The following is a 72,089-nucleotide window of genomic DNA, read 5'->3' as shown; positions in this document are numbered from 1 at the left end:
ATGTGGATATAATTCATGATGGACTGTTTATTATTTTAATTATAAAAGTTTAAAACAATTTTGTTGACATAATTCCAATCAAGGAAATATTGGGATGATGGAAAAACCAGGTATTTATATTTTAGCAAACATCAACTGCTTATTTTGGAAAAGAATATTGGATATCTTAATCATTTAATTGAAGGGTTCTATAAACCAGACCTGCTCAAAGGTGGTATCCTCCATTACTGCCAGGAACTTAAAATTCTCACTAATAATACCAAACTGGTAAGAGATGACTTCCACAGTGCACTTTCAGAAGCTAAAGGAAATTGATTAGTCGTCAGACACCTAAACAAGCAGACCTTTCCCATTTGGAGGATGAAGTATTAACCTTATGCACTCCAACTTCATTAAAGACCTCTTTGTATTTCAGAAAGCCACACCCAAAAGTAAGGCAGATATGTATATTTTTCCATCTTGCAAACAACAGACAACCTGTAACCTTGAAATATATGTTATGTTTTCCACCTTTCCGACATCCCCCAAATAACAGCTGGGCCTTGTGTGCACAACAACGTATCAGCTATATGACTATGGCACATAACAGCATAAAGGGGGCTTGGAGTCTCAATTTTTGTTCTGCCTGTTCATTCAGTCTGTTGGTCTTTCTCTCTGTGCTTGCCTGACTGTTGTAACTGTCCCCTCTTTTAGCGTTAAAGGCATGTCAGACACTTCTAAGGCTCCAAGATTATTCTTCCATTTGCCTGAATCAACAATGAACCTGACCTGCCTGGGATGGTTGCACAACACCCTCCATAATGTCTCAGAAGATATGTTCTAAATATATGGTTTGTCCCAAATATAACCCAGATAAAACGCTCCATAGCTCCCAAAAAGCTTTTTCACTGCCCGTGGTAACATACCAATACTGGTAAATGGATTTTGTTTACATACCACCATCTCAAATTTGCCTGTATATCTATGAGTCATGAATTTGTGTCTTGTCATTGGACAGAAACATTTCCTTGTGGGAAACTACTGTACACTAGAAGAAAAATTTTATTGGACCACATGATCCCAGTCTGGAGTGTTCCCATTGAATTATACCATGACCAATGAACACATTTAACTGGACAAGTAGTTACGGAAGTTTTTAAATGTGGCCTATTTTACAATGTTTTCATTTGTACATAATTGTTGAAACCCAAGTGGCAAGATTAACAGATACCTATACAATACCTAGGCTAAAAGCCCTCCCCTTGGTATTGGGGAAACATCAATTATTACCTCCATAGGAAATAGTCACTGGAAAGACCTGTGTGCCTTGGTAAAGGATTATATGAACTGGCTTTGTTCAAAGGTGACTCATATTTCTCATTATTAAAAAAATTTAATGTAAATCTTAAAGGATCATAGCCAATTAATGACTAAAGCCTGTAATTCTAATATGCCCCAGAAGGGGAAAGAGGTATTTGTAGAATTTGTACATATGTTTATGTACAACCCAAGTGGAAGGAACCCAAGTGGAAGGAACTTTTCAACCCAAGTGGAAGGAACCTTATTTAATACTACCCATGAACTCTTTTGTAACTAACTACAAAAAGTTGACTCGGATTCATATTTCTCATCATAAAGAAATCTCCCCTGGGAAACTGGGAAAGCATTCCCACCTCTGAAAATTAAACTTTTGTATATCCCCATCCATTGGGATGATAAGCAGGTGGCCGCAGACCAGTACAGAAAATAGATGACTCTGGCAAGTGAACACAATTTTCTAATTTTTTTAAAAAGATTTATTTATTTATACAAGCACTGGGTACAGTCAGAAGCGCGGGAGGGTGAGAGAATTCACCAGAGCCAGAGCGGAGAGCAGAACAGGCAGATGGACGAGATACACTGATGAGGGGAGCAGCGGGCGGCAGGAGAGGTCTGTGTGCCATGTGGGACCCTCCTCTGGTGGCCAGGCAGCTTCACAACCCAGCGCTCAACCACTGTGCCACCAGGGGAGGCCCTCTAATTGGGTTTTTACATGACTGTGATCACAAAGCTCTCTGGGCTTTGTTTACACAAACCCCATATACTTTTAACCTAAAATTATGTTTCTTGAAACCAAACCAAGCAGTTATCATGGTGAAATAATCCCTTTGTTTCACAAAAGGTAGCCACTGAAATTATTTTATATAATGAAGATGACAGTACTCTGAATTCCATGTTGTGGCCAGAACCTACCCTCAATCTGGTTTTTTAGCATTCTTTATCCAGGATCTTCTATTACAAAAGAACTCCAAATATCACAGGGAGGAAAATAATTAATTTTAATTTTAATGAATTTTGTGTACCTATATGTGTGTATGAGTCATTATTATGTGTGTATGAGTCATTATTATGACTCAACAATACCTTTCATTTGACAGATGTCTTTGTACCCTGCCATGCAATAGTGTGCCTTTCCGACTTTAAACCTTGCTTCTGGAGGTAAAAAGTCTCAGATAACTCCAACAGAATAGATATTACTTGTTGACCTGAGATGCCTGTTACAGCCTTGAATATAATTCTGGTGGTTTATGGGAGGCTTTATAATATACACAAACTATTGCATATTTGGGGTCTCATCCACATACCAAATATGATATGGAGTATCTGACATTTTGTGGTAATACCTTATACCCTAACTGTCCTAAAGCAATTAGCACACTGTGACAACAGAATGACTGGTGGATAAGACTGCACTGGCTGTCACTCAGAGCAATGAGATTTATGTAAGAATGAGGCAGAGCTTGGACAATGTGAATTTCTTGCAAACGAAGAAAGACATAACCATGAAGAGGGATTTTTATTGCAAACAGAAAATCTAAGAGGAATGTTATTTCAAGAAGAGAGTAAAGTTTGGGAGGAAGCTTGAAAAAAAAAGTTTATTCAAAAAGCTGGCATTTGTTGCAATACTGGAACTACTGGAACTTCAAAAATCCATGGCTTTATCAAAATTTATGAAAATACAGTTAGAAATGATTATGTATGCTGGAGCATAGTTCTCAATACCCCCATCTAAACAGACTCTGTGGAAACAGAAAAGTTTACTGGCCAAAAGAAAATGTTACTGTTGGAGATAATGAGTTAATTCAAGTCTTAACAAGGTCTAATCAGGTTTATCATAAGGTGCAAATAACTAGATCAAGGTAGAATATGTATTAAATTAGTCAAACAATATTATAAAACATGTACTGGATTTTTTAGATGGTTAGGATGTCTTTTTTGAGTCATTCACATTCTCACATAACTTTAGAAAAATAATTGCAATGATAATAGTTGTAATCCTACTTAATTTTTTCCTTCATTACTGTGTAAACGTTATCAATTATGTCATATTTCATCACATTACAATCAAAACTGTGCTAAGCTAATTAATTACACTGAATTCTTCTGCACAATGAATTTAAAATGTGGTCTGGCATTGAGGTTAAAAACAGGGAATAAGAAATTAGTGGGGTTACAGAACAGGTAAATAGAAACTGGTTAATTGGCAGTCAGGTCAATGGAGAATGAAGACTTCCAGAAGGATCAGTAAAACATCATCCAAATGGTCATCAATGTGAGAATGATTGTGACCAAAATGGAGAAAAATCATTAATCAAAGCTGACAATTAAGTGGGTATCCCTCTCCCTGGTCCCAACTAACACATGCAAATCAAGAATCAATATATAGATGTTAATTTGTTAATTTGTTAATTTTGGGGCAGTATTTGATTTCTCTCCTCCGGTGTAGTCCCTATAGTTCCCCCACCACCATGGCACCCATGATCCATCTCCACTGTCCCTTGTGCTCTTCCCTCTTCCCCCTGTTTTGATCCCTCTCTCTTCCTCTCCCCTGCTGTGTGCCTCAGATCTGTGCCTCAGATCTGAAGGAACTTATGCATAGGGAAAATGCTGTGTTTGTGAAAAAGAAACTTTTCAGAAACTGCTGCCTCCAGACAACTTAGTAGTTTCAAAGAACATCAGCTCTGAAGTATGCGACGTTGCTAAAATCTCTAGTCCCAGAAGGTAGGACTCTAAATAGATCAGCAAATTGTAAGAGCCCTCTTTGCTTTCCTCAATGCATAGACAACATTCTTGCCTGGATTTTCTTTGTAAAAATCCTTGAAATGTTTTCCTTGTAAACTATGTAAAATCATTGAGAAGCTCAGAGTTTGAGCAGCTTTCCGAGAACTATTGGGAGGCTTGAGTCTTTTGAACCTTTAATAAACACACTTTTTCTTGGCTGAATCTATGTAAACCAAAGGTGATCAACTCCCACCTTCTTACAAAAACAAGCCAATGATTTGTTTTCAGTGATTTTTGTTTTCCCATTCTCAAATTTTATGTAAATAGAATTTTAGTGTTCCTCTTTTCTTTCATGCAGCAGGTTTTGGGGCACATCTATGTTGTTGTATATATTATTTCATACCCTTTTATTACTGAGCAATATATATATTGAGGCACAGGAAAATTTTTCTCTATCCCATCTGGGTTCTTTAAAGGTTGGACGGACCAACAAATTAACATCAGACACATTACTAGTAGGTGATGCAAACTTTAATAATTTATTTATAAAGAATTTACACAATTGTAAATTCTTTTTTTTTTAATTGGAGTAACATTGGGTTTACAGCATTGTTTATGTAAAAAATAATGGAGTAGGTGTTTATTCTGTGTTTAGGGACCAGAGCCAATCAAGGATAGATAAGGGTTCCCATATCAGGCAAGGAAAAGATTGCTTCATCCTTCCTCTGAGTGTAAGGTAGAGAAAGGTTCTCAGATAAAGAAGACATGTTCACTAATAAACTTACATCTGGATGAAAGACTCCAGCCTGTATTCTTCTTGGTCATAAATTGCTGGTTGACAGTAACTGCTTCTCGAGTTAAGAAAAGTGTAGCAGCTCAGGCAGTCAGGAGCTCTTTGATTTGGGAAGACCGGAAGACTTGGGCAAGAGCAGGAGTTTCCTCTAGTCTTCAGGGCCCTCGCTGCTCTCTACCCAAAATAATCTACACTCTTGCTGACCACAGATCTGAGGCACACAGCAGGGGAGAGGAAGAGAGAGGGATCAAAACAGGGGGAAGAGGGAAGAGCACAAGGGACAGTGGAGATGGATCATGGGTGCCATGGTGGTGGGGGAACTATAGGGACTACACCGGAGGAGAGAAATCAAATACTGTCCCAAAATTAACAAAGATGTAAGAAAATAAACTATAATTTGTATTCTTAAGTAATGGTAATAGTCTTCCTGAGACTCACAGTTCCTCTACTGACCTCTAGTTTCTGTGCCAAGGTGACAGAAGACCTACTCTGGGCACATTGAGGAAAACCGACCTGACCCTTTTGGGGAGACTGACCCCACACTAAATATGTGCGTATTTTCATTTTTCCTTTTTAGGTTTAAATTTTTGCATGTCAAAAGGATTAAAGTTTATGTAGGGGGGAGAAAAGAATAAGGACTATATCTGAGGAAAACTTAAATGTCTCAAAATAATTCAAGTGCTATATTTAATGTTTTCTTTCTATTCTTTTTGTATCTTTATAATATACCAGCATTACTATATTACTCAAAAGATACTAAATAAAAACATATTCTTTGCAGTGCCAAGACATTAAATTATAAGGAACAGAAGCTGTGTTTTCATAGTTCTGTTTCTCAAGCATGCAGTCCAAAGGCAATGTGGTGGTAAGGTTACAATGACCTTGAAGACAGGTCACTGCTGACATAGGGACTTGTCATTTCTGCCAAGTGATTTAATAGGACATTACCAGAAAATTTACTTGCTTCTGAAAAACCCTCACAATTGTTAGCTTGTGAAAAAAAATAAAAGTTACAAACTGATGCAAACTGTTATGTGCAAAATAATGTGCTAGTTATACAGCCTCCTGGGAGGTGTCAGTCCAAATGCCTTTTCCTGATTTGTTTCATTCCTAGAGTACATTTGTTGCAGGTCTTTATTATGTTGCCAAAGTACATGTCAGCCATTTCAAGTTCAAGTCTTGTTCCCAGTGAAATAAAAAAATATGATATTGATATCACTTATCTTGATAATAAACTAAAACTAGACAAATAAAGTATTTTTTTCCACTGACAGTATTTTAGTTGTCTTTAAAATTTGTGATTCTCAAGGTAATAAAAACCTGGCAATGAATTAATATTGCAAATCTGCAAGTCTGTGAACAGATTGTTTTGTTCAATGTCAATGGCATTAGAAATGAACACAAATTCCTGTGTATCTTAAGATTGTCAAGGGTGCACAACTGATGTGATCTTCTTGCTGCACGTGGACCAAGTAGATCTATCAAGGGGTGGCTCCTTAGGATCCTAAAGCATGAATGTGAGCTCTCTGTAGAGAATCTGTGTCAGGTTCCAGTGTGTGACTTGTGCAGTGTCACCAGATGAAGTCTTTGAAGTTTTTGTGAGAGGTCTCTGAGAGGCCACGTGAAGTCTGTCTTGACGTCTCTGGGTAAGACATCTGTGTGATGGTATAGGGAGGGTATCTTTGGGATAGGTGGGATAGGCTCTGGATACAGTGAGATTTACTGTATGACCGCAAGCCTGTCCCTTGGACTTTTTATACACTCCCCCCCAACCTCTCCCTTGGGCCTTTCCCATGGGCCTCTCCTTTGGGCAATATGTTTGTCAAGGTCACCAGACTGAGAGTTAAGTCCTGAGTTCACTAGTTCATTTACACTTGCTGTTAAATCAACCTTTCTAGAATTCAAGAGGCAAATAATATTCAAGCTTATTAAATACACGGTTAAGAGATTAACCTTCCCAGATTTGCTTTACTACAACCCAGTTTGACCCAAAAAGTAGCTCCTATAAATCTGTGGTCTGGGAGCTGGGGCAGAGAGAAGACCCAAGTCACAGTGAGCAATTGGGTGTCTATCTTCTCTCCTCTCAGCCTGTAGATGGCAGTGGAACATCAGGGGGCTCCTTGTTTTGCTGCACTATTCATGGCTACTCTTATGCCACTTTGCCTCTTTCTTTGGATCCAACTGTTTCAGTTCATCTCCATCCCATCCTCAGTTCACAACTTCCAACCATCAGATAATTTCTAAATTCAGTCACATTTCTGTTCTATTCACCAGAGCTCCTTCTCTGGGTTTAACATAGAGGGGAAGGATGGTCACCCATGAATAGGAGCATTCATTTCTTTGGGGTAGGGGTAAACAGCTTCCCTAAATCTCCTCCACCTGTGGACACAAAGAGTGGGACATGCCATCCTCACGGCTGCTCTAGAGCACTTGAAAGCTAGAAGTAAGGACACTACATGCCATTAGGATAAGCTGAGAGGAGTCTATGGGGCTTTAAAAAAAATCCTGTATGAGGGACAAAAGGGGCACCTAAAGGCAGGTGTCATCTATCTCCCACCTACAGATCTAGAGGTTAAGATTTCACTCCTGAACTGAAAGCCCTTCATCACCCACCTCCACACTTTGCTCCATTTTGTGACATTGGAAATCACTAGGCTCTGATACTTCCTGGAGCCTGAGTGGGAATATCCAATTCTCTTATGTCTCTGTGAACCTATCCTATACCGTGGGGCAAAGTTTAAGGAGTAGTGAAGACAGGGCAAAGATGGATTGAAATAGATTCTAGGGTGAGATCTTCATAGGTTTTCTCATGTTTTATAGTAATTTTTGTTGTTTATATAATGACAAACGTAATTTCAATGAAAGGATTTGGAATAAGGAGCTAGCCCTCAACTCCATGTCAATCATCCTCTGTGGTCCATCCTTTCAAGAAGTCAAAGTACACCCCAAAAGTAACACAGGCAGAAGCTACTACATTATGCTTTTATGAGAAAAAAAACATATGTAGGGGAACATTAAACATCTTGGATGTGCTAACAAGAAGGTTTTCTCTACGTGGACTGACTTTTTCCTTGGAGACATGTTTTCCTGTTAGGAAGGGCTAGAGGAGCATTTTATGGCTGACCAGGAAAGACACCCCCCTGGAAAGGACAGTGTCTTGGGCAGTGGTGATAGCATCCTGGAGCAAATGGAATCCTTGGCCCATGCTGGCAGGCACTGATGGGAGACACAGTCTTCTTGGGGGGTGTTGATGGGATATTCCTCAGGTCACCATCATCATTGAATCTTACACTTTTCAAGGACTGTCGGGGTTTGACGTGCTTTTCCCTGGTAGAACAATTCTGGTTTGGGAGAATGACTTGGTGACTGCAGGTTGTATAACTCCTTTTCCTTTTCTCTGAGTGGAAGGAAGACCTGTAAGAGCAGTAAGCCCCACATGCTGAGTGTTGGAGTTCCTGTTTGTGTTCATTTAACTTTATGGCTTGAAGCTCCTGGTGAAGTGCCATTTTCTCCTCTAAAATCTGTCCAACAGCTGTCATGATTGCCCGAGCCTCAGCAGTCTCACCGTCCATAATAGATTTGCTTTTGCCTGACACTTTTCTCTGGACAGTAGATAACGTAGGTTCACATCTTTGTAGACGACCCTGACCTTTGCCTTTCTTATTGGAGAAAATCCGCTGAACAAAGAGCCTTATCCCCTTTCTGAAGAAGCTTTCTGAAGTAACTTTTTTCTGGAGGCATTTGCTCCCAAGAGAGTTTACTATTCTTCTGAACTGGGTAGGGAGACTCCAACTTCCAACCGGAGAGGTCTGGAATTCTTCATACCCTTCACATGCTCCATAGTCAGGCCTGTGACAGTCCTCTCTCCCATAAGTAGGGTCAGCTGCCGTGCTCTCACCATTCCATGAGTCCTGAAGTCTCAAGATCCTGAACTCCTGATGCTGTGAGCTGCTCCTTTGGTCTGCTATGAAACCATGTATTATAGGGGAAGCTATTATGTCTCCACAAGGCATTCTCTGGAGATGGCAATGAGGCACCCAAGGAACCAAAGTGTCTTCAGTAGGGAACACATGTGTAGGACAATCTATATATTGTTCCTCTGATTTTGTCTTTGCTCTGAGCATAAGCGCACGTGGAACTTCTATGTTAAGGCATGACTCTCCTGAATCTTGGGAAACATACATTCTAGGAAGTAGATGGTTTGCAGTGGTCATAGGGGACACTAAATTACTCTTATGCACATTTCTGGTTGGGAATTTTGTCAGCACTCCGGATCCTAAGATGTCACTAGACTGTTGTTGTAGAACAGGAGGCTCCTCAACTTCTAACTCCCCCCTGGTTTCTTGGGCCCTTAAAGATTGGAGTCCTGAGTTCATCTCTGCCATTTTTACCCTATTGCAGGGGCTTTGTGAATCCCAGTCCCAAATCTCCTCTCTTGAGTTGGGCCATTTCATAGCCCCACTCTGACAACTTCCAACCTTGTGGTCAGATGTGAAGGAATGGGAAGACAGATTGCCCTCCTGTCCATTCAGAAGTGGTTCTGAGGGCTCATGATTGCCCCCAGATGAGATCGCTCCCAAGACACACACAGGTGAGGGAGCAAGGAGAGGCCTCTCCAGAGTGAGACCTGATTCTTTTGTTACCTTTTCTCCCAAATGGGCCTGCCGAAATTCTTCCTGGGACATGGCAAACTTGACTCTTGTGTGGGCCCCAGGTACACAGGTGGCTGAGGGGGGAGAGTCAAATTGCAGAGGGGGCAAGGATTGAGCTTTTTTTTTCAATTTAAAGCAATTTATGGGCTTAAGGACCTTGAGGGGTAAGCCCCACCTGTGTTTGACCCAAAACCTTATGATATGTGATTCTAGTACCTCTCGAGTGCAGGGATGGAGGAAGGGAATCCTACGGGAGGTGTTCACACAGGGTTCCCAACCCTTTAATACTTTTAGATTTCTTTTTTCCTTGTATTTTTTAAACCTGGGGAAAACATGAGTGACAGCAACCCAGGATTGCTGTATAAAATCCTCTCTGATCCTCCCCGACTTACTGCCCAAATATCTTTTTAGGACATATTCATCACTTCCTGACTCACTACTTGAGGGTCTCAAGTCATGGTCTGACTCTTCAAAGTTCACCCCCAAGTCCTTTACAAAGGAAATTTCTGAGCCTGTGGAGCTATCTTGAGAGACCTTTCCCAGAACATGTCCCAGACCCTGTCCCATGCTTAGCTGGAACCCCACCTTCTGTGTGCCCTTGCTGCTTTCACCTGTAAATAGAGAGGTCTGTGACCTTACATGCTTTCCTTTTGTATTTGGTAATTTACACTGATTTATATTTGGTAATTCAGACTGAAGCTGTTTTAGTTCCAGATACTCTTGGATTCTTTGGGGCAACTCCCAACGGTGTTGGATAAGCCATTTTTGGAGGTGTTGCTCTAGTTGCTTCCGGAGTTCAGGACTGATTGGGAAATTCTCAGGAAGAATGGAGACTACCCAGTTGTCCTCAGGAAGGTTGGAACTAAAAACACTAAAGATTTCCAGAGAACTTTGGACTACAGAAGATAAAGTCCACCCACATTCTAGTTGCTTCTGCAATAAGGACCATTTCAGATGTTGAATCTCAGTTGGGATGGGAGATTGTGGCTCATTTTGGGATGCAGGGCAAGACATTTCGCAATCCTTGATCTGGGGTGAAGGTGTTAGGGTTGGGAAAGAAGATTGAAGAGGGACCTTGATCTGCACCTGAGACTGAGATAGAGGCTGGAATGGTGGTATGGTTGGCATTAAGTGTTGAGATTGGCACTCCAGATGAGACAAGGGCTGGGATTGGGAAAGCAGTGGAGATATTTTAGCCTGAATTTGAACTGGACAGGCATTTGTAATTCCATTGAATAAGAAAGAGGGAGACTGAAGGGCTGAAGAACTCTCAGAGAACCAGGCAGTAGCCACCAGGGATTCACTGTGCAGAGAGGGGAGACCCCAAAAAAGTTGGTTGTATTTCTGCTGTAGATGGTCTCCTAAGACTTTGGTATATGAGAGTTTCTGAGCGCCAGGCAGCTGTTCTGGTTTGCCTTCTGTACTCCAGATGGGCTGGTGAGTTCTGGTGTTTTGGTTAGCACCCAGTGATTTAAATATGTTACCCAAAGAATTCAGGTGATATTCTGGATTCATTTGTTTTGAATATGATCCATCTTCTTTTTCTTTCCAAACCTTGATCTCTACTCTCTTTGTGGCTTGTATTTCCAGCTCCTGGTCATTGGAACTGACCAAAGAGAGGCTGCCAGTCTCTGTCTGTCTGTTTGTAGAGTCTCCACAGAACAAGGCCCCTGGTGGGTGGCAAGAAAGGTGCTCTTCCTGGGACTCACCGTGTGATGATGTTGAGATGCATAAGGCTTGGGTGGCTTTCTGCCACCAGGTCAGGGCTGATACAGGACAACTTGAGTGGCCAATACCTGAAATGACTGGGGTGGAAGAAACTGGCCAAGGGATGTGTGGAGATGAGCTCTGTGGGAAGGTGTGCAGTTTGACTGCCAATGAGTCACACTGCGGAAGAGTCAGAGTGAAGTCTAGTGGTGGTGAAGCAGAGGAAACTGGGGGAGATGAAGGACTGGCCCCTGACTCCAGGGGGTCTGGCAGGTGAGGGGAAAGGCATTCCAGGGGAAAGAAAGGCTCTAGTGGCTCAGAGACATTCATGGATGGCTGTGAACTAATAGAGTGTAAAGAGGTCATTGGGCCCTGTGGGGAGGTGGAGGCCAGAGGTAGAGGGTGCTCATTTGGAAGAGCTGGGGAAGTTGACAGGGACATTGAAGGGACAACATTATCCGCACATTCCATGCATGGCCAGCAGGATCCAGCAGGTGCTGCTTTGCACATCTCATCTGGTTGGTCTTGACATAAAAGCTGATGAAAGCCTCCCTTGTCGTGGCACTTCCCCAGTTGGCTGCAGAAGATAAGAGGCACACCTGCAACCAGGGGCAGAAGGTGCCAGGAGGGCTGGGCAGATCAGGCAGGAATAGGAACCGGCAATGGTCTAGGGTCCCTTTACTGGCTCCATGCTTTCTTCTCAATATTTCTGCTATTCATCACCCCAGGGCTCTAGCCAGACCCTGACCCCATGGCTCACCCTCCCAGGTCAGCCCCTGCCAGCATCCTTGGGCTCACACCATGGGCTCTGACAGGAAGGAAGACACAAGACAGAAAAGGGGAAACTTTTTTTACCTTTGCAGAAGTGAAATCAGGTAGCGAGCCACTTCCAGTTCTTTCAGGCACTCTCTACAAGCTGGAAATCAGTAGCTTGTGTCATCAGTAGCTTGTGTTGAAGGTAGGGGTTTAGGGGCCTGGCAGGAGTCTGAATGCAATATTCCCCCCTTTGGGGGATTCAAATCTGGAGCCCAAGCATCAGGGTCCAAGACCACATGATCCCTGACAAGTCATAACCAGGCTTATGGTGGGGGCACTTTGTCATGGACAAAGTCATTTCCACCCTGAGGCCTCATGAGTGCCCTGTGGGGGAGAAAGGCAAGGATCACCCACTAGAGGAATTTGAGTGAGGTTAAACAACTCATTCCTGGTTGGCCCCAAATTTAGGTCCCATCTCCCAGTCCAGACTATGGGTCTACACCAGCCTACAAACCCTGGCTGGCAACAAGCCATTTACAGGCCTCTTGTGACTTCCTTTCAAGAATGGAAACTGGGAGCTATCCAGGTTCTGTCTCCTTCCTGGGAGTCTTCCAAAAGCTGTTTCCTGAGGAATGGGCTGTGCCACTGACACTCTCAGAGACCATGGAACTGCAGCTTCAGGGACAGGAGAGATGGATATTAACACCTGGGGAGTGCAGGGCACTATGACCGCTCACCTTCCACAGTTTGACTTTTCTTCCTACTCCTGTTTCTCCCCCTTTGATGCTGAGAAAGTAGAAGAAATGAAGGTCAGTGACCTAATTCTTACTCTCCTCCAGACAAATTGTAAGCTTTCAGTGTTCACGAATATATGACTTCCTATATTTATCTGATGCAGCTCTGTGTTTTTCCTTCTCTTACCATTTTTATTAAAATTTGTGTTATTTTTGAAGTAATGTTGCACCAGAACATTATGTAAGTTTTGGGGCCTCCCTCGTTGCGCAAGGGGTTAAGACACAGCATTATGAAACTCTCCGCAGCCACTGTAGCACGAGTTCGATCCCCACATGGTGCAGCAGTCCTCTCCTGACTCACCCGCTGCTCCCCTCAGCAGTGCATTTCAGTCAGTCTGCCTGTTCTGTTCCCTACTCTGTCTCTGGTGAATCCTCGCATCCCTCACACCTCTGGCCTGTACCCCAGTTCTTGTATGCATAAATAAATAAATCTTTTTTTAAAAAAAGAACATTATGTAAGTTTAAAAAGGATTTTTATATGAGATCCACTGAGTTTATTCCCTCACTCTTCTTTTACTCAATAAATATCCTGAGACTTATAGACTTTTCTGAGCTATGTCAGCACCCTCCTTCCTGAGAGCTGAATTCTACTCTAGTCCCTGCTCTGAGACCCTCAGGGGCTCAGCACTGTCCTTAGATAGGTGCCAACACAGAGGAAAGACTGGTCATGGAAAGGGGAAGGCAACTGGTAAGCCAATGCTCAAGAACCTCCCTCCTGCAGAGATGCCAACTCCATCACCTGGCACTACAATACTAATCACTGAGTTTGGTACTTTACCCTGGAGCCCCCTGCTATACCTGGATACCCATTCTGAGATCTTCAGATAGAAATATTAGTGCCCACTCTAAACCATGCCTGACCTAACTTGTTTCATCTAAAGAGTCGCTCTAGGTGATTTGGAAAACTGGAACTAAGAAAAAAAGACATAATCTCTAATGGGCTGAGCAAAAGATTCCTTACCTCCCTGATGTTTCTATGTTTCCTAGATGGTGGTAAGGATGGAGACCCCTGGAGGCAGGGGAGTAACAGGAGAAAAAGCCCCAGTCCACACAGGAAGGCAAAGATGGTATCAATCACCCAAGAAGTAAGGCTGGAACTCAGCCAGGTAGCACTACTACTTTTCAGAGGAAAGAGATAATTCTCCATCTTTGGAATCACGCTGCTTCCCTCAGGCAACTGAGCCCTGGGAGTTCTCTTGGGGAAAGAATCCCAGGCTGCATCACAGAGCTGTGGCTTTGTCACAAAAGGTTCCTAAGGATGGGGGAGGGGGAGCTAGGAGCAGGTAGAAACCATAGCTCTTCCCCCACCATCCAATCCAGGTGATCTTGAGATCTTCTCTTGAGATTCTAAATCCCTTGAGTATCTAAATCCCCATTCTTGAGAATCTAAATCCTTTTCAACTGTACTTTCATCTGGCCAGAGAGACCTTAGTCAATGTTTTATTCATTTCACCAGGAACCCAGCTGCCTTTGTTCCTTAGAGGTCATGATTTGAGGTCCACCAATTTCAAAACCCTTGAAAATCTGAAGTTGACCTTGGAATTTGGGCTATTTCCAAGGAATTTTTACTCCTCTGTCCTCAGCTCCAAATTCCCCACAAAATGTTTTTGTCTCCTATTAACCCGGGTGCAGTACTTCAATTTCTTTCACACTTACTTAGCTTTATGACCTTGTAATAGTTTATTTTTTCCCATTTTTAATCAGAGGTACTTTCATGCAAAACAAATAATTTATTATTCAAAAATAATAAATCTAAATGAAAGTTTTATAAGTAATCTTCAAATGGTATTTTTCTGAGAGTGTGGCATTTATAATTTCTGGAGTTAGTAGAGCTTTAAACTCTACAAAGACTTTTGGGACATACTGTACATACACAAACAAAGTCATCCACTATTTTCAAATCCCAAAACCCACCATTTTCCTTCATATGCTGCCTTGACCCAATTGCTCTAACAAAATTCTTATATTAGCAAGATAAAAACAGAATTTTTCTTTCTTCTTTTTCATGGTTCTGGACATTGGAAAGTCCAAGATCAATGCACCAGCACGGTTGCCTTCTAGGGAGACCCCTCTTCTTGCTTCATACCTGGCTCCTTCTAACTCTGTCCTCACATCATAGAAAGGGGCTAGGGATCTATCTGAAATCTCTCTATAGTCTCACTTATGAGGGTTCTGTCTTCAAGACCTAAGCACCTCCCAATGGCCCTACTACCTATCATCTCTAGGGCTTAGGATTTCAACATAGGGATTTGGGGGTGACACAAATATTTAGACATGTACACATGTGCTACATCCAGAATCCAGGAATGAGTTAAGGTGAATTAAGGTACCAACACCTAAGTTTTTATGGTGGAGGGTGAGACTGAAATGGTGCAAGGCAGGGAGGCAAAGTTTTCACAGTTGGTGATGCACTTACAACTGCAATTGCAAGACACTATTCAGACTCAGGGTTCAACAACAGGGTTTATTTATAAACGGGAAGAGAGGAAAGAGAGGCAGAGCCACAGGCAGTGAAATAGGGTGTGGTTTGAAGCAGAGATCATACGTGAAGATTTTGAAGGTTAAAGTTATCAAAGGTCAAAGGTCACTAAGGTCTCTGTGACGATCTCTCCAAGGGTGGCACCACACATTTTTTTCTTTTTCCTTTTTTTTTAAGATTTATTTATTTATTTATACAAGCACTGGGTACAGTCAGAAGTGCAGGAGGGTGAGAGAATTCACCAGAGCCAGAGCAGGGAACATAACAGACAGACTGACGAAATACACTGCTGAGGGGAGCAGTGGGCACGACAGGAGAGGTCTGTCTCACCATGTGGGGCCCTTGCCTGCGGCCCAGGATCTAACTGGCGCTGCAGAGGCTGCGGGCAGCTTCGCAGTCCAGCGCTCAACCGCTGCGCCACCAGGGGAGGCCCACCACACATTTTTTTAATTAAAAAGGTATTTATTTATTTGTAAATATTTTACATCATTGTTCATTTTTTGTACAAAGTTGCTTTCTCCTCTCAGATGTAGTACCTGTAAAATTCCCACCACCAATCACCCATGAACCATCACCACAGTCCCTTATGCTCTTCCCTCTACTGTTTTGACCCTTCCTACTTTCCCTCCCCTGCAGAATGTCTCTGATTTATAGATGACTGTTAATTTTGGGTTTTTTATTTATTATTATTTTTTTCCTGATCCCTTATTTGGCTCCCCTATATTCTTCCTGTAAGTGAAACCATCTGTTATTTTTCTTTTTTCCTTTTGACTTGTTTCACTGAGCACAACCCCTCCAGTTTCATCCAAGTTACTGCAAATGTTATGCATTTATCTGTTTTGATTGCTCAATAGTGTTCCACTGTGTATATATGCCACATCTTCTCCATCCAGTCATCTATTTTTGGTCATTTGGGTTGTTTTCATATCTTACTTATTGTAAATAGTTCTGCAATAAACACAGTTTCCTTGTGAATTAATGTTTTTTTGTGTACTTTGGGTAGATTCCTAAGAGTGGATTTGCTGGATCATATGGAAGCTCCATTTTCAGTAGTTTGAGGAACCTCCACACGGCTCCATAGTGGTTGGACCATTTTGCATTCCTACCAGCAGAGTAAGAGAGCTTTTTTTTCCTCCACACCCTCGCCAATATTTGCTGTTGCTAGTTTTTTTAATAGTACCATTCTCTCTGGTGTAAGGTGGTATCTCATTGTGCTTTTGATTTGCATTTCCCCAATTGTAAGGGATGTTGAACATTTTTTCATATGTCTGTTGGCCATTTGCCTTTCCTCTTTGGAGAAAGGTCTTTTTAGCTCTTCTGCCCATTTTTTGACTGGATTGTTTACCTTGTTTATGTTGAGTCATATGAATTCTTTGTAGATCTTTGTGATCCGTCCCTATATCAGTTGTATGGAGTGCAACATTTTCTCCCAAACAGTAGAGTATCTCTTTGTTTTGGTTAATGTCTCTTTTGCTGAACAGAAGCTTTTTAATTTGATGTAATCCCAGCTGTTTATCTTTTCCTTCACTTTCTTTGCTTTGGGGCATGAGTCTTTAAAGATGTTACTGAGATGTATGTCATATAGTATTTTGCTTATATTTTCTTCAATATATTTTATGGTTTCAGGTCTTATGTTCAATTCTTCTATCCATTTTGAGTTGGTTTTTGTGCATAGTATGAGGTAGTAGTCTAGTTTCATTCTTTTGCATGTGGTGGTCCAGTTTTCCCAGCACCATTTATTGAACAACCTGTCCTTGTTCCATTGCATATTCATTGCTCATTTGTCAAAGATTTGTTGTCCATATATGTGTTACTTTATTTCTGGCAACACAACACTTAGCAACAATGGTTCAGCAGGCTGGGCAACACTGGACATTAGGCTGGTTAGCACCAAAGGTAATACCACCAGCAGTGGGTGCCAGAGAGGTCAAAGGCAAGGACCAGTGTTATAGCTGTGAGAGCTGCTGGGCATCATGCCAACAGCAAACAGTTCTTTTAGTGATACCTAGCACAGGGCTGATGGTATCATTCATCAGGTAATACTGAAGGCAGAGTCAGAAGTCAGGTCTGGCAAGAAGCAGTGCTGGAGGACAGGGACCAGTGTTTTACAGCTCCATGAAGGTCTTCCCAGGAGAGAATATGGATGAATCTTAGTGGCTCTCTCAAAGCTGACTGGAGCCTGCTTCAGCTCCATATATATGCTTCAGTTTGTCTGCTTTTCAAAACCAATTGGTCCTTTTTAGTTGATTGATACCCATGGAAGCTCCAATCAGATTGGTTCATTTATATTCCTAACTATTTGATTGGTGCCAGTCAAACTGCACCTATGTGTCCAACCTGACCTATGATATGGTTGGGTTTCAAAACTAATCATTAGTATCAGTGAAGGGGTAGGGTTATCCAACTCCAGCTGCTCAATCTCTCTGCTTGTTTCAAAACTGAAACTACACCAGTGTGTCCAGCCTGACCTACACTGAGGTTGGGCTTCAACACCTAACACTGTTTGGAACTGATGCAAGCTCAAATCTGATCAGTGCACATCAGAGCTCCAAAAAGATTGGTATACTTTCAATCCCATGCTGGTTTCATTGACTCCTCTGACAAGAGTAAGGGTCAAAATGTTGGGAGTAAATCAGGTGTTGAGCAACCTCTTCGAATATCCCTAATGTGTTCTATATATAATCTCCTTTTTCTGAGGGTTCCTTCCCTCCCCGTTTCGTCTTCACCATATCTGTAGAGCCTCTAGTCATCCTGGATCATAAAGAAGGAAAGTTTGAGTCCTATATGAAATTCCCTATGACACCATTCTATAGTCTCTTAGCATAAGGAATGCATGGATTCACATGGCAAATTTGTCTTAATGTTGCAGGTGAGCTGAAAAACAATGTGTATCCCCTACTTGTTGGTGAGGTTCTTATAGTGCTTTAGTGGCAAAAAGGTAATTGTTTTTATTTGACAATGTTGTCATAAATGTACATATCTTTTGCTTCTACTGTTGTTTCTATTGCCTGGAGTTGTTTTGCTTATGTGATATTCTAACTTTGAATTCAATCTTTTATCAAAATTTTAACTTTAGGTCTTCTTTGTGTTAGTATTGCCCTCAATATTTTTCATTACTTTATTTTCTATATGTATTGTTTGATGGTTATTTTTTGACATTTAAAAATTTTATCTGACAATCTTTACCTTGATTTATTATTATTCTGATATGATTCATTTTAGCGATCTTATTTTGTATTTTATTAACATACTTTACTGTTCCTTCCTCCCTTTTTTGTCTCACACTTTATAAATCAAACATTCTTATGCTTGAAATTTAGACATTTTTAATATTGTAATGATTATATTGTTAATCATATTAACTTATTACTTGATTTCTAATATGTGTCAATATTAACATAATCTCAGAAAATCAAGGAAGTATTCTCTCCACCTGCTGCCTCCTGTTTTTGCTTTCCCCATCATGACAACCTTTATCAAAGAGAATATTTTCTGAATCTTTACTTCTGGCTTAATGATGCTACATTTTTGTGTTTTTTTTTAGGATATAAAAAAAAAATCATCAGTCCTTGTTTCCACAAACACAATAACATGCTCCTAGGTTCATTTTTCTTCTTATAGGAGTATTTTCTCTAGTAATATAATCAGAAGTATGAAATAGAACATTTGATGCCTTCTTTTCAGATAATATCTGCTGCCTTTCATAGTTAAGACTTTGGCTGCATATAATTCAAGACTTAAAATTTACTTTTTTTCTCAATTCTTTAAACATGTTGTTCCTTTGTATTCTTGACTCCAACAATGTTGTTGGAAAAATCTGATGTCAATCAAAATCAATTTCTTTTTCTTTAGAGGATGATCTGACTTTTCATCTTTTTGAGAGAATGTTATAAAATAAGAGTATAAATCACTTTACAGTTATAAACTTAACTAAAATATTAATGTAATAGAAAATAAGGAATCAATCAAAAACTCTTTAGAGATTCAAGTATACAGGAAAATTAGCTATCTTATGTTCAGTAAAAAGTAAAAAATGAACTTAATGGTGAAGAGTCATTACAACTTAGTGCAATTGGATGTACTTGGAATGAACATATAAGGAAGGTATGCCAATAACTGGCAGCAGGCCAAGTGAAGAAGTATTTGTTCAAAGTCAGTCATTTACTAAAAGGAATAATAAGAAATAGTTATCATGATGATGTGTTGAAAAAGTGTTATATTTCTTTGTAATCATTTGAAATAAAAAGTAAAATTTCTGAGACATAGGAAATAATGTACCATAAATGTACAAAATTTGAGAGAAACTACCATTACTTTATTAAATAAAAATTATATATTTCATTTTCCAGAAATTTTACAGAGGGCATGTGATTTTATCTTTTTGTATTATTTTATTGAGGGAACAATGATTTACAAAATTGTATAGAATTTTGGGTATAGATTCATACCTCTTCATATGTCAGTTACAACACTACACCCACCACCAAAACATCCACATTCAAGTGAAATCATCTGGTATTTGTCTTTCATTTTCTGGCTTATTTCACTTAGTATAACTTTTTTTTTAATTGAATTTTATCAAACTTTTATTTTTTTAAATATTTTATTTATATAATTCTTACATCATTTGTCATCTTTGCACAATGCATGCATTTTCATTATGATTATATTCCCCATACAATTGCACCCCTCCTTATTTTGACTCTAGTCCTACCTCTCCCCACCTCTCCCCCCCACCCCATAGTGTGTCTCTGGTTTATAGTTGCTTGTTGATTTTGATTTTTACTTTGTATTGATAGTCTTTTTCCTGGTCCCTTATTTAGGTTTTCTAAATTCCTGCTATGAGTGAGACCATCTGGTATTTTTCTTTTTCTTTCTGACTTATTTTGCTGACCATGGTCCCTTCTAGCTCCATCCATGTTGCTGCAAACTACATGTGTTTATCTTTTTCGATTGCTGAGTAATATTCCATGGTGTATATGTACCACATCTTCTTGATCCAGTCATCTATTTTGGGCATTTGGGTTGTTTCCATAGCTTAGCTATTGTAAATAGTGCTGCTATAAACATAGGGGTGCAGGTGCCCTTTGGAATTAATGTTTCTGTGTCATTTGGGTAAATACATAGGAGTGGAATTGCTGCATCATATGGAAGCTCATCTTTAGCAGGTTGAGGAATCTCCACACAGCTCTCCATAGTGGTTAGACCAGTTTGCACTCCCACGAGCAGTGCAGGAGAGTTCCTTTTCCTCCACTACCTCACCAACATTTGTTGTTGCTATATTTTTTTTTTTAATATGTGCCATTCTCACTGGTGTAAGATGGTATCTCATTGTAGTTTTGATTAGCATTTCCCTGATAATATCACTCAGTATAACTCTTTAGCTCTTTCTAGGTTGTCACAAATGCCAAAATTTCATCTTTTTAAGATTTGATAGCATATGATTTTAAAATGACATGATTCCAAGCAGCAGAGAGACAGGGTTACTTATCTTCTTGATTCTTACAACTTGAATTCCTTTTGGAGGATTAGATGTATTCACTCATACGATTCATTCATATGATTTCATTAACTTCATAGAAATTAAATCATAATACCAACACCTTAAAAGAACCATAATCATTATGCTATCATATTTATATAAGATTCATTGATCAAAATCAATTTTTGAACAATATTTGGAAAACTTTAAAACCAATCCTTGAAAGCTGACTGTACTTATGGGGCCTCTGTGGTGGCGCAAGGGGTTAAAGCACTGCACTGTGAAGAAATCCGCAACCTCTGCAGTATGAGTTTGATCTCTGTCCTGCCAGGAAGCAACCCACATGGCGAGGCAGACCTCTTCTGTCTCACCGCTGCTCCCCTCAGCAGTTTATTTCAGCCAGTCTGCCTGTTCTCTTCCCACTCTGTCTCTTGTGAATCCTCTCACCGCCCACATCTCTGGCCTGCACCCCAGCTCTTGTATGCCTAAATAAATAAACCTTTAAAAAAAAAATCTGACCATACCTCTGAGGCATCCAGAAGGGAAAGGGGAGGGAAAGAGGGAGAAATAAGAATGCAGGGGGAGAACAATGAACTGTGGGGGAGGACTATGTGTGCTTTTGGTGATGGGAGGGTTCTGGTGATCACACCTGAGGGGAGAAATCCTATTCTTAAAAAATTATCGAAGATATAAAACAATGGTACTTCATTAAAAAAAAAAATAAACAGCAAACAACAACAAAAACCAAAAAGCATTGTTAAATAACTCTGTTCTTCAAATTTCTTATTTTCATTACTCAGTAAAGAAGGTGTTCTCTTTTCCATTTTTTCCAGGTAAGGCCCAATTTCCTCTACTTGGTGTATGATTCAGTTCTTTTTGTAAACTTTCATCTCTACTCAGCTAGGTGCTAAGCTACAGTGAATAGAACCTCTACCTTAGAAAGAAGCTTACCAACTACTTATTACTACTTGAACATGGACTTTAATGTCACACTGTCCTACTTGCATCTCATTCCCTCCTGTAGTTGATCAAAGTGTATATAGCAATCTCTCTTAGAAGAATTTCAATAATTTCCTCTGATTAGGTAATGTGACTGCTTGTCAGGGCCATTAGGTATTAGCAATATCTAGGATCATCAGTGTATTGGAGAGCACAAGTCAAGTGTGTCAGAAAAGATTCTCTTTTCTTGAAAGTGACCAGAACCTTCTTAGCTTCTAAGCAGTATGAATAGTTAGAAGTAAAGATAAATCTGAAATCATTTTGTTCTGGCTATTTTTGTTATCTAACAAATTATCCTCAAACTTAGTGGCTTAAAACAGCCATTTTATTTCACTCATTGTTTTTGAGGGTCACCTCCATGAACTGGAAAAATTAGAATAGTCAAAATGTCCATCTTATCCAAAGCAATTTACAGATTTAATATAAACTCTATAAAAAATTCCAACAGTTTTTCAAAGAAACAGAAGAAACATTATTGAAATTTATATGGAACAACAAAGACCCTATATAGATAAAACAATTTTGTCAAAAAGATAGGGAATGGAGCTATTACATTCTCAGTCTTCAAATTACATATAAGACCACAATAATCAAACCAGTATGATACTGCAATAAAAACAGACACAGGGGCCAGTGGAATAAAACAGAAAGTTCTGTTTTATTAACAATCTCACATTTATATGGATAGCTAATTTATGACAAAGGAGTCAAGAATATACAATGGAGAAACAAAGTCTTTTCAACAGATGGTGTGGGGAAACTGGTCAGCCATATGCAGAAAAATGAAACTAGAACACACACACTAACACACCAAAACAAAAATCAAGTCAATGGATTTAAGATTTGGATATATGACCAGAAACTCTAAAATACATGGAGGAAAACATAGGCAAAACATTCCACAATATTGGCTTGAGTGATGTCTTTGGGGATGCCAACAGGAAGAAAAAAGAAAAGTACAAATAAATATTACTACATCAAATAGAAAGCTACTACACAGTGAAAGAAACTATCATTAAAATGAATTTCTCCCACAGAATGGGAGAAATTGCATATCATAATCTGACCAGGAGCTAATATATAAGATCTACAAAGAAATCATGCACTATAATAAAAATAAAAGAAGCCAGTAAAAAAAATGGCAGAGAGCTAAATAAACATTTCTCCAAGAAGACATCCAAATGACCATCAGGCACATGAAAAAATGTTCAATATCCCTTATTATTAGGAAGATGCAAAACAAAACCACAATGAGATACCAGCTCACACCTATGAGAATGGACCATATCAAGAAGAAAAGCAAAACAAGAAAAAACAAATTGTGGGGAGGTTTTAGAGAAAAAGAAATCCTTGCACTCTGTTGTTGGGAATGTCTACTTTCCAACCCTAGGGAAATTGGTTATGGAGATTGCTCAAATGTTAAAAAACAGATCTACCATATGATTCAGCAATTCCTTTCCAGGCATTTAACTGAAGAATGCAAAAACACAATGAAAACACATGCATTCCTGTTTTCATTGTGGGGATATTTACAATAGCCAAGATATAGAAACTACCTAAGAGTTCAATGACAGTTGTTTGGATTAAGAAGATATTGCAAGAAAATAAATGGAATTGAAAGGTATTATGCTAAGTGAAATAAGTCAGAGGAAGAAAGACAAATAGTAGTTGACTTCACTCACATGTAGAATATAGAGAAACAAAACAAAGAAACTGAGAAAATTAACCAAAAGAAAGCCTAGAAATATTACTACAGATATGAAGCTAATTGAGGGGGAAAGTAGAGGTGGAAAAAAAGTGGGGAGGCAGCCCAATGGTGACGGGATATGGGTGCCTGTGGGTGCAACATGGTGATGTACATCTGAGGAGATGTGAATCTATTCACCTGAATCACATACAGTGCTACAAACCAATATTATCTAAATAATAAAATAATAGTGAAATAAATAAATAAAGTGATAACCCACTGGACCTCAATAATAAAATAAATGTTAAATAAGTAAATAAATAAATTGAGAGCCCTGTGGACCAAATAATGTACATGCAATTAGTAGTATAGTAGAAGTATTTAATGAAAACCATAGCTATTTTTATTATCAGATGAGTGAGTGTTCTAAATGTTTTTCCTAAGGACAAAATGTGCTCCTCCAAAATGGGATGAGAGCCACTCTAAAATGGGAAGTCTATCTCATTTGGCTGTGTTTTATTGGAAAACACTTACAAGGGGTCAATTCTTGCTCCAACTGGGAGAGAACTCAGCAGACCATGAATGTCATCACCAGATTTGATTTAAGGATTAATGGCTCCAAGAACAAGATGCCTCGCTAAGTCTTCCTGTAATGTTACACCCAAGATCCACTCATTGTCCCACCATTCCAGACCTTTTTGCACACTGAGGAGCATAGGGTGGCTTTTCACAAGTCTCAGAGGAGCAGGGCACATGGGTAATTCAGTACAAGTTCAAAACCATCTCTCTTGGTTCAGGCCAAGTCAAAGCCTCAGGGGACCTGCCAAAACAGAAGCTTGGTGCCCTGGGGCAGGTGGAGCCTAGAGAGATGGGATTTGTTTAGAACCATCTCTCACCAGGAGGGAAGGCTACAATGTCCCTGGAAAGATATTGTCTGATTCTGCTACTAATTTGGCACAAATGACCTTGAAAGGCTGAGGGATATCTGTAACTCCTCCACTTGGTATATAGAGGATACAGCAATGAGATTTCAGAACTGCGCCTGTGGTCTTCACAAGTCAGAGCTGAGGAGTCAGCAGTGGATGCTGTGAGACTTACCTCCTTTGCATCCCAGCAAGATACCAATCCTGAAAATTCATCTTTAAGGTACAGTGTGTTGAGCTTGTATAGTCAGGAGTGGGGACAACTCACATCTGGGACTGGGAATTGAGACACGCAACTTAATATACAGGTGTCCCTTGTTAGCCACTTGAAAAGGCCAATAGATTTTTTTCCATCTCTGATTTCTACATGTCAGTGGCACATGATTTTCAGGTTAAAGAGTGTGAAAAGACCAGAAACCAGTGTTGATCTCACTGAGGAAACTTTAAGATTAAATCAAATACAAATCATATTTCATATTGACTGATAATTTATCCCAAGGATACATTCATTATATGTCACAGAACCATGGAGCCTTCTCAGAAAGCTGATGATCAGGATGAACTGTTAATTTTGGATTTTACTTCACAGAGTAACCTGGGACTGGGGAATAAACTATAGAATTTTCTTTTGTTTTAGTTTATACAAATGCCATTATCTAGATCCTCATTAGATAGAGGTTAAGTGCATGAACCTCACACAAAGTCAAGGTATAATAAACATTATTTGATTAAGTTATATTTATTTGAGCAGTAGCTCTAGTACTCTTTAAGTGTAAGCTAATTAGTGAAGTAAATTTAAGAATACCATTAGATGTATGATTGGTTCAAAACTGGCAATGATTTTTTGTAAATAGAATTTACTGCAAATGGATAAAAAGTCTAATTAAAAAATGTTTTTGCTACATGGGTGCAGGGTGATAAAACTGCTCATTTATCATTTGTTTAAAGAACAATCACATTTTGCTGTATATATGGAAATGAGGAAGCTGAGATACAAAACTCCCGTAACATATAAGATAAAATCTATTTATTCCCTTGAAGCTGATGCTGACAGGTTTCCCTGACTCTTGGAGTCAGAGGGCACCTCTAGAAAACCAAATTTCTTCTCACTGCAGGATATTTACATATACCCTACACTTTCCCTTCCAAGAAAAGATTTTTCCACCTCTCTGATACAGGTGCCAGAGTCTATTATTAACATAATAGATCTAAAATATAAAACATTGTATATTATAAATCATTCTATATTATACATCTATATTCTGTTATCCTATATAATAAAATATTGTAATTGTACAGCATAGAATAGTTTTCCTATAAGATAAATATGTAGATAATGTAATTTATTACTTTAATCCTTTTCTAAACTCCTGTTCTATCCCCTTGCCCTCAGGCTCTCCCCTGGAAACCCAGCCTGCACAGAATCACTGAGATTTTGTGGCCAGGGAGTGAAGGTCTAAGTTTTATTCCAATCACCAGATAGGGGCAAAGCTCTTCTCTAAGCAGGCACTCAGCAGAAGTCATAAAGAGACCTATTTCACAGTCCTTTGCACTTATATGCCTACCACAGCCACTAAGATCTGGACGGTGGGTGATGTTCAAGTGAAAAGTAAATGTTTTTTAATATTAAATGTGTACTTTCATGGGACACAGACATACAGCCAGAACTTGCTCTGGACATAACCATTTACAAATATAATTAAGTTATTGTGTGATGAGTTTCTGTAGAAAAGAGACCATCCACTTGGAAGATGCACTGACCAAGGTAAAGTTTCCATTCTTCCATATTTGTTATGAGATGATAGACAATTCCTATCTCTGTTTGCTCATTTGAATAATGAGTGCATGGCCACCTATTTCATGGGGTTGTAATGAAGATCAAATGTCACTGTATATAAAATGATAAAATGCGTATGTGTTCAATTAATGGTTGCTGTTATTCTATGAGGAAAGAGGCAAGAATATATTTGTTGAGCATCTATCTGTCACCCATTGTGTTTAGAGATTTTGCATATATCATCACATTTTATGCACACACACCCCACTGTGATCTAAATTAAAGTATAATTTTTTATAAGTTAGGAAAGTTAAAACTATGACTTTCATACAAATACAAAAGGGATCAATGTGAGATATATTATTTAACTTATAACTGAGAAAACTAGTATTACAGTTTTTTCTAAGGAGAATTCAAAACACACACATAAAGAGGCAAACAAAAATACTGACATGAAATTATAAGTAGATGAAAAATTGTTTGATATTCACAGAGATTACAATTGCATTCCACTGTACAAAGTTTATTTGAATGTCTAGCTTCAAGAGTCATTTGCATTGCCAGCATTCTTCTATAATTTACAGAGTTGAAAAACTGCTCAAAGACAATGAAAGAAGTAGACTTTGATCATCTGATACCCTTTTTATATTTGCTCATTTCAAAATTTTTCACTATTTGCTGACATAATCATTTTTATCTGCATTTACAGTTGGGGAAAAAGACTTATGGTAACTGGTTTGTCTCCAGTCACAAGAAGTATAAATGGCCCATGTCTGGATTCACACTCATCCGTTATCACTCCGATCTTAGAGTGGTTTTATTTGAGGTTCTAGGATTTGTTTTTTCTTTTAATTTGCAGGGGATGAATAATCAATATATTCGCCGGGAAGTCTTCTGCTGTGAAACTTGTCATGAGCTCAAAAGCTTCTGGGAAAAAGAAATTAGCAAGCAGACTTGCTACCGGGAACTAGAGGAAGATCGTCAGGGAAGGAGTGCCTTGAGGAAGTATGTAGATTGTTTCTCTACTAATATTTTTTAAGTGGTTTTCCCCCAAAATATGCCAAATGTAAAGATGGAGGGATTGAATTATTTTCAAGAATGCTTAAGAGTGGATATGATATGTTAAAACCATTGCAGCCCCAAGAAGAAGCAAGAGGTTGAAAGAAGTTTATTACATTCCTTGGTCTGGGGGTGGGTAGGGGTGGCACTAGGATTTCATAAGGTGGCAGTAGATAGAGGGGAAGTCCAAGCCAGAACCTTTATTGTGGTTTCCAAGGGAAAAGCAAGGCAGGAGACAGCTCAGATTTGTCCAGTTTGAATCAATTGCAGGGGGCATTGGCTATATATTTGATCTCTAGTTGTTTGGTACTTGACCCTGGGATGATATAGGGCAGGCAAATATGGATTCATGTGTGAGAGTTAGATAAAGATGTTGCTGGAGCCACAGACTCAGTATTAGCTGAAATGCTCCTCAGCATCTCTAGGAAAAAAATAGCTCTAAGAAGGATAGTCTTTCCCAGGCCAGCAAGGTTTGTAAGATGGCAAATCATAAATTGCAGAAAATAAAAAACATGATAATACTTCTAGTCAGTCAGTCTTGCCCCCATCAGGGTTTTTTCAACTTCAACATTGTTGACATTTATGACATTATTATCAGCTGTGGGGATTGTTCTGTTCTTTGCAAAATGCTTAACAGCATCTCTCTAAACATTAAGGGAGACCAGGAGCACTACCCTCCCACAATGTGATAACCAAAAATATCTCTTGACATTGCCAAATACCTCCTGGAGGGCAGAGTTGGCTCTGATTGAGAATCAATGACTTATAGATATAAGTAAATATATATACACACAAACACACACACACACACACACACACACATAAATAAAAAAGGACATTTATATCTTGATGAACTGAAAAAAGTCTCTTCCCCATCCCAGTTGTTAAGTCCCCAGCACATGAAGTTATACTAAATGTAAGGGTTCAATCCACAGATACGTGTAAGTGTGAAAGATCCCATCTAAGATGAAACATTAAGATTCTGGAGGCAAGAATAATGTGATCTCCCCCACTCTGGCAAGTGTTAATCCAGCTGGAGGAATCTACTGGGAAAGAAACATTTACTTATGTGAAAAGACATGTGCCACTTGTGTCAGCTTTGCTTTCAAATAAAGAGCCAGCAACTGCCTTCACATGTGCTCTGCCTTTGGAGCAGATGGGCCAGCTCAAACCTCCAGGGCTGTCTGGGTTCTATGGTCCTAAAAAGAGACCCACCCAGCCAGGCTAGCTGTTAATATTTTTTGCTAAAAAAAAAAAAAAAAAAAATCCATATATATCCTAGATGTACCAGGCTCCTCGAAAGAATATAGATTTTTTCAAACCAAAACCAGAATATCAGAGTGTTTGTTTAAATCCTACTGATCTGACCAGGTTGAAATGCTGTCCTAACAGAATAATGGTCCTCCAATATACGCTTGCTGAGCAGTACAGACTTACATGGACTTTTACCGTTCCATGGACTCTGCCTCCTCAAACTACACTATACACAAGTGCATACCCCCAACAAACATAAACACACACAATACCCACACCCTTTTTTTGCTTACCCTTTGTTAAAAAAAGGCAAATGCAAGCTGCTGTGCAATGAAGAAATGTTGTAAAAGACAAGCTCTAAAACTTTCCACTAATGCCTTTGCTGATAGGAAAACAAAGCCAATAATGCTGTGCGGTTAAGCAGAAAGCACTCTTGCCAAAGCTGGGCTGAGGGAAAACAGGTGTTTGCCAAGGGCGTGTTTGTTAACACAGGCCTGAAGTTACTGAATGACCAGAATGTGGCAGAGCTGCAAAGAATCCATTTACCCTGGTAACTGAAGTCTCTGGTAGAGACCTTGGAGGTGAGATCACAAGGCAAAGTGGGTGGCCTCCAAACTGAAAAACCCCTTACTCCGGCTGAGTCTGACCAGGAAGAAGCAACACAACGGAGATGGGATTAACTGAAAAAATTAAAAACTGCAAATAACTAATTAAGGCAATTTGAGAAAAGTTAGGGACAGGGCAAGTACAGTAGTAAAACTCTCTGATTTGCAAATAAGTCTGTTTTGCCTTTAAAAAAGTTAAAGTGCAGAGAGTACAATTGGAGTACTGAGATCTGAAAGGTGGAGGTGAATTCAGTAAACGATAAATTCCGTAATGTCAGGGATTATTATTTTACTATCCGTCTCTGCATGTGGTAGCCACTAAAGTGCTTTACTCAGCTCCTTCATGATTCCAGGCAGTGAGGATGAGCACAGCTGCCCCAACCTTTTTGAATCAGCCACTGCCTTTGAGCTGCCACCACATTTATCATTGAACTGACTGCTCCAATCAATGACCGAGAGTGGCAGGGGTAACCATTCTGGGAAAGTCTTCCTCCTCCCTGCCCCTAAGAGGGCTCCCCTGGTTGGTGACCTTTCCTCAGGGACTCCACAGCAGTACAGTCTTAGGTTTTCCCAGAACTGTACTGTGGTGTGGGGCTCTTCTTCCCCAATCATTTCTTCCTTCCCTCTCTCCTTTCACAGGTACCACACAGCGTGAAGTCTGAAGTCCCTCCATTAACATTCCAGGGCCCTCCTCATTTATTTTTTCGTGTATGTGTCCTCCACACTTATTTATGGAAGGATCCAAACTGACACATTTATTGAGTGCCTACCACACAAGAAGTAAAACTAATTATGTGCCCAGTTGATCTTCACTGTTTCCCAATAAGGACATTATGAATCTTGTTAACAAATCTCACACATATGGTCAGACTACTTCTCAAGGGGAATTTATATTCTTAGATATTATCTCTAGCTCCTTGACAAATCTAATGAATCTGAAATAACAAATCACAAACATATCTTGGTCTACATTTGAAAAGCAGAGTTAGTCTTTCTAAACTTAAGGAAAAATGTTCTCTTCAACATTTTACTGCTGTTTTTTTGCTTCTCTACTGTATCTGGATCTGTATACTAATTTTTAAGCATTATCTTCTTCATATTGATTTTTCTTACTACAAAAGAAAAGATCCATATATGTCCTTTTATTCACCAATTTACTGAGACCCTAAAGATAAATGGAAATAACACTGTGATGAAAGTCATTGACCAAACATACCAGCAAACAATATAAGTATTCATAAAACAGGATTTATGAGGAACTTGGATAGATGGCACCCTTAATCCATCACAATCTGGCAATAAATAATGAGATGGCTACTATAAGAACTGAAATATATGCCATAAACTCCACATTCCTAAATTCTGACCCTAGAATAAATGCATCACTCCAAATGTGTTAATTAAGGTCCTCTAAGAAGCAAAGGGCAAGGCAAAATTAGACGAGAGTAAGATTTATTTGGGGAAGCTCCTGTGAGAAAAAAGAGGAAGAAATTATGGTGTGGTCATGTTTAACAATTCGCTCATAGAGGGAAAAAATGCATTACATGTATATACATACATAAGTTTACTATTAACGTTACCATATAAAGTGTGTGTAGCACCATGTATAAATAATAAGAAAATATAGAATATTCTTTATTATAAATTCCATATAGCCCTCTGATTTTCACATTATGCTTTAAACTGAAAGTAATTATTACAATTTGTTTGAGATTTTCATATGCATAGGAACCAGCCAAATTTCTCCTTATGGGGTGTCGATCAAATTCCATTTTGCAAATATTGATGTATGGTGTTCCAGCATCTTTTTCTTTTTAAAGATTTATTTATTTATTTATACAAGCACTGGGTACAGTCAGAAGCGCGGGAGGGTGAAAGAATTTACCAGAGCCAGAGCGGGGAACAGAGCAGGCAGGCTGACAAAGTACACTGCTGAGGGGAGCAGCGGGCGGCAGGAAAGGTCTGTGTGCCATGTGGGACCCTCTCCCAGTGGCCAGGGATCAAACCAGCGCTGCAGAGGCTGAGAGCAGCTTCACAACCCAGTGCTCAACCACTGCTCCACCGGGGAGGCCCCTTTTTCTTTTTTTTAATAAAAAATTTTCCCTCCATTGAGATGCCTTTACCACTTGTCAAAAGTCAATTGATTACATTTATGTATATTTATTTCCGGACTCTATTTTGTTCCATTGATTAATTTGTCTGTTCCTTCACCAATGCCAAAGTATTTTGATGATGATAGCTTTATATTGTTTCTTCTTCAAAATTATTTTAGCTAATTAAATTATTTTGCCTTTCCATATAAAATTTATTTATTTATTTTCTTTTTGCTTAAAATTGAGTTTATTTTGGTTTGCATAGTGGTTTGTATTTTGGAATTATAGGTCTACCCCAACCCTCTTCAAGTGTTATTACCATACATCTTCCACCACCAAAACAAAAATATATAGAGTCCATTGTGTTCCCTCCCCATCTTGGCCCTCACCCTTGCCCCTCATTTCCTTTCCTGGATTCATCAGTTCTATAATCAGTTTTCCTGGTTTAATTGTTAAGTTTGGCTTTATCTGTTCCTTTGATTACATTCTCTATAATCCACTTATAAGTGACACCATCCGGTATTTGTCTTTCTCTTTCTGACTTATTTCGCTTATCAGAATCCCTTCCAGATCCATCCATGTTGCTGTAAATGACATGAGTTTGCCCTTTTTTAATCAGAGTAGTGTTCCAACACATATAAATACCACATCTTTTTGATCCACTCATCTGTTTTTGTAAATTTAGATTGTTTCCGTATTTTAGCTATTGAAAATAGTGCTGCAATTAACATGTTTCTTTCTAATTACTGTTTTTGTGTTCCTTGAATAGATACCTAAGAGTGAAATTGCTGGATCATAAGGCAGATCCATTTTTTTTTTAACTTTAAAAAAAATTACAAAATTACCATATAAAATCAGATAATAATAAGGAAAACAAAACACAAAGAATAACCCTAACAGCCAGATAACCTGGCTAATATCGTTTTATTAACATTGTTCTAGCCTCTCTTAATATACATAGACACAGATACAGAGAGATACATATATGTCTATGTATATGTGTACATGTGTGTATACATACATATATATATACATAACACTACATTATGTTTAAAAGAAAAGTAGGATCATCCAGAATATGTTGTTTTGGGATATATACTGAAAACAATTCTGTGGACAGGATATTGTCACATTACTCAGCACTCAGATCCATTTTTAATCTCTTGAGGAAACTTCATACATTTTCCATAAGGGCTGACCCAGTCTACATTCCCATTGACAGTATAATAGGGTTCCTTTTTCTCCAGACTTTCACCAGCACTAGATGTTTGTGGGGTTTTTTTATATAGACTATTCTCACAGGGATGATGTGGTATCTCATTTTAGTTTTGATTTGCATTTCTGTAATGATAAGTAATAATGAACATATTTTTCATGTGCCTTTTGACCATCTGTTAGTTTTCCTTGAAGAACTGTCTATTTAGCTCTACTGACCATTTCTCAGGGTTATTTGTTTCTTTTATATGGAGTTGTATGAGTTTCTTAGCAGATCCTTATTAGCCCCTTGTTATATTTATGTTCACAGATATTTTCTCTCATTAAGTAGGGTGTCTTTTCATTTTAGATGTGATTTCTTTTGCTGTGTAGAAGCTTTACAGTTTGATGTAGTCCCGATTGTTTATATTCTCCTTTGTTTTCCTTGCTGCTGGAGACAAATCAGCAAACATATTTCTGAAGTTTATGTCATAGAGTGTTTTGCCTATGGCTTTTATCTTTCTTTTTGTTATGTGGTAAATTACATCAATTGATGTTGAACCATCCATGTGTCCCTGAAATAAATCCTACTTGGTTATATAAACCTTTTAATGCATTGTTGGATTTTTTTCCCTAAAATTTTATTGAGGATTTTTGCTTGTGCTCATTAGGGTAATTGGTCTGTACTCTTCTTTTTTGTACTGTCTTTATTTGGTTTTGGTATTAGAATATTGTGGTCCTCATAGAATTTATTTGGAAGTATTCCTTCTCTTTCAAATTTTGAAAGAATTCGAGGACGGGTATTAGTTCAACCTTTAAGGTTTTGTAGAATTCACTTGTGAAGATTTCTGGTCCTGCCCTTTTATGGGACACTTTTGATTACTCTGTCAATTTCTTTGCTTGTGTTTGGTTTGTTCAGGATTTCTATTTCTTCTCTATTCAGTCTCAGATGGCTGTGTAATTCTAAGAATATGTCCATCTCTTCTAGGCATATATATCTGCGGTATCTGTTGTAAATTCTCCATAGTTTCTGATGCTGGGTTTTGGGTTTTCTCCCTTACTTTTTCATTTTCTAGCCAGATATATGTGTATTATGTTTATTTGTTCAAAAAACCAGCTTTGGTTTAATTAATTTTGGAACTATGTTTTATTTTAATATCCTTTTCATTTATTTTTGCTTTTATTTTTATTATTTCCTTTCTGCTATTGGCTTTTGGTTTTGTCTGTTTCTTTTCTAGTTCCTCTAGTGGGTGATTAGTTTACTTATTTGAGTTCTGTTTCTCAAAGTGTGCCTGTATTGCTACATACTTCCTTCCTAGTACCTCTTTTGGTGTGTCCTATAAGTTCTGGAAGTGTTGTTGTCATTGCCATTTGCCTTGAGGTATTTTTTGATTTCTACATTAACTCAGTAGTCTTCCAGTACTGTGTGTTCAGTCTCTATGTATTGGAGACTTTCCCCTGCTTTCCACTTGTAATTGAATTCTAGCTTGGTACTTTATGATCATCAGAAAAGATGCTTGGTATGACTTTAATCTACATGAATTTTTTATAGTTGCTTTATGACCCAATATGTGGTCAATCCTGGAGAATGGCCCATGTGCTCTTGAGAAGAATGTGTATTCAGCTGCTTTAGGGGTGTGGTGTTGTCTAATTCTCTGTTTAACTGTTACGTTCCTATTTATTTTCTGTGTAGTTGATCTGCCCATTGGTGGAGGTGGGATGTTAAATCTTTTACTACAAATTTGTTTTTCCCAGTGTCTGTTTTCAGAGTTGATAGTAATTGCCTAATATAATATGATGATCCTACATTAAAGAGTAGGATTATACATTAAAGAGTATTATGTCTTCCTGACATGTTGTACCCTTAATCATAATAGTGCCCAACTCTGTCTTTTGTTAACTTTTTTTAGCTGGAAATCTACTTTTTCAGATAAACATATAGCAATGGATGTATATCAGTAAATGTATAGCAATATATGCACATCCCTGACTTTCTCTGGCTTCTATTTGCTTGTACAATTGCTTTCCAGCCCCTTTTCTGAGTCTATGCTTATCTTTGGAGTTCAGGAATGTTTTCAGGAGGTGGACGAGGATGGATTCTGTTTCCTAATCCAGTCAGATTATATGTGCCTTTTGATCATTGAGTTTAGTTCATGTATATTTTGAATGAATATTTTTATATTAAAGCCTGTTATTAACATTTGTTGTGGTTCAATATATTTCCTTTTCTTTAGTTCTTTGTGTATGTTTTTCTCTCAGGTAAGATATGAGTGCTCCTTTCAATATTTCTTGGAAGGGGTGGAGGTTGTAGTGTTTACAGACTTCTTCAGTTTCTCTTTGTCTGAGAAAGCCTTTATTTCTCCCTCATATCTGAAGGAGAGTTTTTTAGGAGAGAGTTTCTTGACTGCCAGGTTTTATCTTAGAATATTTGAATCATATCATTCCATTCTCTTCTTAACCATACTGTTTCTTCAGAGAAGTCTGATGTTATCCTGTTTGGGGTACCTATATAGGTTTTCTGCTTCCACTTGCCAACTTCAATACTTTTTCTTTGTCTTGAGCTCTTGGAAGTTTCACTGCTATATATCTTGGTATAGGCCTCATTTTGTTTTGGTATTTCAGGCATCTTTTAGCTTCCTGGATTTGTAAACTTAATTCCTTCCTTAGGTTCAGGAAGTTTTCTGCTATAATTACTTTAAATTCATTTTCTTTTCCCTTCTCTCTCTTTCCCTTCTGGTATTCCCATTATTCTTATGTTGACATTCCTCATGGTGTTGGATAATCCTCAAAGTGTTTCTTCTTTTTTTAAGCTTTATTTCTCTTTCCTTTTCTTTTTTTTTTTTTTTTAGGATTTGTTTTACTTACTTATGCATGCAAGAACTGGGGTTTAGGCCTAAGGTGTGGAGGGTGAGAGGTTTCACCAGAGACAGAGTGGGGTGCAGAACAGGTGGATCTACTGAAATACACTGTTGAGGGGAGCAGCAGGCAAGATAGAGAGGTCTGCTGTGCCATGTAGGTTAGCTTCCTGGTCAAGGATCCAACTCATGCTTCAGTGGCTGGTGATAGCTTGATAGTGTGGAGACTTTAACCCCTGCCCCACCAGGGAGGCCCTATTTCTCTTCCTTTTCTACCTGAATTCTTTGTCCATTCACCTCTTCAAGTACACTGATTGATTCTTCCATGTGGTTTATTCTTCTCCCATATCTTTCTCCTGAAATTTTCACATCTTTTATTGTTCTTTATATAGCCTGAATCTCAATAGTTTTCTGATTTAGAAATTTAATTTGGTCTTCAGCTCATTGATTTTCTCATGACAATCATTTGCTTTTCTGTGCTTTTTTTTCTGTAATTTTCCATTTCTTTAAGTATCTGTATTGTGTCAAGTTTGAACACTTTATCTGATAGGAAGAAAAGCTCTTCCAAGTCTTTGTGATTGGGTTCTAAAGATTTGTTTTCTCTCTGAATGTATTGTTCCTCTGAGGATTTATGTAACTGTTGTGTTTTTCCTTATCCATATTATTATTACTGGCTTTTGGTACTGCACTTCTGTTGGGTGGGTTTCTGCTGGGCACAACTCCTTATACTGTTACAGGGCAGGAATGGGGAACCCCAGAACCCCCAAACATGCCTGTTCTAAATAGTTCTGCCATCCGCCACATCAGCACAAAACATATATGACTTTAATGGAAAGGATCCTTAATACAATTAGTAAACAATACAAGAAAGACAAAGAATATAGTTTCTGAATCAAGCACCCAAAGTTACCCATCCCCTCGTGGGTAAATGTCCACCCAAACAGGATTGGCCCAGAGTACGTCCAAAAGCTTGCCACAAGTCTAAAGCCCCTTTTAGTGGGGACCCACAAAAAAGGATCAGAAAAAAACAGACAAGTATGGGAGGAAAAGAGCAAAATCAAAATCAAGATAAAAGCTGCCATTGTTAACCTCCCTATGGGTCTCTCACCCACATCTGTTTCAACCAGTCCATGACCAAAAGGCAAGCATAGTTTCTTCACATGTCTCTCTGCTCCATGTGCCTCCTCCAGGCTCCTTCTGGCTCTCCAACCTGTTTCCTTCCTTCCTCAGTCCCTTCTCCAGTTTTTTCTCTTCTTTTTTTAGCTCCACCCTTCCTTGGGTGGGGCAGGGAACCTGGAACTTCCCCTTTTCCTGAGCACCACTCTGTTATAGTACCACACTGGCTTGGGCTCTTATCAAGAAATGTGCAATGCCTGGGTCCTAGAGCATTGCTGGCTCTGCCCTGATGCTACGTGGAGTCTTAACAAGATGGTGTGTGCAACATCAGTAGCCAGTGGTGGTGTCTCTTCCCTAAATGCTGAATGGTGCATTCAGTGGGTGGTATGCACAGTGGTGGAGGGCAGCAGTGATGGGGCCCCACAACCCAGGCCCTGGGTTAGGGCTGGCTCCACCCCAGATTCTGGGTGGTGTGCAACTCTCCCCTGCAAGGTAGGTTCATTGTCACAGAAGAAAAGAAATTTTGCAGTCCTTTAATGCTGAGAAGGGGAAACATACACACAGGTAGGCAGACAGAGCAAGGGAGAAAGAGCCAGAACAGCAACTCCACTGCCTAGCCCCCTTTAGCAGTTAGGTGTTCATAGCCACACTACAGATACATTGTTGCAAATGCAAGGACCATCTGTTGTTTGCTAGCTGTCCCAATAGTGGAAAAGAGCATTTCAAGGTATAGGCTGTCAATTGTGTGCCCAATTTACTCATTTTCCTTACACTGGACTGGGTAGTCACAGGGTAACACACATCATGGTGCCAGTAGGCAGAAGTGGGTGCCCCCCCCCACACTGGGTGGGAGGTATTTGCCTACTTTTCCTTTTCATCAGTGTTGTCCATTGTCCTTAACTTTTTTCCAGTCTCCATTTCCATTCTTCCCAGTGGCCACTGATGTTGCACACATGATCTGGTTAAGACTCTATGTAGCTAGAGCTGCCGTATGATCCAGCAATTCCACTCCTAGGTATTTACCCAAAGGACACAGAAACATCAATTCCAAAGAACACCTGCACCCCTATGTTCATAGCAGCACTATTTACAATAGCTAAGCTTTGGAAACAGCCCAAATGCCCAGAAATAGATGACTGGATCAAGAAGATTTGGTAAATATATACCATGGAATATTACTCAGCATTCAAAAAAGATAAACACATGCAATTTGCAGCCACATGGATGGCGCTGGAAGGGATCATGCTCAGCGAAATAAGCCAGAAAGAAAAAGAAAAATACCGGATGATCTCACTCATAGCAGGAATCTAGAAAACTTAAATAAGGGACCAGGAAAATGAATAACTATAAGAAAGTGAAAATCAAAATCAACAAAAAACTATGAACCAGAGACACTTTTTGGGAGGTGGGGGGCAGGAGGGGAGGGATTGGGGTCAGAATGGGGGGGGGGGGTTGCAATTGTATGGGGAATATAAAAATAAAATTTATTATTTAAAAAAAAAAAAGACTCTATGTAGCATCAGGGAGAAGCCAGCAATGCACTAGGGCCCAAGAGGATACCCCAACACTGCACACTTCCTGATAAGAGGCTAGGCCAGTGTGGTACAAGGAGTCATGCCTAGCAGAAACCTCACCACAGCAGTGGAGTGTTGTAGGGGTGTCTCTTTCTCAAGGCACATGCAAGGTGGCAGAGGCAGAGCAGCTGTCGCATCTATAAAAAATTTAGATTAAACTTGTTATTGCCAGAAACATCCTGCTGGGATTTTGATTGATATTACATCGAATCTGCATATCAATTTAGGAGGGAATAAATTGGCGGTAAACTCCATATGCATAATCACTACTCATTTGTCTATTGGATATCTTTTCTTTGCTGATTTGCAAATGCCAGTGTTTCCATTGAAACTTTTTTTTTTAAAAGATTTATTTATTTATTTATTTGTACAAGCACTGGGTACAGTCAGAAGCTCGGGAGGGTGAGAGAATTCGCCAGAGCCAGGGCAGGGAGCAGAACAGGCAGACTGACAAAGTACACTGCTGAGGGGAGCAGCGGGCGGCAGGAGAGGTCTGCGCGCCATGTGGGACCGTCACCTGGTGGCCCGGGTCGGAACTGGCACTGCAGAGGCCGCGGGCAGGTTCGCAACCCAGCGCTCAACCACTGTGTCACCAGGGAGGCCGAAACTATTCTTTAGAAGAAAGAAAATGTTACTGGACCAGCAAATGTAAAGACAAATGCACTAACTCTGTGTATTATTTGCCCTCCTCAGACTTAGGGAAGAATGGAAACAGAGGCTGGAGAAAAGGTTGAGGATGATGGACAGCTCTGATGAGAAGGAAAAGCAGACAAACACCTTGGACTGAGAGTGGCTGCCTTGTTGACTTCAAGGAAAACAAGCCATCATGGTTACTCTTCAGGGAGAAAAAACAAACACCCAAGTCATGTTGAGGAACTAAACAGTGATTCTCTATTTACTCTCCCATTTGTGAGAGGATTTGCATGTGAAACCTCCCTCAGTGCTAATGGCAGTCATTATCCTACTCAATCCTCTCTACACAGAGAGGACAGGATGTCTGCCAATGGGATATTGAGCTTGGCTCATTTAATGTAAAAAGCTCTTGGAATTAACACTCACCATGTTTCAAAAGTCCATGTAATTTGATTTATTTCCACATTTTCTTATTATTTTGATATTTGAATGTTTTATCTAAGCTTTACAAGAGCAATTTCCTTGATGGGAATCTGGCTTCCTAAGTCTTTTGGAAAAACAGCCACACATTTTTTTATTCCATTTCCCCTTTTTTGGTGAAAACTGAAATGCAACTATTTACAAAAGCAAAGCAATTATTATAAAACAATTTATTAATAAATGTGGTTTGAAATTGAACTTTTTTTTTCTTCATATGAATTGGGGTTTATTTTTTCAAAACAAAGTTTAACTAGAAACATGCAGTGAAAGAAAGACAGTGTTTAATAAACTTGATTGTTACCCTCACTGTTGCGTGCATTATGTTAACTTTCTGAGCCTATCTTGGTTAACTCTCTGGTGCTATAGCAAGTATCAGCTCCAATTGTTGCGGACGCAGTCTAGAATGTATTCTCTTCTCAGACCCAGAGCATGAGCTTGAGGTAGGAGGGCTCCTCTAACCAGGGATTCTATTTTCTCCCTATGGTATTCTCTCTAGAATACAGAAGCACAAATTAAGGCCCTGGACACCAGGAACATAAGATAGCCAGAAGACCCGTGGGGGTAGATGTTAATTTGAGCTAGTGCAAAGGAGAGCTCCCAGTACTCATGGAACAGTTAATGGCATAAATGGATTCTCCCACAATACTAAAAGAACTCCTGTAGCTAAGAGAACAATGGTGTGACAAGAAATTTGGAGAGATAATTCCATTTCACCACAGTTATGATATACAGAATACAATGCTACTAACTCATCAATTTGGATAAAAGAAATAAGTGACAAACTACAGCTGGGAAAATTTCAGCTAAGTTTTGGGAAAAATATAATAGATTTTTTGTAAAACAGAGCATTTATGGATTTAAATATCAGGATACCTCCCTTAGAAACTGATGTTTACAAAAAATGTTTGAGAATGATCCAAGAGGGAATATTCTGGGCAGAAAGGAAATGAGTGTGTGCAGAGGCAGAGTGAGTCTAGGTAAAAGAAATTACAAGCTTATCGGACAAGATGCCCCAAGTCCTGTTTGAAGAGGTGGAGTAAATCATGGACTGGCAAACCCCATCCAAACAGTTTGGTCCACCACACTGACCATGAGACACCATGATAGATGAAAGCTTTAGATCTTGACTAATGATTTTCTCACAATTTCTCCCAGAGGGAGAATGTAACCAATCTGTGCATGCCTGGGCATAGCCCAAACCAGAACAAGCTATGATGCTGAGCTATCCTCTCTGCCTCAAACACTTACTCTTTAAATATCTTCACCTAACTTCCTTAAAGGACCCAGGCATTTATTCTTTCCCATACTGACTCCCTCATGCAAGAGTCTCTAATAAAGGCTTGCCAGATTCAACTAGATCTAGTGATCTCTGGCGAATTCTTTCCATTGAGGGCAAAGGACCCACTCATTGGTTTCATGGCCTATAACAAGAGGAGCAGTTGGACTGCAGGGCAGAGAGGACTGGTGTTCCACAGAGGAATGAGGAAATGTACATAAGTGACAGACAATGGAGAGAGGAGCTGTTTCCTAGGAGGATGAAGAGCTGGACAAAGGCTCCTTGAATCTGGTTAATGATTTTGGATTGATCCACAGAGGAACAGGAATTCACTGATAGGTTTTAGGAAGAGGAACAAACTGACTAAATATGCATTTTTAACTTATTCAAAATTTGTAATGAAGATACACGTGTACACGAGTTTTTATAAATACATAATCTGACTATATCATAGTTGCTGGTATGTTTTTATTAGTCATTTTAATATCCAAATATATATGGATGTATTTTCAGATTCCATATCCTTTTCTATTGTTGTCTTTGTCTTGTCTACTGTTAAGCTAATATTATGGAAATGCTCTAATATTATGGAAACACAATATAGGTTTTTAAAAAATAATGCTATATGTATATCTATATTCTTTTATCCTTGCTACCATCCCTTGTGTGTCTTTGCCTTTTGCTCCCTCCTTCCTCTTAACCTCAATGTCTTCAGGATGTTTGTTGATGTCCAGTAGTTTTTGAAAGTGTTTTATTGTCTTTATATGACTATCTAATATTTGTTTTTATTATTGACTTGTTTTGCTGCATATAATTTTTTTCCAAATTCAGTCCATTTTTTGAAAATGACTGCATTTCATCCTTTCTTGTGGTTGTGTAATATTCCATGGTATGTACGTAACCCATTTTTTTCTTTTTCTCCAATTTTTCTCCACTTTATTAGGGTCAGCCACCATGGTATTTATGTATTTAAACATTTACTGTAAATTCTTACAGATATTTTTGACTTTGAATTATTGTTCATAATTAAGTTAATTAGGCACATTGGTTTGTATTTTATAAAAACCACTTTAGGGGCCTCCCTAATGGCGCAAGGGATTGGAATGTAGCCCTTTGAAGCTATCCATGGCCACTGCAGCACTAGTTCCATCCCTGGCCAGGGAGCTGACCCACATGATGCAGCAAGAACTGGGGTACAGGCCAAAGGTGCGGGAGGGTGAGAGAATTCACCAGAGACAGAGCAGGGAGCAGAAAAGGCAGAAGGACTGAAGTACACTGCTGAAGGGAGCAGTGGGCATGACAGGAGAGGTCCGAGGACATCTTCACAGTGCTGTGCTCAATCCACTGCACCACTGGGGAGGCTCTACCATTCATGTAGTCTTTAAGGAAGAGATCAGAAAATTACTTAAATGTTTTACTGATGAGATTCTAGTAAGATGAGATTCTAGTAAGATGAGCAAATGTTTTATGTTTTACTAATGAGATTCTACTAAGAAATCCCTGAAAGAGCAATAAGCTGTGGTTACTGGAAGTCTCAGCATACTGGCAAGATATGATTGCAAAGTATTTAACAGAGAGCACAAATTTTGTTTTCTTAAGAGGAGCTAAGCACTATAGATGTCATTCAGTTGACTATGAGATTGCCTGCTGTGAGTGTTGCACCCAAACTCCAGGTCACTCATTTTTGCTATTGTTTTGGATAAGCTTCCATTTTCATAGCATGTCCCTGTTCTCCAACTACACAGGTAGCTGCTAAGCCATACTGGCCTCCATCCTTCCATAGTCTGTTAGCAGTTGTCATAGCCAACCAGCAACCAATGGTCCCAAACAGGTGTCCCAGGGGCAGCAATCCACCCCAGTTGTTAAACTTTCCCAGTGGAGCCAATACAACCTTGTTTTTTCTACCCATGTAGTTTTGTGCAAACCAGTCAGAATCCACAGCTTTAAAATTTGTCAAAATCTCATACTATAGACTTAGGCACACAGCAGGGGAGGAGTCAAAACAGGGGGTCAAAACAGAACTATGGGTAATGGGTGATGTGGTAGTGGGAGATTTATAGGAACTGTAAGGTCAGTGAAAGGGGCCTGGTGAAGGCCCCAGGCCATGGGCACAAGGAGGGGCCTTGAAATCACAGAGAGAATTCCACCTTTGCCTCAGCTCCTGGAAACAGAGGCTTCCACCCAACACAAACAGGACATCAACCAGAAACTACAAAAACAACAACAACAACAACTTTGGTTCCGCATATCCAGTTTCCAGCCTAACCTTTCCTTACCCTATAAAGGACATCTTTTTTTTTTTTAAGATTTTTATTTTATTTATACAAATGCTGGGGTACAGGCCAGATGGCAGGAGGGTGAAAGGATTCACCAGAGACAGAGAGGGGAACAGAACAGGCAGACTGATGAAATACACTGCTGAAGGGAGCAGCAGGCGAGACAGGAAAGGCCTGTCGTGCCATGTGGGACCCTCGCCGGCAGGCCAGGATCGAACCCATGCTTCAGAGGCTGCAAACAGCTTCACAGTGCAGCACTCAACCGTTTGCGCCACCAGGGAGGCCCTAAAGGACATCTTCCCCCCACAACGAGAGCGACTTCTCTGACCCCCGTGGGTGGGGGTAGGTGAACCTCGCCTGGAGGCGCAGTGAAGTTCCTGCCTGTGAGAAACTTAGCCTGGCTCTCCTTCTCTACACCACACCAATCCTTTCATCTTGGTGCCAAAACCCAGGATTGAACCAGGGATCTTTCCCCTGCACCAACCTTACAGGAACTACATCTGAGAGAAGAAATCAAATATTGTACAAAAATGTACAAAAATGAACAACAATGTAAGAAAATAAAAAAATAAAATTTGCCAAAATCTGCCAGAGAAGTCTTCATGAAATTCAAAAGCATCAATATCATTCATTGTTAATTTGGCCTTTTCTAGAATTTTTGGAGGAGCATATGTTGGTTCAAGTAAAAGCTGATCTTTTGGATCCTGAGACACATACACAAAATCTCTTAAATATGTCTCTGGTTTATAACCCATGGCCAGAGCTTTTTCTTCTGCCAAAATCAGTATTGCAGAAGCATCATCAGTCAGGAAAGAAGAATTTGCAATTGTCACTGTGCCATAGGGCTTGATGAATAAAGCTTTTAGTTTGGCCATCTGCTGCAGTGAGGAAGGATGAAAGCCATTATCTTTCATAACTGTATCTTTTCCTGGTACTTTGAAGAGTACAAAATCAGAAAGAGTCCTTCATTCTGTGCCTTCTGGGCCAGGCTGTGCCAGTACAGCCCGTATTCATCCTGTGGGGATGGAGAAACAGAAAAGGCAGCAGCCAGTCTGTGTGCAGAGTGACCCATGTTCTTATTGCTGGAGAACTCAACTACTGCAGGGAATTCAGGAGACAGGAAATTCAGTCTGAACTTAGAGATTAAAGACAGCAGTTTACCGGAGAGATCAGTTGCTGTCTGAGCAATTATTGAGCTCAATTATTTTCCTCATTTTCCATGAATGACATCAACTGTACATCACCTGCCACAACCACATCACCACGGCCAGAAACAATCAAGCCAACACTTGAGATCATGGTGTGGTTTGCAGAGATGCCAGCCACAGTGACAGTGTGAGCTGGAGTATAGACAGAAAAGCCTGCTTCGAGGGCAACCTTTGTAGCCACATTGCTTGTTTTTACTTCCTGTATAACTGCCAAAGATGATATAATCAACAATGTCATTTGGGACACTCATCTGATGCAACAGACCTGAAAGTGCTTCTCTAGCCACATCATGTGGCATCAGGTCTTTGTATGAAGTGCCTGACAGCAAAGATGAAGTGTGGACACCATCCATCATCACACTAGTCCTCGTGTTGGGTGGGTTAAGGTTTTCTTTGATATGATCTGGACAGGTGGGACAGCGCCTACATGAGAAGAGTTTGGCGATCTTATAAAAAAGGGCCCATTTTGATACAATGGGAAAACTTTTAAAAGTGCAAGTCAAAAGATGGAAGTCATTCTGAAATCTCAGTTCCAATCCCCAGGGCTCTGGCTGTGGGCACAGTTTGGGTCCAAGGGACAAGACTTGTTGGGATTCACTCATTTTGATACATTCATCCATTGAAGGAGATTTAGGCAGCCTCTGTAACTGGGTGCTGAAGCCAAAGACTGTTACAGATGGTGCTCTCTGGAGGGGGGTGCTAGTGAGGATTGATAGCCCCAGGCAAAATACGAAGTATTGGTGGGAATGGAGACACTGATAATAAATATAAAGGACTGCAGAAGCAGCCCCTGGGATTTCACCATTTGGGATTTTAGCATTTTTAGATCTTCAATGATTCTGGGGTCAGCCATTTCTGCCCCCACCATGCTGATCTTCCAGAAGGCTATCGTGAGCCTCTGAAGGACATGGAAAGGCTTCCAGCAAACAACCTCAGAAAAGAAAAGTTCGGAGGTTTTGTAGGTAGCTGAGTGAGTGAAACCGTTCCCAGCTTTGCTGCTGTTATAGCCTAGAAGGGAAGGAGAAGACCCAGAAATGGGTGCCTTGCTGAGTGTGTGAGTATGGGCCATTTGTCAGGTTGTTCCACTGCTGCAGCTGCTGTTTCCAAGGTTGCTTGTCAGGTGCTGTGCTGGCACATCTTTGCAGGTCCAATGAGCATCTCCTGTTGTCTTCTGAATTGGATGCCGGCCTATTTTCTGGCTGCTATATGCTTCAGGCTTTCAGTGGTGGGAAGACGCTTCCATGAAGAAGTCTTCTGTTTAGGACTTTAAAACACTGGACACTACTTTGGGTGAGGTACACGGCCATTAGTGGCTTCAGTGACTCTTGGTTTTCCCTTGTTTGTTAAATAAATTCCATTATTGTTGTTCTATGAACCTGAGTAGTCTTGCAATTGTGTGCATGGGTGAAGAACTCAGACAGCGATCGTAAACTATTTGGGCAGTGTCCTTGGCCAGTTTTAGTGCCCCTTGCTGCCCTGTATCACTTCCATGTCCCAACTATTGTAAATAAGGCTGATTTAAAAATTATAGAACACATGAGGTCTTTGGTTGAAGGTTTCATATTCTATTGATGTAAGAGTAGTATTGTTGGTTTGTATGGCATTTCTAATATTTATTTTTAAAGGTAAATCCAGATTTACCTAGCCACCAACTACATAATAGGGCTCCTTTTCCTTGGCATCCTCTCCAACACTTGTTATTGGGGGTCTTTTTGATATGAGCTTTTTCATGTGTGAAGCGGCATCATATTTAGCTTTAAATTTGTATCTCTCTTATTGGAAATGATGATGGACATTTTTTTTCATTGCCTTTCCGGGTATCCTCTTCAGTGTATTGGGTGTTTATATCTGCTGCCCATTTGTTAATTGGGTATTTATTTATTTATTAAAGATTTATTTATTTATGCATACAAGAATGGGGTGTAGACCAGAGGTGCAGGGGGTGAGAGGATTCACCAGCGAGAGTGTGAAGCAGAACAGGCATATCTACTGAATACACTGCTGAAGGGAGCAGCGGGCAAGATAGTAGAGGTCTGCTGCACCATGTGGGTTGCTCCTTGGCCAGCCAGCAATCAAACTAATGCTACAGTGGCTGGTGATAGCTTGATAGTGCTGTGTCTTTAACCCCTGCACCACCAGGGAGGCCCCTGGGTAATTCTTTTTTTTTTTTTTTTAAATACGTGATTTTTTTTTTTTAAAGATTTATTTATTTATTAATATAAGCACTGGGTATAGTCAGAAGCGCGGGAGGGTGAGAGAATTCACCAGAGCCAGAGTGGGGAGCAGAGCAGGCAGAAGGACCGAAGTACACTGCTGAGGGGAGCAGCGGGCGACAGGAGAGGTCTGCGCGCCATGTGGGACCCTCCTCCGGTGGCCGGGGAGCAGCCGGGGATCGAACCGGCGCTGCAGAGGCTGCGGGCAGCTTCGCAACCCAGTGCTCAACTGCTGTGCCACCGGGGAGGCCCCCCTGGGTAATTAATTAATTTTGTTGAATTGTATGAGCTTTTAATGTATCTTGGATATTAATCCCTTATCCATTATATATTGTGCAAATATTTTCTCATTTGGTGAATGTTTATTTAATCATCTTGTATTTCTTTTTGCTATATAAAACTTTTTTAACTTGAGTAATCCTAATTGTTTACTTTTGTTTTTAATTCACTTGCCCAAAATCTTTATTGCTGATATTGTGAAATGTATTGCCAGTTTTCTTCTATGTATTTTACTGTTGCTGGTCTTATATCTAAATCTTTAATTCAAATTGTCTGTGTATGGTGTTAATGAGTAATGAAATGCACCTTCTTTTTTTATGGTGGCTTTTTGATTTTCCCAGCACCACTTATTAAAGAGAGTGTCTTATCCCCATTTTATGGTCATGAATGTTTTATCATAATTAGGTGATGGTATATGGATTTATTTATATTGGGGCTTTGGCGTCAAGTATCTATTTTTGTGCCAGTAGCTTGTTGTTTTTATTGACTTATTTTTTTTTCTTTCCTACCTTTAACCAGAAAATATTTGGCAAAATCCTAAATAATGGACATCCCTGACCTGCACTAAATACTTGGTATCCCGATTCAGCTACCAGTTTTAGGAATCTTCTTTATTCTAAATATCTGTGATCTGAAATTTTGATCCATTTGTCCATGTATCTATTTTTGTGCTAATACCACATTGTTGTTTTTTTTAAAGATTTATTTATTCATGCATACAAGAACTGGGGAACAGGCCAGATGTGTGGGAGGGTGAGAGGATTCACCAGAGACAGAGCAGGAAACAGAACAGGGACACTGACTGAAATACACTGTTCATGAAAGCAGCGGGTAAGACAGAAGAGGTCTGCTGCGACATGTGGGAATCTCCCCAGTTGGCTGGGATTGAACCTACACTGTAGAGGATGCAGACAGCTTCAGAGCACTGCACTCAACCACCTGTGCCACCAGGGAGGCCCACCATATTGGTTTTTTAAATACTATTGCTTTATATTAAATTTTGAGGTCAGATTAAATGATACCTCCATTTCGCTCCTTTTTTTTAATGGTTGCTTTTTGATTTTAAGGGCTTTTGCAATTCCATATAAATTAGGTTTTTTTTATTCAGTATTTTGGAAAATACTTGTGTGTATTTTATGGGTGTTTCATTAGATTTGTATATCATTTTAGACAAGATAATCATTTTGTTTATATTGATTTTCCCAATCCATGAGTATGAAATGTCCTTTTATCTAGGTCTCTACGTAAATTCTTTAATAACATCTTGTTGATATAATTGTATAGGTCTTTTACTTTTGTTAGGATGACTGTAAGGTATTTAATTACTTTTGGAGTAGTTATAAATGCAGTTACTTTCTGAATTTATATTGCTTCTGCTCATTGGTTATAGATAAAAAGCTGTGAGTTTTTCTATGTTGATTTTGTATCCTGCCACTATGTGGTAACCATCCATTGTTTCTAGTAATTTTGATGGAGTCTTTAGCATCTTTTACATATGTTATCATATCATCTGCAAATAATGATAGGTTCAATTGTTTACTTTTGGACTCCTTTCTTCCCATGTATTTGTCCCATGGGATAGCTCTGGCTGAAGTCTATAACTCTAAATTAAATAGAAGTAATAGGTGGCCAGATATAGTCTCATGCCAGATCTTATGGGGAAAACTTCCAGTTTTTCACCATTGAGTATTAGATTGCCAATTAGATTGTGATATATGGTCTTTACTATATTGATGTAGTTTCCTTCTATCCTTATCTTGTTTAAAGTTTTTCATTGCAAGTGGATGTTGATCCTATCAAATGTTTTCTCTGCATCTATATATATTATCTTATAATTTTTCTTTTTACCTTTGTTGATACATTACATTAATTGATTTACATATATTAAAACATCCTATGTCCCTAGGGTGAATCCCACTTGAACATGGTGTTAAGCTTTGTGATATGTTGTTGAATTTGATTTACTAACATTTTATTGAAAATTTTGCATCAACATTCATTAAGAAAAGTGGCCTGTAATTTTCTATTCTTTTTCTGTCTTCATATGACTTTGATATTAAGTTAAAGCTGGCATCATGTAATGTATTAGGGAGGATACATTCTTGTATTTTTAAAAATAATTTGAGCAAGGTGGGCATAAGTTATTTAAAAGTTTGATAAACTTCATTTGTAAAGTAATCAGATCCTGGAGTTTTGTTGTTATGAAAGATTTTTTTTTCTATTATTTCCATCTTTGCGATTGGTTTGAGCATTTCATCTGTTTTTTTCCTGGCTTAGTATTGTGCAATTATATGATCCAAAAATTTATCCATTTCCTCAAGGTTATTAAATTTATTGGTATGTAGTTATGATTAGACACTTTTTATAATATCTTATATGTCTGTCTATCTAGTGATTTCCTTTTTTTATTTGTGATTGTTTTGTTTTGTTTTTTCTATTTCTTAATTAAATACCATTGTTTTAGGGGCCTCCCTGGTAGCACAAGGGGTTAAGCACCACACTATGAAGCAATCTGCAGCCTCTGCAGCACGAGTTCAATCCTCAGTCGGCCAGGGAGCAACCCACATGGCGAAGCAGACCTCTCCTGACTCGCCCACTGCTCCCCTCAGCAGTGTATTTCAGTCAGTCTGCCTGTTCTGTTCCCCACTCTGTCTCTGTGAATCCTTGCACCACTACCCCCAACACCTGCTCTGTCTCTGGTGCATTGTCTCACCCCCCTACCCCAGCATCTCTGGCCTGTACCCCAGCTCTTATATGCATAAATAATCTTTAAAATAAATAATTTTTTTTTTTTTTTTAGAAAGAACACTGACTTTAGAGTCGAATAAGCCTGGATTCAGATTCTGACTCTGCCTTTTTTTTTTTTTTAAATAATAAATTTTATTTTTATATTCCCCCATACAATTGCAAACGCCCCATTCTGACCCCAATCCTTCCCCTCCCGCCCCCCACCCCCCAAAAAGTGTCTCTGGTTCATAGTTTTCTGTTGATTTTGATTTTCACTTTCTTATATTCATTTTCCTGGTCCCTTATTTAAGTTCTCTAGATTCCTGCTATGAGTGAGACCATCCGGTATTTTTCTTTTTCTTTTTGGCTTATTTCGCTGAGCATGATCCCTTCCAGCGCCATCCATGTTGCTGCAAATTGCATGTGCTTATCGTTTTTGAATGCTGAGTAATATTCCATGGTATATATGTACCACATCTTCTTGATCCAGTATAAATAAATACCGTTGTTTTATAACCCTGTTAATTTTCTAACAGGATAGGATTTCTCCTCTCAGATGTGGTCACCTTAGCTCTACTTTGTCTTTTGATCTGTCCATTGTGGTAAGCAGGGTATTACAATTCTCTTATAATATTCTGTTATTATCACTATCTCCCTTAAGTTTTGCTATCAATTATCTTATGTATCATGGTGCTCCATCATTCAGTGCATATATATTTGTAAGTGTTATTCATTTTTTTAAAGATTTATTTATTTATGCATACAAGAACTAAGCTACAGGCCAGAGGTACAGGGGGTGGGGGTAAGAGGATTCACCACAAACAGAGTGGGGAACAGAACAGGTGGATTGACTGAAATACACTGCTGAGGGAAATAGTGGGCAAGTCAGGAGAGATCTGCGGTGTGATGTGGATAGCTCCCTGGCTGGAGATCGAACTCTTGCTGCAGTGGCTGCAGACAACTTCACAGTGCCACGTCTTAACCCATTGCACCACAAGGGAGGCCCCTATAAGTGCTATTTACTTCTCTTTGTATTTGACTCTTTATCATAATTTAGTGTTCTTCTTTATCTCTTTTTCCCTTTCTTAATTAAGTCTACTTTATCAGAAAGAAGTATAGCAGTTCCTGATTTTTTTGGTTGCTTTTTGCTTGTATAACTCTCTTCCAACCTTGAATTCTATCAATAAGTAAGGTAACTTCTTGTAAACTGCAGATGGTTGGGATATACTTCAAGATCCATTCAGCATTCTGCGTCTTTAGATTAGTGTGTTCAAGATATTTACATGTAATGTTAATACTCTGCTTTCTCTTCAGATCATGTAAGTCTTTTGCCTTTTATACATAATGTCCTTATTGACAAACAAGTGTTTATTGTCATTTTTTGTCATGCTTTTGATTTTAGATTTTTGTTTTGGTTTGTATAATTTTTTATATTTTTAAAGGGTTTCCCATTTTGTTTTGTTTAGGTTCCACTTCCATTGTCTTACATATTGTTTCTATTATTTTTGTTTAGATTAGTATAGGAGTGCCTATTTGTGTGATCCATGGCATGGTCTGGTCTCTGCCTGGTTTCACATTGTTGTTTCTCCCCTTCTCTTCTATTATTTTACAATAAACTTTTTAGGACCTCTTTTATATGTGCCTTGATGTTGCTAAGTCTTTTAGTTTTTGCTTTTAAGTAATGTGCCTTAGTGTTCCTTCTAGCTTGAATATTAATCTTGCTTAGTCAAGGATTATGAACTGGAAGTCATTTTCTTGAAATACTTTGAATATCTCTTTCCAGTCTATTTATACTTCTAATATACCTGTTGAAATGCCTAGATATCACCCCAAGGAACACAAAAACACTAATTAAAAAGGAAACCTTCATTTCTATTTTTATTGTAGCACATTTCAATAGCTAATATATGGAAACTACCAAAATGCCCTCAAACAAATGAATGGATCAAAAAATGTGATATAAATACACAATGGCATATAAACTCATACCACTTTCAGCAACATGGATCGAGCTGGAAGGGACTATGCTCAGTGAAATAAGCCTAAAGAAGAAAGGTAAATATTGATGCTTTCACTTATATGTGGAATATAGAGAAAGCAAACAAAGGGTCAGATAAAGACAAACCTTAAAACAAACACTTGAAAACTGACCATAGATCTGAGGTATCCAGGAGCAGGAGGAAAAAGTTAGAGGTGTAGAGGGGGGCAGAACACAATAGACTATGGTGAAGGATTATGGATGCTTTGGTATGGGAGAGCTACAGTGACCACATGTGAGGGGAGAAAAGTAATACTGTCAAAAAATTAATATGATTAATATGGATATAAGAAAATGGTACTTCATTAATGTAGGGTCAGGAATCAACACAGTGCAGGTTTTCTAATATCCAGCAGACCAGGTAAAGAAGGAGTCCTAGAGAGTCCTCAGTGGTTTTAGCAGGTTTTTTATTTAGATTACCAGGTACACGGCAGGCAGGGGCACTGGTGGGCCGGTAGGCTGGCAGGCCTCCCAGCCCCCAGCAGGTCTTCACTCTGGGCTCTCCAGCCTTCTCTCGGCTTCTGCTTCTCTTGCATTTCTCTTGGCTTCTGCTGCTTCTTTCTCAGCTTCTCTTTTGGCTTCTACTGGCATCCTCGTGACGCCGCCCTTAAAAGCCCAGTCTTAGCCCAGGTGAATCCCATCTACCTATGCCCACACCCTACTCCAGGTACCCGCCATCAGGCATGCATTTAGGACCTCAGGGTTCCATCATCTATCCTCATGGCAGGAGGGCAGAAAAGCCTAACATTTTTCCTTACCCTTCAATTAAAAATTAATTAATTTAAAAACAGAATGCAAAGGATATATGCACTCTTATGTGCATTGCGGCATTATTTATGGTAGCTGTAGGGTAAAGAAAATGTCAGGCTTTTCTGCCCTCCCGCCATCAGGATAGATGATGGATCCTTGCGGTCCTGAATGCATGCCTAATGGCGGGCACCTGGAATAGGGTGTGGGCATAGGTAGAGGGGTTCACCTGGGCTGAGACTGTGCTTTTAAGGGCAGTGTCACGGCGACGCCAGTAGAAGCCGAAAGAGAAGCCGAGAAAGCAGCAGAGAAGCAGAAGCCAAGAGAGAAGCAGAGAAGGCCGGAGAGCCCAGATAGAGTGAAGACTTGCTGGGGGCTGGGAGGCCTGCCAGTCTCCCGGCCCCCCAGCACCCCTGCCTGCCATATGCCTGGTGAACCCCATAAAAGCCTGCAAAAAACCACTGAGGACTCTGACTCCTCCTTTACCCGGTCTGCTAGATCAGAAAACCTGCTCAGTGACCATTCCTGTCTGTACAACCACAAGGATCCATCATCTATCCTCATGGCTGGAGGGCAGAAAAGCCTGACATTTTTCCTTACCCCACAATTAAAAATTAACTTAAAAACAGAATGCAAAGGATATATGCACTCTTATGTGCATTGCAGCACTATTTATGGTAGCCAAATCTGGACACAACCTAAGTGCCCAAAAAAAGATGAGTGGATTAAGATATGGTGTATATTTAAGATAGAATAACACTGCTGATAAATACATGAACTCTTGCTATTTGCAACAGCATGTATGGAATTGGAGGAAATTATGTTAAGCAAAATAATTCAGGAGAAGGTAAAATATTGGATGGTGTCACTTATGGAAAGTAGAAAGACAAAGCAAAGGAACTGACAAAGAAAATGAAAAAAAAAAAAAAAAACAGGAAAAAATCACAATAGAATTTAGGTTCCTAAAAGTGGAGGGGGGATGGGAGAGTGAAGCAAAGAGAGATGAGGGCCCAAAAGGGGCCAAAAAAACTACAAGTGCTTTGGTTATGGGTGTGGTATGGTGATAAACATCTGAAGAGGTATGACCTTATTTCCTCTAAGTCATATATAGTATTATAAACCAATGTTAGTGAGAGTTGTAGGATTTGTTCATGTTAATTTGGAAGTGATTTACTTACTAAAACTGCAAAACTAGAGGTATTTCAAACTGACAATTCCCTTTCTAATCGTAAAACCTAAGAGTGAGACAGAATGTGCTTGACACAGAATGAATCAGGAGGCACAGTCAGGAAGAAAACATTTTTCCCTGACGATAACCAAGCCAGCACAAGGCGTTTTACAAGGCCATGTCCAAGAGAACACAAGAGAATTAGTTACCCTGAGTAGGTAAGATTTCCTGAAAATAGGGACACCTGTGGGCATTTCATCAAACCTCCCCTGATGTTTCTAACCTGCAACCAGTTTGCGGAACCTGCCAGAGCCCTGAGTTGGAGAATGGGAGGTGCTGCCAGGAAGCTTCTGCTGTTCCCAAGAAGAATGGACACCCCAGCGGTGGAACAGCAGGGCTTCAGCAGACCCTATGCTCAAGGAATCTTGTGGAGCAGGCTGAGAGGCGCAGCAGTGGTTGTGGCAGGCACAGAGCCCAACTCTGGGTGACAAGTGGGAAAGAGATTGTTTCTTAAGGCAGCTGAGCTCTACGTCAATGAACAATCATTTTGTTACTTTCAATGCTTAATCCTAGAATTCATTTTTAAGAGACCAGCATTGTTATCACTTGGTTCAACATTACCCAATATAACTATGAGGACTACCATGATGTAATAAAAAAGTTAACTAAAACGACAACAAAAAACTAATGCCGGGCACTTATTAGATGCTCAATAAAAAAAAGTCATTATTATCTAGAAAATATAGCAACCCAGATACTGGCTGCACACACACCAGTTGTTGAAAATATGATTTCAGACTGCCTAAGAAATTTGGACATTTTAAAGTCAAAACTACTCTATAAAGTTACAAGCTGTTGCAATTGTGTAATAATTGCCAAAAGTGCCAATGTATATATTTATGAGTGTTTCCTAAGGTACATGGGCCTCTAGAGACAAAAGATGTGGAATGAAATGAAGAGAAATTAATCTTGACTAAAGGTAGCGTCTCAGCAAGAATTTGGAAGGGCACCAGGAAAGCACAGGTAGACTCACTCCTGCCATGAGTACAGCTTTTGCATACAGCAAGATGATTCCATACTGAGGCAAACACCTAGAGCTACTGTCAGACTCCACCAACTAAAGGGCAATGTCCCAACAAGGACAGCCCTTACTTTAGGTGCCACCACAAGTTCTGGCATTCTCAGACCAAAAGACTACAAGTCTAGGCATTCCCATAATTTCCTCCCTCCAATTTAGTTTCAGTAATTCACTGGAATGACTCATGTAATGCAGGAAAGCGCTACACTAGAGCCCCACTAAAATATACTAACCCATTCTACAGAGTCTATAATTTCAATAATTTAGTTTCTACAGTATAGAATAGTATAGTATAGAAAAATACCTGTTGTGAACTCAATAATACATTAATATTGCAGAATTCATTCTAAAATGGCATAATTTGAAAATTTTGGCATATAACTAAGCTTATGTAAGACTGTGACTTAAGCAACAAAACAATAAGAAAACAGAATTTTGGTTTCATTTGCATTAAAATAAGTCAACATAAATATAAAGTCACTTAAATTGGAAAAGTTTATTTCAAAATCATTTAGAGTTGTTCATAATAGAGTGAGTGGGCACAAAACCTTCTCATATCAATTCACTAACTTTTACGCCATCATTGAGATTTTTTTTCTTATTTTAATTTAATTGAAAACTTTTTCTTAATATGCTCTTTAGGACCCATAGTTACAGTTTAGCACAATGTTTTTACATGAAAGAAACATAAAGCCTTAGAAAACAAAACATTTCTATACTAAAAAAAACATGAGACCTTTGACAAAAGACTGCCAAACCCACACATGTGGCGGCTTCCTGGTGGCCTAGGGATTAAGTCTCAGCGCTATCATTGCTAGGGCTTGAGTTCTATCTCCAGCCAGGAAGCTTACCCACACATGGTGGAGCAGACATCCCTGTCACACCCGCTGCTCCCCTCAGTAGTATATTTCAGTAGATCCGCCCGTTCTGCTCCCCACTCTGTCTTTGGTGTATCTTCTCACCCCCTGCACTTCTGGCCTACACCCCAGTTCCTCTATGCATAAATAAAATAAAGCAAATCTTAAAAAAAAAAACCTCAAAACACCCACACATGCTGTAATTGGTCCATATGCTAGGAGTTATAGAAATGTCCACCCGCAAATGCCCCTCCCATATAGGATAGTTGGTGGCAATCATAATAAGAATATATAATATTAAAGTGAGTTATATTTTGATAAGAAGTCATTTCATAAAGTCATTTGATGGTATAGTGAAGGGATTATAAATCTGTGGTCTACTGTACAATTTTATTATAAAGTATAAAGTGTTCAAATCAGGACCAGCCAAATGAAGAGACACATGGAGTGAGGTCTGAAAGAGTGATGAACTAAGGCCTTCTCTGCCCTTTCCCTGTCAATCAGGATGCATTAGCTTTCTTGTCCAGTAATGTGGTCACACACCAGGAAGCCACCAGCTTCAAGAGCCTGAATTTTCACTGGGGTTTTATTATGTAGCCATGACTGATGTAATCATCAGCCACATTATTGAACTCAATCTTCAGCTCTCCTCTCCCTAGAGATGAGATTGGGTCAAAGCCCCAAACTTGCAATCACACGGCTGGAGATGACCAGCCTCTATTCTGAGTCACGGTGTTAAGATAAACTCAGAAGTGATCCAAGGAGTTCATGAAGAAAAAAGACATTACCATTACTCAGGAAATTCTTACTATTTAGTTTTCCTTTCAGGTAACAGGCACAAAGGTCAAACTCTTTATTACACAACAAGGTACATAGTCTATGACACCATGTTGTAGAACAGGAAAAAAGGGATGACAACATTTCCAAGATTAAACTTTTGTCTGAGACCCACTTAAGAGGTTATTTAATTAGCCTTGATATAGATGGGGATTTTATTATTTTTTTTAATTTTCAATCTTTTTTATTATTATTATTTTTTTAATAAAAAATTTTATTTTTATATTCCCCATACAATTTCAACCCCCCCATTTTGACCCCAATCCCTCCCGTCCCGCCACCCACCCCCCCAAAAGTGTCTCTGGTTCATAGATTTTTGTTGATTTTGATTTTCACTTTCTTATAGTTATTCATTTTCCTGGTCCCTTATTTAAGTTTTCTAGATTCCTGCTATGAGTGAGACCATCCGGTATTTTTCTTTTTCTTTCTGGCTTATTTCGCTGAGCATGATCCCTTCCAGCGCCATCCATGTGGTTGCAAATTGCATGTGTTTATCTTTTTTGAATGCTGAGTAATATTCCATGGTATATATGTACCACATCTTCTTGATCCAGTCATCTATTTTTGGGCGTTTGGGCTGTTTCCAAAGCTTAGCTATTGTAAACAGCGCTGCTATAAACATAGGGGTGCAGGTGTTCTTTGGAATTGATGTTTCTGTGTCCTTTGGGTAAATACCTAGGAGTGGGATTGCTGGATCATATGGAAGCTCTATGTTTAGAAGGTCCAGAAATCTCCACACAGCTCTCCATAGTGGTTGGACCAGTTTGCACTCCCACCAACAGTGCAGGAGAGTTCCTTTTTCTCCACACCCTCGCCAACATTTGTTGTTGCTAGTTTTTTAATATGTGCCATTCTCACTGGTGTAAGATGGTATCTCATGGTAGTTTTGATTTGCATTTCCCTGATGGCAAGTGATGTTGAACATTTTTTCATATGCCTGTTGGCCATTTGCATTTCCTCTTCAGAGAAGTTTCTTTTTAGCTCTTCTGCCCATTTTTTGACTGGATTATTGTCTTTGTTGTTGTTGAGTCTCATCAGCTCTTTGCAGATTTTTGTGATCAATCCTTTATCATTAGTGTTGGGTGCAAAAATGTTCTCCCAGTCGGTGGGGTTTCTCTTTGTTTTTGTTATTGTCTCTTTTGCTGTGCAGAAGCTCTTTAATTTGATGTAGTCCCAGCTGTTGATCTTTTCCTTCACTATCACTGCTTTGGGTGATGTGTCTATAAAGATGTCTTTGATGTGCATATCCTGTAGTGTTTTGCCTATATTTCCTTCTATGTATTTTATGGTTTCAGGTTTTATGTCTAGTTCTTTAATCCATTTTGAGTTGGTTTTTGTGTATGGTGTGAGGTAGTAGTCAAGCTTCATTCTTTTGCATGTAGCGACCCAGTTTTCCCAGCACCATTTATTGAACAGACTTTCTTTGCTCCAATGCATATTCTTTGCTCCTTTGTCAAATATTAGTTGACCATAAATCTGTGGGTTTATTTCTGGATTTTCTATTCGATTCCATTGGTCTGTGTGTCTGTTCTTGTTCCAATACCATGCAGTTTTGATGATTATGGCTTTGTAGTATAGCCTGAAATCTGGGAGTGTGATGCCTCCATTTAGATGGGGATTTTAAATAGACCAAGTGCTCAATTTAAACCAAAATACTATTAACTAACAAGTTTAAAATATCTTGTCATACCAGAGACTGTGAACTCATGAGACTATGGAAATGATTAGCACCAACTAAATTTATCAAAGAGTTTATATAAATCTGAATCACGAGGCAATGATTTACAATAAGGAATATTTAGATTAGGGGATTCAGAAGAACTATCCCAGTTTGTTGGTGCTTTCTTCCACCTGCAGCTATGTCAACATTTAGAGCCAAATTAATCAAGGAATAATGCTTTGTGATTAAGGAATCAGAACAGGGGCAAAAATATGTTCACTTTTTGACCCTTTTGGTACATTTCAGATGTATTGTCACTCTCTTATTTTTACAATAAAACAATTTCCTTAGACATGCCTATAATATTTATTTTGATATGGCACCATACCAAAATCATGTTTTATTTTCTTGAGGATATTTCAAGTTCATCTTGGTAAAGTTAGGAGATTAACAAATTTCCCTAAGTATGTATTTGCCATCATCCCTGAGGATTTATCTCATGCTTACATCCATTTTTAAAATGCTTCTGATTAGCCAATTCCAGAGCAGAAATTCTGAAATTTCCCCAGTATTTGGCCTGTACACCTTTGGTATAGCATGAGAGAATTCAGCCCATGAGCATGATTGAAGTCACTGTTCAATAAATCCAGTGTTTACTTCCTGAGGCATGTGTGACTAATTGCAGGTATTAATTACATGCTTAGTTGCCTAGATGGTATGTCCTTAAGCTAGAGCATTTTAAAATGTTGTTTTTTTGACATTTGATAGTTTAATAGAAGCCTTTACACATCTTTCATCAGTGGGGAATGAATAAAGAATGAGGTTATTTTAGAATGAATCTGGGATATTCCTGGGGATTATGGAGAAGTTAATTAAAGGCAGGGAAGAGACAAGTTCAAAAATACAATGCTACATCTGCCTTGGGTGGATCTCAAGTGTGTATATTTTTTATTTCAAAATCATTAAATGAAAGGACAGCTATTTCTGAGGAAATCCCTGTGACTGGACGTGATAATTAGTTTCCATCATTTAGATCCCTGTGTCTGCTTTATGCTGATGTCTCAGGGAAACTCTCAGGACTGCTTACCCTTGGTTCTACAGGACCAGTGTAGGACACACAGCTGACATCCATCTGTGCACATCCAGCTTCATTTTACCTCCTATCCCCACCACATACAATTTAGTTAAGAATCTGTCGTTAAGCCACCATGGCTTCTTCAGAAGCAGTCACTCAGAAGAAGAAATTGTTCTTGTCTTCCCAGAGAAGCAGGTGGGCTTCCTGCATAGCAGACTGTGTGACCCATCTGTCACACATGTCTCTGTGACAGACAAGCCTCAGAGACAGTACTGTGCATGCTGTGTGGACTATGAGCTAGACAATATTACTGGAGGCCCCACTATTATTTAGGGTGGATCTTAGAATGCCTTGAGACAATGCCCTGTGTGTTGTTGCATTTGCAACACAAACCTCTGCGAGGGCCACAAACTCAACACGTCTGAAACAAGAATCATGACCTACCTCTTCAGATTCCTTCTCTCTGTGCTTTCTATCCATGTTACTATCATAGCCATTCATTCAGAAACATGGTGAACTTTCTCTTTTTTTTTTTTAGATTTATTTATTTATTTACACAAGAACCAGGATATAGGCTAGATGTGCGGGAGGATGAGAGGATTCACCAGAGACAGGGCGGGGAACAGAACAGGCAGAATGACGAAATACACTGCTGAGTAGCGGGCGAGCCAGGAAAGGTCTGCCGCGCCATGTGGGACCCTCGCTGGCTGGTGGGGATCGAACTGGCGCTGCAGAGGCTGCAGACAGCTTCACAGCGTGGCGCTCAACCTCCCGTGCCACCAGGGGAGGCCCCATGGTGAACTTTCTTGACTGGTCCCTCCACATACATCCAGTGTAACCCATTTACAAGTGCAGTCATATATTTCTAAGTTTTCTTGAATTTGTCCATTTTTCTCCATCTCAATTCCAATACCCCAGTGTAAGTGGTGCAGATCTCTCTCCTGAAGAATGCTGACAACTTCCCAGCTTATCCATCATACCCACTGCTCTTCCACCTGCTCTCCACCCTAGACCAGTGTGATGTTTTAGAACAACAATTCTTTCAATGACCTGATAGAATCCCTACACTATCAACCACTAGTTTCAAGACACAGGCCAACAGCCAGGCTCTAGGCAGAGGTCTGGCCTCTGCGCGTAACTCCAGCCTCAACTTGAACCACATACCACCTTCCAGATCTGACAACCCACTCCTGCTGGCCTTCCTCTCAGCCATTGACAGTTCACACTCTCTTCCTACAAGACACTTGTACCTGCTTTTCACTTTACCTGTGATGGAACTTTTCCAACATTCCCTGCTTTTTCAATGTGATAAAAAATATAGATAACATAAATTTTACCATTTTAATGTAGAGTTCAGTGACATTAAATACAGTGACATTAAATACATTATTGTGCAAAAAATATGGACACTTCATGAGTGCATATCACCCTTCCACTGGGGCGTGTTGTTTTCTCTGTTCTGATTTTTGACTGTGTCAGTGAAAAAAGTATCCCCTCCTTTTTGACAATAAAGTCTGAGTCATGCTGCAAATCTCAGATTAAAAGTCACTGACTCAGGAAAGCCTTCCAAGTCCAGGCTTATCCCTGTCACACATACCCTTAGCTGCACAGTCCCCAGCACCAGTGAGAAGACTATTCAGTTGGTGTCTATACCCTGAGGTCTCAGAGGACAGTACTTATGCCAAGAGGAGGTTGAGTACATAGTGTGGGAGCTCAGTGAATCCTAGGTAAATGACTAAGTGAATAAATGAATGAAGAAATCGAATTCTGCCCACAGTGAAGATCACCTTTAACATTATTATAGAAAACCACATCTTTCTGCATTGTCTTGAACTCCAGAGCAGAGTAGGAGCTTAGTGTCACTTGTGCAAAACTAAAACCAACAATGAGGATTTTTTCTCCTTTTCTCAGACAGAGGAATTATTAAATCAGACTTACATTTCATAATGAATAAAACACCAAATAATCTTTAAATTATAGGTTTTCTTTTGACTCTTTTCATTAAGATTTCAAAACCCAGACCTCTAAGGAAGCTTGTAATTTCTGAAAACTGATATAAAGTAGAGCTAATTTTGCAAAAGGCTGAAAGGTACTCGGCCTGATCCTGTCTCTACCACTTCTTCAGAAAAGCCCCTTTGCCACCCATGAGCATGGGTAGTGCAATGTGGAGATGGCTTGTCCTGGAAGCTGAAGTATGAGTATACCACCAAGTTCATAAAGAATTTGTCACCAGAACAACTGGTGTTCATATGACCTTTCTCATTTTATGTGTTATTCATAACATCAGGAGCTAGGGATCAATATCGTCGTCAACAATAGCATCTTAATTTTACAGATGAGGGAAAAACATTCAGAGGTCAAGCAGCTGGCCCAAGATCTCTCAGCCAGGGACCAAGTCAGACTTGGCACTTGGAATTGATATCAAAACCCTTGCTCTTTTCACTCCACTTTGCTGTTATTAACCATTGCACTTTCAGGGGAATCTTATAACAGTACCCTTGAGGCAGTGTAAAGGAAGATCTCTGTTCATTTTGCATTGTGGTCAAAGTCCTGGAAAGTAGAGGAATGTGGCCTGTAATTAGAAGGCCCTTCAATGTGACTGAATACTTAACATTTGATTGCATGCCCTATATTTACTCAGGAAGTATACATTAGTTCACTGACTAATTAAAAGTCTGAGACAGGGCATCACACTATGATCAAGACTGTCCTTAAAATGCAAAATCTTGGGGTCATGAGCCTCTCCCTAGGTTCTACCTCCATTGTAGGGTGTCCTTACATATTCACAGTCTTGGAGGTTCTTGCCCTGACTCTCTGCAAAGTTTCACTTAATCTTAGAGGGAAAACTAAGATGCCCTCTGCCTCTAAGTAGAGCCTGTGGTAGGCAGTCCCCTGGGATGGTTCTCTAAATCCTGCCTGTCCCCACTGTCTTCATGGAGAACATAGTAAAGAACATACTAATCTCTGGATCAGAGTAAGGAACAAAATGCATAATTCTCCCAATGCTGGATCAGTGTGTGCTGAGATAATCCCATGAGCTCTTCACTGAAGAGGTGATGAAAGAAAGTGAGGAGCCCACCAGGAGGTCACAAACCAAAACCTTCTAACACCTGTCCCCTCACTACCATCACTCATTTCCAACATTAGCCCCACTGAACCAAAGCTTCCAATGACCAAAAATACCCTTCATTGTGGCATTTCCCATCTGCCCTCTAGGCTTTCTTTTTTCTGTATCTACATATCGGTTTGTGCTCATCTTTGCCTCACTTCTCTGTTAGCATCATCCTCTCACGACTCTTCCTTTTGCACAGCTTATTTCTTTTCCTGTCAACTGTCAACTTTCCAACTAGAGCAGAGAGTAGGTACCTAGTTTGTTTTTTTCCTTACAGAAATACATGCAAATACTCCCCTAACATCTATTTTTTAGCTCCAGTTTAGGTTTTCCAAATCTCCTTTGTCTAAAAAGAAATCCTCCCTGGGTTCCTTCATCTTTTTCCAATGTTCTTACTTTCCACTGAATTCTATAAGAACTTCAAACCTGTTCCATAAAAACCAAAATTTGTATTATTTTCTTATTTTAAGTCATCAATCATCATCATAACAATTCAGAACAGTTTCCACTAACTTCTGTATTTTGCTATCCATACCTGATCATTTTTCCTTCAGGTATACTTATCACATCAAGGCTTCATACAAAGACACATCAGGTACTTCAAGAACAAATTTGTGGTCTGAGGTAACAATGCTTCAGAGGAATGGATGACCCTGATTGTTCAGGAATGTATTCCTGTCCTTTAGCTTTACCTTGCTTTTTGGAGAAAAAATGGTGCCCTGAAAACCCACCAGTGTTTGTAGAAAAATGCTAGCAATTTTTTTTTGAGGAAAAATTTTTGCATATCCATTATCAGATGCTTTCTGGTTTCTAAGACTTACAATTTAAAACCACTATCTCTTAAAATTATTCATGAGCATGTATTTTGAAAAAACTTGTTTAATAAGCTTATTCTTGAAATTATGACTACATGGAAATGTTGGAAAAGTGGCATTGAAGAAAAACAGCACTGAGTTAAAGCATCTGTATTGCTTTTGTTCCCTTAATCCTTTCATAGTTAATCTGAAAGAAAAGTCTTGGGCTGCAAAGGGTAGAATTGTGCTGGAAATGAAAGCACCTGAAAAAAAAAATGCTCACCCTCACTCATCATCAGAGAAATGAAAATCAAAACCACAATGAAATACCACCTCAATCCTATGAGAATGATGCATATCAAAAAGACCAGAAGCAAGTGTTGGCAAGAGTATGTAGAAAGAAAACACTTGTACACTGTTGGTTAGGAGGTAGACAGCATCTATGGAAAACATTATGAAAGTTTCTCAAAATTTAAAAAAAAAATGATCTACTGTATAATCCAGCAACCCCATTGTTATGTATCTACCCCAAAGATGCAAAAACACCAATTCAAAGGAATAACTGCTCTCCTATGTTCGTTGCATCAGTATTTACAATAATCAAACTATGGAAACAACCTAACTGACCAACAACAGATGAGTGGAATATGATATAGTAGAATCCAGGAGAGGAAAAATGACATTGGCAGAGGAGGTTCCCTGCCTAAGAGGACAGTCTTTGGTAGTCCAGAGTGTCACTGGAACCAGAGCATCCTGTGACTCAGGAAAACTAGAACTATTCCAAGACATCAGAAACAGCACTGACTATGAAAAACTAACACCAAGGAATTTCAATTCTATACAGCAAAAGGTGGGTGGAGAGAGGCACCTAGAGACTGCAACAGGAGAGGGAGATGGTGGGGGCAAATCTGTGCTCCTATCTTTGGCTGGTAGCTCTGGGGAGGGGAAACTTGACTGGTAGATGAGTATAACCTTAACTGAGAGGAGATACTTGTGCAGGTGCTGAGTGAATCAGATGGCAGTGTTCTAACTAAGTTACATCTACCCCATCCCCATGGGACAGATGATTTGGAGTTTAGATGAAAGCACTATAGAGAGATAGGTCTGGAAACCCAGAAAGGAGGGCTATCAGGAGAACCACAGATATGAGCTATGCTGTTACACTACTTTTAACAGTGGCTTAACCCCTCCAGGCCCCTTCCTACCCTTTGACTCAATAGCTAAAATCAGTTGTCCCTGACATAGAATGTCATGCAAGTTACTGAAATGTCAAGCCAAGCAAAGAGAGAGATAGAGAGATCCCACAGCACCATCCTCTGGTGAAGTAAAATTCTGTACCCTTAAAATAGCAAAATAGGCATACATGACTATCAAGGGAACAAATCTCCAGAATTCAACCACAAAAAATGTGAAAGATCTTTTCTTTCTATCACATGCAGAGTTCAAAAATGCCATTATAAATAAATTCAAAGAAATGTAAGAAAACACAGAAAAGCAGATCAAAGATGTATAAGAAAACTCAGAAAAAAAATAAGTGTTCTGAGAAAGAAACTTAATAAACAAAAGATCAACATTGAAGCTTTAAATAAGAAAATAATGAAGATGCATTATGTAAAAAGGTCAATAGATAAGATAAAAATTTCTGGAGAAAGCTATGGAAGCAGAATAAACCCAATGAAAGATAGAATAAGTGACCTCAAAGATGATAATGAATAAAAAATCCAGGTGGAAGAAGAAGAGAAATATGAAAGGGACAAATAAAGAAATACTTCAAGAATAAGACAGCTCTGAGAGAAAGGCAATATAAATTAATGGGTATTCCAAAAGAGGAAAAGAGAGATAAGAGAACAGAGAACTTTTTCAAAGACATCATAAAGGAAAACTTCCCAAATCTGAAGAAGGGATAACATATACAAATGCATGGAGCTAAAAGAACATCTGGTTGCCTAAATGTAATGAGACCTATAACAAGACATAGTTGTGAAACTTCTAAGCATTCAAGACAAAGAATAAACATTGAAGCTGGCTACTGAAAAGAAACCCTATAAAGGTAAACCTACTATGCTTATATCTGGCTTATAGTTTTCTGAGGGAAAACTATGGGCAAGGGATTTCCAGCAAGAAGAAAACGAAACATAGGAATGAACACTATACAATGATTAAGGAAAATTAGATCAGGAATTCATAACACTCAGTATCTATTCACTAAATAAAGGTGTACCAAAGTATATAAGGCAAGTATTATAAAATCGGCAAACACACACTGGTTTTAACAAAACAGTAACTTGGGGACTTCAACATCCCACTTTCACCAGAGGAAAGATCAACCAGACAAGAGATAAGTAAGCAATAGCCGTAAACAAAGAACTAGGCCACATATATTTATTAGACATTTATAAGGCACTGGACCTCCAAAAGCTGAGTATATAGTTTATTAATGTGCATATTAGCATAGGTTAAACCATATATTGGGTCACAAAGTTGATATCAATAAATTCATGAAGATTGAAATCATATCACATATCTTCTGATCACAAAGGTATCAAACTGAAAATCAGCTACAAAAAGAATGCAGGAAAAACTAAGTGGAGACTGAACAACATATTAGTGAATGACTAATGGATTAATGAGGAAATCAAAGAATGAGTTTAAAAATAATTCAATACAAACAGAAATGAGGAAACAACTTACCAGTATCTATGTTATAGATCAAAAGCTGTACAAAGAGAGAAGTATAGAGCAACACAGAACCACATCAAGAAATAAGGAAGAGCTCAAATAAATAATCTTATCTCTCACCTTAAGGAACTAAGAGAAATGAACAAACAAAACCAAAAGTCTATACAAGGAAAGATGAAATAAAAATTTGAGCAGAAATAAATAAAATAGAAATTTGAAAGACTATTGAAAACAAAGACTAGTTACTTTAAAAAATCAACATAATAGACAACTTTCTAGCTGGGCTCACAAGGAAACACAGGGAGAAAACTAAAATAGATATAATCAGAAATGAAAAAGGAGAAGTTACAACAGATATCTCAGGAATTCATAGGATTATAAGAGAAACTATGAACATTTGTGTGCTAGTTAGTTGAGTAACCTAGAAGAGAGGAACAATTTCTTACAAATATATAATCATGTACACTGAATCAGGAAGAACAAGAAAACCTGAACAGACTAATTACAAGAAAGGATATTAAAATGGTAATCAAACATCTCCCAAAAAGCAAAAGTCCAGGACCAGTTGATTTACTCCTAAGTTCTACTAACCTTCAAAGAAGAACATTTAACCTAAAATACTCCCAAATATTGAGGTAGAAATACTTGCAAACACATTTTATGAGGCAGATATTACCTTCATATGAAAACCAAACAAAGACACCACAACTAAAAGAAACTACAGGGCCTGCCACAGCCTTTGCAGCACCAGTTTGATCCCTGGCCACCGGCAAGGGTCCCACATAGCGCGCAGACCTCTCCTGCCATGCCCGCTGCTCCCCTCAGCAGTGTACTTCGTCAGTCTGCCTGTTCTGCTCCCTGCTCTGGCTCTGGTGAATTCTCTCACCCTCCTGCACTTCTGACTGTAGCCAGTGCTTGTATAAATAATAAATAATCTTAAAAAAAAAAAAGAAAGAAAGAAAAGAAACTGCAGACTAGCAAACTAATTTCCCTGGTAAACATAGATCGAAAAATCCTTCAGGAAATGGAGCAAACAAAATTCAATGTGCGTTGAAAGGATCATACACTCTAACAAGTTAGATTTATTCCAGGAATAAAAGATGGTTCAACATCTAAAAATAAATCGACATAATTTACCACCTCAACAAAAGGAAAGAAAGAAATCATATGATCATATCAATAGATGCTAAGAAGGCATTTGATAAGATTCAAAATCCATTTATAGAAAGACTTTCAAAAAATAGGGATAGTTGGAACACAATGCAATGTAATGAAGTTGACGATGACAAACCCACAACACTAATATCACTAATATCACTCTCAATGGTAAGCAACTTAAATCTTTTCCTCTGAGAGCGGATACAAGACAAGGATGTACACTTTGCCCAGTATTACTCAATATGGTATTAGAAGTCCTAGCTAAGGCAATGAGGCAAGGAAAGGATATAAAAGGAACCAAATTGAGAAAGAATCAGATGGACTATTATTATTTGCAAATGACATGACAATATACATTGAAAGTACTAAGACTCCACTAAAAAATGAATTGAAACTGCACATCAATTCAGCAAGGTGGTTGTTTACAAAATAAATTTACAAAAATCAGTTGTGTTCCTATATGCAAATAATGGCTGCAAGAGAAAAATCAAGAAAACAATACCACTTACAATCACATCCAAAATAATTAAATACTTAAGAGTAAATTTAACAACAGAGGTGAAGGGCACATACAATGAAACCTCTAAGACATTGTTAAAGGAAATTGAAAACATGGATTTGGAAGAATTAACATTGTTAAAGTAATCATCTTACCCAAAGTAATATACAGATTCAATGCAATCCATATCAAGTTCTGATGGCATTCTTCAAATAGATAGAACAAACATTATTTAAATTTATATGGCACTGCAGAAGACACTAAATAGCCAACACAATATTAACCAGAAAAAAAGGGAAAGAATACTGCTGTCATATTCCCAGACTTCAAACTATATAAAGCTGTAATAATCAGAACAGTGTGATATTGGAACAAAAACAGACACATGGATCAATGAAATATCATTGAGATCACACAGATAAACCCACACTTATTTGGACAGTTAATCTACAATATAATAAAGGAGTCATGCATATACATTGAAGATAGGACAGTCTCTTCAATAAATGGTGTTCAAAAAATTGGATAGCCAAATGCAAAAGAATGAAACTAGACTACTAGTTAACATCACAAAAACAAATTTACTCAGAATAGATGAGATACTTGGATATAAGACCTGAAACCATAAAACACATAAGAGAAAACATGGGCAAAACACCACAACATTGGCTTCAGTGATGTCTTTGTGAATTTGTCTCTAACAGTAAAAAAATAAAAAAGAATATAAACAAATAGTATCACATCAAACAAACAAAAAAAAATTCTGCACAGAGAGAGAAATGATCATTAAAACAAAAACACACCCTACCGAATAGGAGAGAATATTTGTACACCATACATACAAAGAACTTGTACAACTTAACAAAAAGAAAAAAAAAACCCCTATCAAAACTGATAAGAAGAGCTAAATAGACATTTATCCAAGGAAATGTTCATCATCACTTATCATCAGGGAAATGCAAATCAAAACCACAATGATGTACCACTTACCCAGTGGGAATGGCCCATATCAAAAATTTCAGAAACAACAAGTGTTGGTGAGGACTTGGAGAAAAAGGAACCATCAAAAACTGTTGTAAGGGTTATAGACTTGCCCAGCCCTATGGAAAATAGTATGGAGATTTATCAACATATTAAAAATGCACATGCTATTCCAACAATTCCATTTCTTGATACCTAACCAGAGAATAAAAAACACAAATTTTAAGAGATAGAGGCACTTCTATGTTTATTGCAGCACTATATACAAGTCAACTTATAGAAACAACCCAAAAGCACAAAGATCGATAAACGGATTAGGAAGATGTGGGGTGTGAGTGTGTGTGTGTGTATGCAACGGAATACTATTCAATTATTTTTTTTAAAAAAAGGATAAATTCTTGCCATTGCAACAACATGAATGGAACTGGGGAGGATTATGCTAAGCAAAATAAGTCAGGAGGGAGACCAATATGGGATGGTGTCACTTATATGTGTAATATAGAGAAACAAAAGAAAGGGTCAGATGAAGGCAAACCAATAATAAACCCTAGAAATCTGTAGAACTGAGGCTACCAGAGACCAAAGTAGGGAGGAAGCACATGGACTATGGTGGAGGACTGTAGATGTCTTGGTGGTGGATGTGGTGTGATAAGGGTGTGTTCAATACCTCTGAAGTATATGCAATATTGTAAAACAAATTTACTCCAATAAAAAAAGAAGAGGTCATATATATTCACAATAGAACATGCTCAGTTAAAAAAATGATGAAATGTTGACATCTGCAACTACATGATGGAAAATTGGTGAAATAAGCCAGAAGGGGAAAGGCAAATATCAGATGATTTCATTCATATGTGGAATAGAGAGAAACAAAGCATAGGAACAGACAAAACCAAATAAACCCTAAAACTGAAATTAGCCAAGGGTAAGGAGGGAGAGTGAGGGTGAGAAGTAAAGGGACAAGGGGTCCCAATAGACTATGGTGGAGGATTATGGGTATTTTGGTGGTGGATGTGGGTTGGAAACACATCTGAAGAGGTGCCTATATCCCCCCAATGGCACCAATCAAAACTTCAGGATGGAAAAAATATCCATTCAGTTTATAGGATGGGCGCCCTAAAGAGGATATATGGCAGAGCAGGAGCCAGCTGGATTCACTCAACAGCCAGCCTCCAAAGAGAGAAAAAGATTTCAGAAGCTGGCCTTTGAAGAGAGAAAGATTGAGCAGCTGGTCTCTCAAGAAGTATCTAATGATGGCTTTTGTAGAACTCTGAGATCTCTGCACACTCCGAGACCTCCATGGACCTGCAGGCTCATGGCCAGTGGACTCCAAGGAGCCATGGCTGGAGACCCAGCCAATGTACCCCCTCTGGCTCTGCCTCTGACATCACCTGCAAGGAGCACCATCAGCCAGTACTGACTGGCACTGCTAACCTGTGCTGATTTGCACTACTCATAGGTGACTAGAACTCAGTGTTTGGCCACCTTTGAGAGATGTCCACTGCTACTGATCATCTGGTGCCACCTCCCAGAGCTGTTGCCTCCATTATTGTCTGGTCTGATGTGTGGTGCTCTCCACCTTGGCCTTCAGACTGCTGCTGTGGGATGCTATGGTCACCTCAGTGGCTCCACCTGTGAACACCTCTGGCTGCCACTCTAAGTTCGATCCTGTTTCACTGCTTACTGGAGTGCCACTAGGCCCTTTTTGATCTTACAGTGCATCTTGCACAAGTGACCTTTGGGACTACTGGATACTGCAGACACTATTGTTGCCTCTACAGGTGGGGGGAAACTGTTCTAAGAAGACAGTCATCATTTGTTGACCTGGCATTTTTGGTGCTTCAAAAGCATAAATAAGATTTATAGGAAATTGAAATCTAGTTTAGAAGAACAAAATTAGTATAATGAGACCAACATGCTTTGACAAGAGGTTGGAGGAAAGACAGTTTATTTTTCTTTCTCATACTATTGCTCTGAAAAAAAAAAAAAAAGGATTCTCCATCTTTAAAGCCTTTGCTTGCTACTATGGGAAAATCATTTAAAAACTAACTTTATTATGATTCTTCTATTCTTACTCAGTAGTTTATTACACCACCCAACACAGCTCTAGAAAGCCTATTCTGAATATGTAGATTTTTGCTTTTATACTCCATTTTTCCTTTCTACCAATCCTTTTGCTTGCAGGTTTCATGGGAGTAGAACCTCTATTCATCATTCTGTCCAATGCATATCTTGATCTTTGAAATGTAATCCTGAGGTCACTGATCAATGAGGGCATGATACTCAGTTTCTCTAATACACTAAAAGTGGCAAGTTGGTTTGTATGGCAACAAGGGGAAGCTTGGATTTAGACCTGAAGCAATGTCCACAAACACCAGGCCATACTTAGGACCATCACTTCCAGGAATGGAGCCTCACCAGTTGGGAACTCCAATGGATTTCCTCAGACTCCTTTAGCAGTTGTCTGGACATTATTTAGAACAGACAGGACATGTTGTTATTGCACTAATCAAGTATTGCTGTATTTCAATGGCAATGCAGGACCATGGTGGTCACTCTTTCCATATATCCCATCTGTTGTATCTTCCATTGTCAGTTACTAGGGTTCTCACCTGAATTAGCACATCAACTTCCTAATTTTTTAGGGGAGGGGAGACAAGAGCTTTATTATTCAGGAAGGAAATACAATGAGGTCTATATCATACTCCTGTTAGTAGATCTAAATGCCTTTGGATCCTTACCTCACAAGGACCCAATCAGGATCATCCACCTCTCATTTTCCCACATACAAGTTATAGGATTACTTTCTTTGGAACAGCAAAATGGACAGTGAAAAAAAAGTGTTAAAAACTAGGGCTCAAGAATGATCACCAGCCAAGCTGCTTTGAGTTTATTCCTCTGGTTGCCACGTGAGAGGCTCTGTATACACTCTACAAACGATCGTTCTTGAGGGTATATATCATGTTTCTTCCCCCTTCCAGAGCTGTGACCAAAATCTTGGGGCACTGTCCCTTTTATCTTGCTCTGTCACAGTGAGTGTCTAGCCCATACCTTCCATAATCATAGATACATCTAAGTCAAAGGGTAGGCCTGCTTAGGAAACAGCCAGAGCTTTAATCTGATTCACTAGTATTTTTGCCTTCTCAATAGTATTTTAGCGTCATGGGCCCCAATTCTATATGTCCCACCTCCCCCTTAATTTTAATCAGGAGGTTATCAGGGAGGTACTGTAGTGGATGGGAATAAAAGTCCTTCAGAAACCCAAAATCCTTACAAAGTTTTGCATCTCTTTTAATCACAGTTTCTGGGACAGCAAATACTTCCCCCAAACTTTTTGGGGTCCTGGGTCTTGAGTTTTCTGTGGGTTCACTCTACATCTTTGCAGATGTTCTGGCAAAGTCTACAAAGTATCTTACAACAAAGGCACATCTTCACATGTGAACAATATCTTATAAAAGTAATGTTTGCATTTTTCCTTTGTGGAGAAGAAGAACAGGCACAGGTATTATTCCAAAGAAGATTTGGAGACCTGTAGGTAGCCTTGAGGAAACTCTTAAAAGAGCCATTATTGCCCCTCTCACAAGAAGGCAAGTTGATTCTGTTTCAGAAACTAGTATTTGTCAATCTTTCTATAAATCTTGAAGGGATAATCTATAAGGGGCAGAGCAACATGGCGGCGAGGAGACGCTGCGAGTAAGATCTCCCATTAAAAAAAGTTAATAGGGAGGAAAAGCGGCAGGTCCCAGTGAGAACTGGGACACGGAAGATAAACGGGTGACTCCAGCAAACTGCCCAAAGAAGAAAGTGGCCATAAAAGAGGACCAGAAGGGAGGAAAGCGCAGAACCCTGCTCCCCTCCCCTGCCCACAAAGTCGGCACTCTCCGACCAGCAGAGAGGAGGGGAAAAAAAAAAACAAACTAACTAAAACGACCAACAAGAACAAACTACGCAGCAAGCGGGACTGTGAGTGGAAAGGAACTATTTCAGCCACCACACCCCGTGAACGGGAGCTGTGGAGAATCCTGCAGGATTCGCCGCGGAGGTGAGCTCCAGGCACCATTAAAGAGAGCCCCCTCCAGGAGGAGACCAGCACCAGCACACAGCCCTGGGCCACCCGGTAAGCTTGCGCGGAAAAGCAGCGCGCGCTGGAAAAGCAAACGCGGATCGGGATCGGGATTGCGCGGAAAAGTGGTGCGGATCGGAATCGGGATCACGCGGAAAAGCAGTGCGGTTGAAAAGCAAACGCGGATCCGGATCGCAGCTGCCCAGGTCGCCGCGCCTGCGACCTAGGCTTGCGGGGAGACGCGGAGGCCCTCACTGAGTGAGCAGGAACAAGGCGCCCAGGCACGGGAGCGGGATTCAAAAGGCGCCATTCCCGCGCCACTGAACTGGGCTACAGCCCGCGTCCTGGAACTGAGGGCTTTGGAACTGAGACCGGGGCATGAAATTAGGGGCGTGGGTTCCCCACGACGGTGGGGCACAAGGCAGACACAGC

The 72,089-nt window shown here is 39.3% G+C and overlaps 2 protein-coding genes and 1 pseudogene across 3 annotated transcripts; 1 reads left to right on the top strand and 2 right to left on the bottom strand.

Annotated features, from left to right (window-relative positions):
• Nucleotides 1-7,863: 7,863 nt before the first annotated feature.
• On the bottom strand, nt 7,864-11,538 carry LOC311173744 (spermatogenesis-associated protein 31A3-like; the record flags this gene model as incomplete). Its single annotated transcript, XM_084237832.1, is given in 4 exon segments — nt 7,864-7,926; nt 7,930-8,472; nt 9,457-9,539; nt 9,858-11,538. Coding segments are annotated over 4 exon segments (2,370 nt in total).
• Nucleotides 11,539-26,931: 15,393 nt separating this feature from the next.
• FAM240B (family with sequence similarity 240 member B) lies at nt 26,932-38,679 on the top strand (the record flags this gene model as incomplete). Its single annotated transcript, XM_084237514.1, has 2 exons — nt 26,932-27,074; nt 38,513-38,679. 2 exons carry the CDS (start codon nt 26,932-26,934, stop codon nt 38,604-38,606), a joined length of 237 nt encoding a protein of 78 aa, XP_084093640.1. The 3' UTR covers nt 38,607-38,679.
• Nucleotides 38,680-41,895: 3,216 nt separating this feature from the next.
• LOC311173743 (trifunctional enzyme subunit beta, mitochondrial-like) lies at nt 41,896-44,045 on the bottom strand (annotated as a pseudogene). Its single transcript has 3 exons — nt 43,074-44,045; nt 42,974-42,984; nt 41,896-42,174 (listed from the first exon to the last, which is right to left on the bottom strand). The product of its transcript is annotated as a trifunctional enzyme subunit beta, mitochondrial-like (transcript).
• Between the last annotated feature and the right edge of the window lie 28,044 nt (nt 44,046-72,089).

Source organism: Talpa europaea (genome assembly GCF_964194135.1).
Source record: "Talpa europaea genome assembly, chromosome: 7".
Classification (NCBI taxonomy): Eukaryota; Metazoa; Chordata; class Mammalia; order Eulipotyphla; family Talpidae; genus Talpa; species Talpa europaea.
Note: the sequence above shows the minus strand (reverse complement) of the source record. Positions and strands in the feature narration are given on the sequence as shown.